Source organism: Sceloporus occidentalis, unplaced genomic scaffold (assembly GCF_023333645.1).
Source record: "Sceloporus occidentalis isolate IW3139 unplaced genomic scaffold, rSceOcc1.0.p SCAF_2, whole genome shotgun sequence".
Taxonomy (NCBI): Eukaryota; Metazoa; Chordata; class Lepidosauria; order Squamata; family Phrynosomatidae; genus Sceloporus; species Sceloporus occidentalis.
The window spans coordinates 1,549,790-1,621,878 of NW_028316982.1; the positions used below are offsets into that span (position 1 = coordinate 1,549,790).

General features: G+C 44.8%; 2 protein-coding genes across 2 annotated transcripts in view; both read right to left on the reverse strand.

Annotated features, from left to right (window-relative positions):
- Positions 1-3,126: 3,126 nt before the first annotated feature.
- Positions 3,127-38,180, reverse strand: LOC149317851 (cytochrome P450 2J6-like). Its single transcript, XM_089507350.1, has 9 exons — positions 38,013-38,180; positions 22,978-23,140; positions 20,792-20,941; positions 17,189-17,349; positions 15,993-16,172; positions 12,584-12,725; positions 10,631-10,818; positions 9,034-9,175; positions 3,127-3,340 (listed from the first exon to the last, which is right to left on the reverse strand). The coding sequence occupies exons 1-9, from the start codon at positions 38,178-38,180 to the stop codon at positions 3,162-3,164; spliced, it is 1,473 nt and encodes a 490-aa protein (XP_089363476.1). The 3' UTR covers positions 3,127-3,161.
- A 23,108-nt stretch (positions 38,181-61,288) lies between these two features.
- Positions 61,289-72,089, reverse strand: part of LOC149317852 (matrix metalloproteinase-23-like) — a 21,535-nt gene continuing 10,734 nt past the window's right edge. Inside the window, exons 7-8 of the mRNA XM_089507360.1 lie at positions 63,359-63,494; positions 61,289-61,832 (exon numbers count right to left, since the gene is read on the reverse strand). Of these exons, the coding sequence (XP_089363486.1) occupies positions 61,658-61,832; positions 63,359-63,494 (311 nt within the window). The 3' untranslated portion in view covers positions 61,289-61,657. The remainder of the gene's footprint in view (positions 61,833-63,358; positions 63,495-72,089) is intronic.

Consider the following 72,089-nt stretch of genomic DNA (forward strand, 5'->3'; position numbering starts at 1 on the left):
CACTACATTTGCCCCGATCACATTTTTCCCTCCAAAATAATCCACTTATGGCTCACATTCATGCATTAATTGATTCAAAATGGACCCACTCTAGCCAACCAAAAGGCAAATTTAAATCGATTCCAATCCACATCTGGTTTACACTTGTGCAGAATCGGTTTACTGAAAAAGAAGCGGAAAACATCAGCATCAAAAAGACGCAGGTTAAATGGGTCTGGCGCATGGGGCCCCCTCCGAATTGCTCCAGCAATTAGATTTAAGTGAGAACCAGGTTCATTTGAACTGGTTCAAACTGAATTGCGAACTGGTTTAAAAGATAGTGGGAATGAAGCCTTAGTTGGTCCATGCTATCTTGGTTGTTAGGGTTTTTTAAAAAGGTAATTTTTATTTGGTTATTATTATATACTTTTGAGTTAGGGTTTGTATTAACATCTTTCTCCAGGATTCTGCCACCAAAAAGGTGAAATCCACATGAAGATTTAGATGGGAACAGAATGCTTTACTTTGTCTTTTTTTAAACTTAAAAAAAAAGTTTTATGATCCAAAACACAATGTATATAATAAAACTTTACAAAATGTTACCGTTATTAGATCACATACGTTTCGGCCCCCTCCTCCCCTGCGATGTCTTTGACAAGTAAATTACTTCCCAGGCCCAGAATGTGGGATATCTTATGAATAATGTCGCTAAACTTTCAACTTTAACCTTCTCAATCCAATGTCCCCATTTCACCCACCAGACCATTCCATGTATTTGAACATTATAGTTTTGTTTGCTTTCCCTGAAGTATTCAAATAAAAGATAGTCTACAATATATGTGACCAATATCCTCCCCACCCCCCCCCAAAAAAAACCTGTCTATTTTTCCAAGCCAATGCAACCACAGCATGTGCGGCCCTTAACAAATTTTTTATTATGCAATCTTCTGTTTTATTCAGTCCGAATTCTCTCAAATTCAGGGTTAAACAATTCTGCTTATCAGATTGAAAGTATCTCCCCATCATCCTGTTTATCTCCTGTATAACACATAACCAAAAACGTTGTACATAGGGGCACTCCCACCACAGATGAATGCATGGTCCTTTTTGACCACATCCGTGCCAACAATTTGGAGAAAGCTTTTAATTTATAGCTTGTTGTGGGTTTTCCAGCCAAGTGGCCATGTTCTAGAAAAGTTTATTCCTGACGTTTCACCAGCATCTGTGGCTTTGGCATCTTCAGAGAAGGCTGGCATAGAAGAGAGTGGTGTGTGTGTGTGTGTGTGTGTGTGTGTGTGCACACACACACACTGTGTGACCCTGGGTTGGGAGGAGTGATTTCCATGTTAATCTGTTGTTGAATGGCAAGGCCTCTGGGTGGGAGGAGATGAAAGGAGCATTAGTGTCTGCTTAATTAGAGATCCATTATCTGCTGGTTGGTTTCTCATTTGCATTTGCTGGGTCTTGATTTTAGTGTTTTTTTCAGGACTGGTAGCCAAGCTTTACTAACTTTAAGGGTCTCTTCTTTCCTGATGAAGTTGTCCAGGTGCTTGTGGATTTCAATGGCTTCCCTGTGCCCTCAACTACTATCAGGTCAGAATGCACAGGGAAGCCATTGAAATCCACAAGCACTGAATATCTAAATATTTATTGAAGCTGTGGGCAGAATGGGTGGCAAGAGTTGATTATGGGTCATAAAAGCCAATAATAAGGGCAACTTGGGACTGGATGAACAGTAAATGAAGGGAAGAGCGCTGACAAAACTCTCATTTCACTCATTTCACATATCGTTTTGAAATACTCAGAAGCACTGACCAAAGTGATGATTAGGCCCAGACTGTATTTTGCAGGTATACATTCTAAATCTGACATGTTCACATTTTGAGATATCTGTTGCCAACTGGATGTTCCAGTTGGATGTTGGATGAGCACATATGTCTTGTACTTAGGTAACCTGAATATGAAGAGGTCTTCGGTTGAACCTGGGTGCCTCCCCAAGGAATTTTGAAAGCCGCTTGGTACAGTGGTTTGAATGTTGACCTAGAACTCTGGTAGACTAGGATTCAAATCCCCGCTCATCCATAGAAATCCACTCAGGTGGCCTTGGGCAGGTCACATTCTCTCATCCTAAGAGGAAGGCTGCAAACCCACTCTGAACAGATCTTGCCAAGAAAACCCCATAATAGGTCCGCCCTAAGATAGCCATAAGTTGTAAATGACTGGAAGGCACATGGATCCCCTGCGAAAAAGGAGGAGCGACTGTATATATGTTGTTTAAAACTCTCAAATCAACCCCTAACTTAATTTCCTTTTCCCCACAGCATCCATACAGACAGGCACTGTTGAGTGGAAATGTCAGATGATGATGAAATAAAGACCGGATCTAGCCCAGCAGAAATACTCTGGGAGCAGCCCTATTACTTGCGTTCCTCCACTGTGGTGTTTGGTGGCTGTTTGCACAAACGTCCCACTGTCCTGCCTGGCCCCACCAGCACTGGTGCAAGTCGCTCGCTCTGAGGTCAGAACAAGGTGGCCAGCACTGACCACATGCATGGACACAGAGTGGCATCCAGTGCCCCGATGGCAGCAGCGGGGAGGACTGCCACGGCTTCCAGAGGGCTGTTTGGGTTCTGGCGTGGCTTCTGGGCAAGCAAAAAAGGAATGCGAGACCCTTTTACACTCATCCAACAGCTGCACCAGTTCCATCAGGTATACACTCTCCTCTGAAGTGTCCCCTGGTGTGGTCCGCACCCTCCGCACTGCCTTGTGACACCACTGTATCCACCTTGTTCTGATCTCAGAACGAGCCTCACATGCACTGGCAATGGTGGCTGGCACCACAGCAGGAAGTGTTGTAAACAGCTGCCCAGCATTGCAATAGAGAGCTCTGGATCTAACAAAAGGTGAGTTTTTATAAAAAATGTGTTACATGGGATATATGGCAGGTTCCGTGTTAAACTGGCCAGACATCATCCAGACAGTTTGCACCAGAATGGGGATTGGGCCCTGCATCGTTTGGACTTGTCCTCGTGGGCTGTACGTATCCACTTGGATGTTTTATTTCAGTCAAGCAGACAGGGCCAAAGACAAGCAGGCAAAGTAGAGGTGGATTAAAAATGTACACTGGCAAATAATCAGCAACTCCTTGTGTCCTCTTGTGTTGGTCTTCGATGCACTGCAGCCTAGCGAGGAACAGCACAGATCTTAAAAGGTCTGGGATGGACCACAGGGCCCATTACAGGCTGCACATCAGGTCCTTTCATCCCCTCTGGCCAGCGGAAGGTAAATGCTTTCATGAGGCAGGTGAAGAAAATAAAGAGCTCAGTCTGTGCTAGCTGCCTCCCCAGACACGCCCGGCATCCTGCGGATGGAGAAAGAGAAGGCAGTAAGCATCTCAGACATACATCTCTGAAAGGACACTGTCCACTGTCCCACTGTCAAACAGCTCTTACTGTCAGGAAGTCCCTCCTAAGGTTGAGCTGGAATCTCCTGTAGCTTTCATCCATTGCTCCATTGGGTCCTATTCTCTGAAGCAGCCGAAAACAAGCTTGCTCCATCCTCAATATGACATCCCTTCAAATATTTAAACAGGGCTATCATACCACCTCATAACCATCTCTTACTGTCAGGACGTTCCTGCTAATGTTGAGGTGGAATCTCTGTTCCTGGAGCTTGCATCCATTGTTGCATGTTCTATTCTTTGGAGCAGCAGAAAACAAGCTTGCTCCATCCTCAATGTGACACCCCTTCAAACACTTTTTTAAATAGGGCTGTCATATCACCTCTTAACCATCTCTTTTCCAGGCTAAACATCCCAGTTCCCTATGTAGTTCCTCATAGGGCTTTATGGTTTCCAGACCCTTCACCATTTTGCTGTCTCTCCTCTGGATACACACCAATTTATCAACATCCTTTTTGAATTGTGGTGCCCAGAACTGGACATAGTGTTATTCCGGGTGAAGCCTGACCAAAGCAGAATAGAGTGGCACTATGACTTGATCTAGACACTATACTCCCATTGATGCAACCACATTGGCCTTAAGGGCCAAATGGCACATGATGTGACATATGTCATGAGGAACATGGTTGGCTGTTGTTTTCTGTCTTTAATTGCAGGCACAAGGGTAGGGAAGCACAGCCTGTGCCGAGGGGAAGTCCCAACAGAAACTGCCCCCACCACATAGCTTCAAGCATAGAAGGGAAGCTCCCATTTGCACACAGTGTACTCTATCACCGCTGAAGCACCCTGGTGCACCAGTCCCACCACATGCCCATGGAAAAGGAAGGACAAACAGTGCCTATGCCTGCATGATGCAATGAAAACATGAAGCCAGGAGCAAGTCACATTGATCACTCAGGTTGCAACCCTAGCTGCCCCTACTTGGGAGAAAGACCCACTGAAGACTATGGGGCTGTACAGACAGCCCAAAAGGAGCGGCCCTGGATGTGCAGGGTTGGGGACGCAGCAACCGGATGCCACACCCCCAACTCACCAGGAAAAGAAGCCCTGAAAAGGAGCTTCTTTTGCTGATGCTACAGGAGCACCATAAGGGTCATGTTGCGCCCTCATGACGCTCCCCATGCGCGGCACCATTTGTGCACCAAGCATAAGCGACATCATCATGGCATGCCTCATGTAAACAGAGGCGCACCAAAATGGCGCACATGGCGCACGGTAGGGCTTGGGAGCATGCGGATGCTCCACTCTACTGAGCCCTACTTTTTTCCCCAGGCTCTACCTTACTTTGGAGTCTAAGGGGTGTCATACTGAGGATGGAGCAAGCTTGTTTCTGCTGCTTGAGAGACTGGGACCTGGACAATGGATTCAATCTCAAATGAGATTCCATCTAAATCTCAGGAAGAACTTCCTCATGGTCAGAGGTATTCGACAGTGGAAGACGCTGCTGCGGAGGGTGGTAATTTCCAACTCTAGGGATCTAGGTGTCCAAGTAGACCACAAGTTGAGCATGGATCAAGAGTGCGATGGAGCAGCTAAAAAGGCTAATGCAATTCTAGGCTGCATCAACAGAAGTAGAGTGTCTAGATCAAGAGAAGTAATAGTGCCACTATTCTGCTCTGGTCAGGCCCCACCTGGAATATTGTGTCCAGTTCTGGGCACCACAATTCAAAAAGGACATTGAGAAACTGGAGCCATGTGTCCAAAGGAGGGGAAACAAAATGGTGAAAGGTCTGGAAACCTTGCCCTATGAGGAACGACTCAGGGAGCTGGGGATGTTTAGCCTGGAGAAGAGAAGGTTAAGAGGTGATATGATGATAGCCCTGTTTAAATATTCGAAGGGATGTCATATTGAGGATGGAGCAAGCTGTTTTCTGCTGCTCCAGAGAACAGGATCCGGAACAATGGATGCAAGCTGCAGGAAAAGAGATTCCACCTGAACATTAGAAGAAAGATTTAAAGCAGATCAAAATGCAATAGGGATTGCCCCCTCTAATTCTGAATTGGAAAAAATGATTAGTGATGATGGTAAAATAAAAAGGATCTCGAAAATCTATAATTTAATCTTAAAGTTTGAATTGGAAAATGAGACTATTAAAGAATACATGATTAGATGGGCAAAAGACATAAAACATAATATCCCTCTGGATCAGTGGGAAAGAACATGGAGGAAAAGAATTAAATATACAACTAATATAGAGATTAGAGAGAACTGTTATAAATCACTATTTAGGTGGTACTTGTCCCCAAATAGATTATCTAAAATGTATAGTGGTATGAAGGACCAGTGTTGGAAATGTCAAAACGAAGTAGGAACTTATTTTCATAGTTGGCGGTCATGTAAGAAAGCAAAAAAATTTGGATTAAGATTCATGAGGAAATTAAAAAAATAGGGAACTTTAATATACCTTTTGACCCAGTGATGTATCTACTTAACATAATAGAAAATCAGGAACTGGAACGTGAGAATGGTAAAATGTTGTTTTTGATGGTTACAGCAGCAAGAATGGTCTATGCAAGAGTCTGGCGAAATGAAGAAATCCCAACGTTAAATGACTGGAAAATTAAATTAATGGAAATATATGAGATGGAGAAATTAGCATACCTTTGTAATGAGTTCTACTCAATATGGAATAGCTGGATTATATATACGCAAAAAGAAAATGAGGGAAAAAGATATACTGTTTTGATGGACTAGTAGCAAGGATTGGCATACGTACGTGGTCATTTAAGTTCTACAAAGTAATATGTAAATCAGAGGCAGAATATTTGATGATATAAAAATTATATATGCGTTGAAAAATCAGGCTATAATATAATATAGTCGGGGGGTTTGAAAGTTGGAGTTTTGTAGTTAGAGGGTGAAGAAAGAGAAGTTGTGTTTCGTAAGAATATGTGGTGCGATAAGTTATGTTAGATATGTTGGTTATAATTTTAAAAGACTTAAGCGGTAATAGTAGTGTATTATTGTAATTAGATCCCAAGTGGGGTACACAGCTGGGTTGAGCTATAGGGGAATTAATATTCATGGTTAATATTAAACAGATATCAAGAGTCTGTAACGATAAGGATGATTATGTTGAACAGATGAGTAGCTGAGGAAGTAGGAAAGATGACTGTTTCGAAAGGATTTTTGTGTCGTATATATTCTGTATTTTTATGTTTTATAATAAAAATTATTAAAAAAGAAGAAGAAGAAGAAGAACTTCCTGAGAGTAAGTAAAGGCTGTTCGACAGAGGAACACACTCCTTCCTCGGAGTTAGTGGAGCCTCCTTCTTTGGAGGTCTTTAAACAGAGGCTGGATGGCCATCTGTCAATGGCGATGCTTTGATTTAGATTTCCTGCATGGCAGAAGGGGGTTGGACTGGATCAGGGCCCTTCTTGGGGTCTCTTCCAACTCTATGGACCTTACCACATGGGGGCTTTTTGAGCGTCAGTTCGCATTGGCCGATTCATATTCGCGTCATATCGCATCGTTCATCCACACTCGCGCTCTCTGAATACGCTTTGCTGATTCGTATTCGCATCATATCGTATCGTTCATCCACACCTGGGCGGCCTTCCGGATCGAGGTCTTGCGCATCGGCCAATGCGTATTCACGCAAAGCGAGGCCAGTGCAGATTGGATCACCACACCAGCCCAATACAATGTGTGTTCGCCAATGCACATCGGCAGCTTTGTGCATGCTCTGTGGGGCTCTGAATGGGGCGCAACATTTTTAACTTCCGGGGGTGAAGAATAAGGTTACTGTTTAGCACGGTATATCGCGAGATTTGCTGCCTTTAGCCACTTACGAAAGGGGTATGCACCATCTGTATATGTGTGTGTGTGTGTGTGTGTGTGTGTGTGTATATATATATATATATGCACACACATACTTATATATATATATATATACACATAGTGGTACAGCCAAAAGTGTGATGCCTTTTTTAGATTGTAAGCCTGAGGGCAGGGAACCGTCCAATTAAACAGATTGTATGTACAGTGCTGTGTAAATTTAAGGTGCTTTATAAATAAAGGTTAATAATAATAATAATAATAATAATAATATATACACACAAACACACACATATATATACAAAAACACACTGTGCCACAGCCAAAAGTGTGATGCCTTATTTATATGTGTACACACACATCTGTCTGCTTGAGTGTTTATATATATATGTGTGTGTGTGTGTGTGTGTGTGTGCATGTATGCACACACACACACTTATAATGTTACTGCCAAAAGTGTGAAGCCGTATTTATATGTGTACATACACAGCTGTCTGTGTGTGTGTGTGTGTGTGTATACACATTCATATACATATGCACACTCACGCATACACACACACACATATATATATACACACACACACAAACTGTGGAGCAGCCGAAAGTGTAATGCTGCATGTATATGCTTGCACACACAGCGTTGTGTGTGTGTTTGTGTGTGTTTGTGTATATATATATATATATATACATATATATACACACATACATATACACACACACACACATATATCTATATATATACCCACACACAAACTGTGGAGCAGCTGAAAGTGTAATGCTGCATGTATATGCTTGCACACACATCTTTTTGTGTGTGTGTGTGTGTGTGTGTATACACACACACATATACATATACATTCCCCCCTCCCCGGACACAAAAGGTTTCTGCTTTATCTCATTCAGTGGAAATAACGCTCCCAGCCCCAGCGGTTGTGCTCAAAGGGGAAAGGGCCACCAGAAGGAGAAGGGGGAAATTCCAGCGCAGCATCATGGGGGATTTGTAACCGGTGGTCTTCAAGAGAACCAGCGGATTGGATGTACACACCAGCCAAAGCAGCAGGGGTTCCGCACTGGCCATCAGTGCGGATCCAGCCGATCCCCTAATTTAGCGTACTTGGAAAACGGAGGAGCCGGCTGCCTTCAGTTCGGAGCCCCGCCGTGAATATGCATTGGCCAAAGCGTATTCAGAGCTCACAGGTGTGGAACTCCAATGCTATATAACGTGAATACGCATCGGACAATGCGAACTGACGCTCAAAAAGCCCCCGTGTGGTAAGGTCCTATGATTCTGTCACATGACCCCTGTTCTTACCACTATTTCATTAAATAAAGGGAAGTGCATACATACCATTTTGGGAACACATGCCTCCATTAGCTCAGCCAGGATGTTGCTGGCTCCTCTCACTCTCTTCCACCCTTATCCTTCACTCTACCTCCCTGCCTTTCCCAGCTTGCCTTTCTTCTGGAGTTACGTGCATATATATATATATATATATATATATATATATATATATATGAGAGAGAGAGCGAGGGAGAAAGTAATGGGGGAAAGGCTGTTCTGGAATAGCACAGGGTAGAGTAGGGGAGATGGGGACACTGACATGGCATGACTATGGCATCCCAGAACTGCTACAGGAGTGACTTATCACTCTTGAGGACTAGTATTATACCAACTTATTGACAGGTTTCTCATCTAGAAAGTACTAAAAGCTTGTTTTCAAACATTCATCATTGATTTTTCAGAAACTCTCACTCTTATGCCTTCCTAAAACCAAACACCATTTGTTTAAAACCAGCAGAATTGCATACATGTACCTGTTCCAAATGCAAAGAATTCTTCCCTCGCTGTATATTTTCCATCCTTGTCCAAGAAGTGGTTAGGATTGAACTGTTGAGGGGTCTCCCACTTCTTGGGGTCAAGAAGAACAGAGCACAGGTCTGGCACTACCAGAGTATCCTAAAAAGAAGAGGAAGGTGGGCTCAAATGCATTTCTTTTAGAGACACATAAACACCATTCAAGAAGGATGTTGACAATTTGGAGCACGTCCAGAGGAGGGTGACTAAAATGGTTAACAATCTGGAAACTCTCTCCTATGAGGGGCGGCATAGCAATCTGAATATGTTTAACTGTGGAAAGGAAGGTTAAGAAGTGACAGGACCTTTTAGAATCATAGAATCACAGAGTTGGAAGAGGCCCCAAGGGTCATCCAGCCCAACCCCATTCTGCCATGCAGGAACTCACCATCAAAGCTCAATCAAAGAACTCTCTTAATGTTCCTCAACATTAGGAAGAACCTCCTGACAGTAAGAGCTGTTTGACAGTGGAAGACACTGCTTCAGAGAGTGGTGGGCTCTCCTTCTTTGGAGGTTTTAAAACAGAGGCTGGATGGCCATCTTCCTGGGTGCTTTGATTGTGTATTCCTGCATGGAAGAATGGGGTTGGACTTGGTGGCCCTTGGGATCTCCTCCAACCCTATGATAGCCCTATTTAAATATCTGAAGGGGTGTCATATTGAGGATAGAGTCTGCTTGCTTTCTTCTGCTCCAGAGATTAGGACATGGAGCAATGGATTCAAACTAGAGGAAGAGGGATTCCACCTCAATATTAGAAAGAGCTTCCTGATGGTAAGAGCTGGTCAACAGTGAAATGCTATATATACTCATGTATAAGTCTAGAAATTTAGGTTAAAGAATTGACCCCAAAATCCTGAGTCGACTTATCCATGGGTCAGTGTAAGTACTGCATTTTAAGTCACCTACCTATCTATGGTAAAAGGCAAGAGTTTAATCTGCCCTGGAAGCACTGATCCCCTTCTGCTCTCTCATCCATCCAGCCTTTAGTATGAACACAAATACTTATGTCTGCTGGAATTTTGTAAGTTCTTTTGCACTGTTTTCCTTTGCTGCATCCTTTGCATCCTTTGCATCCTTCATTGCCTGCTTCTAAGTTTTACCCTTGACTTATCCATGGGTCATATCAAAATCCATAATTCTGCCCCCCAAAACCTGCCCTCAACTTATATATGAGGCCGACCTATAGTCACGCATAATACGGTATGCTGCCTTGGAATCTCCTTCTTTGGGGGTTTTAAACAGAGGCTGCATGGCCATCCGTCGGGGATAATTTGACTGTGTATTCCTGCATGGCAGGGAATTGTACTCAGTGGCCCAGTGGAAAGTGACCATAGAGTCATGCTGCAGGACCTCCAGGTGCATACAGAGAGGTAAGTGAGACCACTGTTACTGGACCTGTGGATACAGGGGTCCAGCTGTGCTGTTATCCTCCACTAGCATTAAGTAGGATCTTAGTCAATGTTTACACCTCTGAGCCTTGCTGGTGGGGGATGTTCCAGTACAGTTGCCACCCTTTTCTTGGGAAAGAGAAAGCCAGCGGTATACATTGCTCCATACCTTTGGAATGAAATGGCCAAATATATTTAAATCCTCCATGCACAGTCTGGGGAGGCCAAAGAGCACAATGTTGCTGAAGCGTTGGATCTCATGAATCACAGCGTTGGTGTAGTGCAGTTTCTTCCGATCCTCGTAGCCGACCAGTTTGGAGGGATCCAGAGCACTTTGCAGCTCCGTCTGGACTTTCGCTGAGGAGGAGAAAGAACATTCCAGTTCATAGGTGGGAGCCATATGATGATGATGATGATGATTATGATGATGATGATTTGCTTTGGACATACTTTTGGCATAGTTCCCTCAGGCTTGGGTTGCATCTGCACTGCAGAAATAAAGCAGTTTGACACCACTTTAACGTCTATGGCTCAGCGTTGTGAAATTCTGGGATCTGTGAGATTTTAGCCATCCCTGTCAGAGAGCTCTGGTCCCACCATCTAACTACCATCTAACTACAAATCCCAGAATTCCATAGCACTGAGCCATGGATGTTAAAATGGCATCAAATTGCATTCTTTTCACAGTGTGGATGCAGCCCCTCTTTAGCCAAGAGGGCTGCAAAGGCTCCAAAATCAGAGCCTGGAAATGTATTAATTTTTCAAAGAAGAATGAATGCATATAATGACAGATATCCATAACTCAGGAATGGTGGGAAGGTATTCTGGGGTCCTACTACTCTGTCCCTATGGGTCCCTCCAGCATGAAATTGTTCTTAAAAGGAACTTTCTGCCCAGTTGCCATCTGTAACCTGAAACAGGGCCAGCACCTGGTCTACCAAGAGCTTAAGCTAAGAGGAATATGGATGTTCCTGTGCCATAGATATGTAAAGAATATTGGCACGTTCTTAATGAGACAACGTGTCAAAATAGATGAATATTTTCATGTCCTTAATGAGGCAATACCTCCCTGAGAAAATGGTCAACTGCCATTTGAGAAAACAAAAAGGGCTTCATCAAAGGGGGGACCCAGCTAGCCTCCTCTTCAACAACTGCAAGGTTGTATGCCAAGATTTATAACTTCATAACTTTTTGGATCCACACTGTTGGTTTTCGATGATCAAACAGGACTCCAAAATGCTTCCTCTTGAACCGGGAAGGGTTTCAACCAAAGGATATCTGAGGCTCAATCAGAAAATGAAGTCGCAAAATGCAGTTCGGATGTCATGGCCTCTAGCTTAAATAATAATTCTTCTTCGGAAAGTGCTGTTTTAAAGCAAGGTCTTTTGGTTGGACCTAATCATACGGGGGAATAGGGCAAAACAGAGGGTTTGAACAGCAGTTATCCCATGTAAAACGCGATATCACAATTAAGATTTTCACACACGTCGCTATTAAACGGGCAATAAACAGGAACAAGTCATTTTCAGAATTTCCCCATTAATGATTTGTTTCTGTTTATTGCCTGTTTAACAACAACATCATGTGAAAATCTTAAGTGCAATACAGCATTTTGCATGGGATAATAGCTGTTTAAACCCCTAATTTTGCCCAATTTTGCCCGTGTCATAATTGAAGTTTTTGTTATGTTAATTGAAGTTTTCGTTATGAATGGCATTTCTTTCATTATAAAATAAAGTGATTAAAAAGAAGCCACTGACACTGGATACTGGCTAACAATGAGCGGCTGTCAGTAAACAAAGTTTAATTGTCTTAATAAGAGGGTTGGAAATAGTAATAATAGCCAGACTATGTGTGTGATAATAGATAGATAGATAGATAGATAGATAGATAGATAGATAGATAGATGATAGATAGAGGAATAATTAGTTTTTAAAAACCAGGAATGTTTTTTGGTTTGCTCTTGGTTTTGATGTAGTCATTTAGTGTAAACCAAGCTTTAAACTAGCCTGGTTTGAGCCAGCCAACTCTAGTTTCTTTCCGTTACAAGTCTAGGATTTTGTTTTTCAATACATAAAGCTATAGTAAGCATCCTTCCATGCATTACACCAGTTCTTTTCACCTTGGATCTCGGGATGAATAGCCATAAGGAGCAGAGCCCATGACAAGGTGGCCGCCAGGGTGTCTGTGCCGGCAACAAACAGATCAGCGATAACTTGAACCAAGTTGTCTTCATTAAATGTAGTTGTGGAGTCCATTTGCTCCTGTGGGTTAGAAGCACAAAATTGCAAGCAAGATATTGGACCTAAAGTAGCCTTAGGCTCAAAGGACACGTAAAATGAACGCATATTCCCAGCCACTGATGCATTTCCCCTCATGATGGAATTCCCTCACACAAAACCACAATTTCACAATCACATTCAAATTATGCAAAGCAAGCATTTTCCAAAATCCAGTTGCAAAAGAAATGCAAGATACTCAGTTGAGGACAATCATGCGCAGCGACAAACAGATGTGTTTCAGCGCTTAAGGAAAAACCTCTCTAAATATTTGCTAAATAAACAAATCATCTATTTTATTTCATTTGATCTCTGATGGTCTCAATCTGTTGCCTCCTTATTTTATCTAATTCTATCTTGTATTACTATCTATTGTTTTATATGTATTTCGTAGAATGTACGCCACTGGCAGGTTTCATTTTTATCCATTTTATTGTCTCTATGTACAGCGCTGTGTAAATCTATAGTGCTATATAGATATGGTATAATAATAATAATAATAATAATAATAATGTGCTTTGACTCTCAGTGCAACCACTGCATGCTTTCCCCTTTGCCTTCTCCCAACTTTAAACTCAATTAAATTCATTTACTGTTTGGGATGTTTCATATCGCTCTCCAGGTTTTCAGAAAACCAATTAAATAGTAAAGGCTAGGCTTTGATGTTTCTCTCTGACATACTAGCCTTCTACACAGATAAGGGGAAAATCATCCAGACATGCATCCCTATCAACCCTACTTTGCAATACAGAGCAGAGCACAATGTTTTGGAAACATTGCCTTGGAAAGAAGTGTACTCTCTAGCAAAAGGAGGAAAGGTTGAGTCCCTTCATCCAAAGCGCTTGAGACCAGGACTGTTTCGGATTTCAGATTATTTATTTATTTATTTTGGAACATTTGCATATACATAGTGAGATATTTTGGAGATGGGACCCAAGTCTAAGCATGAAATGCATTTATGCTTTGTATACACCTTGTACGTACAACCTGGAGGTCATCTTAAATACAGTATTTTTGATAATTTTGTGCATGAAACAAAACCTGTGTAGACTGAACAAAAAGAAATAAAAGGTGCCACTATCTTAGCTACTTGTGTAGACAATTTTGGATTTTGGAATATTTCAGATTTTGGAATTTAGAATCATAGAATCATAGAGTTGGAAGAGACCGCAAGGGCCCTGATCCAGTCCAGCCCCATTCTGCCATGCAGGAAATCACAATCAAAGCATCCCCGACAGATGGCCATCCAGCCTCTGCTTAAAGACCTCCAAGGAGGGAGACTCCACTACACTCCGAGGAAGGAGTGTGTTCCACTGTTGAACAGCCCTTACTCTCAGGAAGTTCCTCCTAATGTTGAGGTGGAATCTCTTTTCCTGCAGCTTCCATCCATTGCTCCGGGTCCTAGTCTCTGGAGCAGCAGAAAACAAGCTTGCTCCCTCCTCAATATGACATCCTTTCAAATATTTAAACAGGGCTATCATATCACCTCTTAATCTTCTCTTCTCCAGGCTAAACATCCCCAGCTCCCTGAGTCGTTCCTCAGAGGGCTTCATGGTTTCCAGACCTTTCACCATTTTAGTCGCCCTCCTTTGGATACGCTCCAGTTTCTCAATGTCCTTTTTGAATTGTGGTGCCCAGAACTGGACACAATATTCCAGGTGGGGCCTGATCAGAGCAGAATATAGTGGCACTATTACTTCCCTTGATTTTGGATAAAGGAGACTCAGCCTGTACTGCAGAAATCTGGTTCCCTTTGTAATTTATTCCTCATCTAGGACAAAGGATTTCACATTCATTTCTGGGCCTCCATCAGCATGCTATTCGGTCAATGACTAAAAACCACTCAGGCCCAGCCTAGTCATTGCAGGGGAAAGGTGGGTGGTTCAATGGGACACCCATGCAGACAGTCACGCCAGTTAAGGAACGGAGAGCTCCAGATCTTCCCAGAAGATGAGGAATGGCAGATGGGGATGACTGCAGAACCATACCATAGAGTTGTACTGGAGCACCTAGAAAAGCCTAGACAACCTCTCTCTAGGAATCTTTAGAGATCCTCCAGCATGACACTAGAGTCAACCTCTGGCAGAAGCATCCCACAGAATTGTACTTGAGGACCTAGAAAATACCTAGAAAGAACACCGCTCTAGGAGTCTCTAGGTCCTCCAGTGCAACTCAATGGTCAACTTCTGGTGGAAGTTCATAGCACCACACCAGAGGACTTAGAAATGCCTAGAGATAACACCTCTATAGGAACCTCTAGGTCCTCCAGCATGACTCTATAGTCAACGTCGCGTGGGACGATCCAGAGCCCAGAGGATCCACAGTAAGAGGTACGTTTTTAAAATTTGTTTTAAGGGTGTGATACTCTGGTTCTGCTGCTGAACATGCCAGACTTGGGGATGTACAGACCAGCATTTTTGGCTAGCCTTGCGGCAGAGTCAGAACATGGCATCCAAATGACGCATGGCCTGATGATGCCACCAGGCCGGCATGATGCTGTGCGCCGTACCACACAGCGCACGGTGTCACAGCACTCCTCTGGCACTGCGTCTATATGATGCAGTGCCAAAGGAGCACAGAAAAGCCACGGCGCCCCAGCTATGGTAGCTTTTCTGAGGTGCAGAAAGGATCCGCTTTTTGAGGCTCCTTTTTGTGCTGTGGAAAGGTGAGATCAGGGCCGCCGTGTGCGGTTGCCATGGCCCCGGTCTGGCTCTAAAAGGGTGGCTTTAGGTAAATACAGGTAATTTTGCCTGTACAGCCCCATTGTCCAGACTGTTTTGGCTCATTCAGGCAAGACCTATGTTATGTAACTGTACAAATACTTAGTGACATGGCAGAGGTGCTATAAAACCTTGTTAGTGAATTGCGGTCTTGTGGTCTCTTCCAACTCTATGATTCTATGAATTGCAAACATGTGTGACAGGATACTGGAAAGAGGGTTTGGATGCACATTGGGCTCTACTAATGCTCATCTGCAGTCCCTAGCTAGTGTCCAGATGAACAAAAAGGACCAATGCACACTGGAACTAATGTGCATCATCCCCATTGTGCATTGCTCCCAATGTGCATCGGTAATTTTGCCAAACCCACTGCACAGTAATGTAGCAGCAGCCCTTTACTGGACATGGATATTATGGAACTGCTCAATTCTATTTTCCTCGGATGTGAATCCACTTATGAAAACATATGTTCTCAATATGGTTTTTTGTTTGTAATTATAATGATAAGTATAATACATAACAAAAGACTTACTCTGTGGATCTGGGCCAAATAGAAGTCGGTGAAGTCCTGTGGCTCACCATGTGGTGCCCATTTCTTCTTATGGTTTTCGACCTCCTTCTTGATAAAGGAACGTATAAATTCACAGGAGGAGAGGACCTTCTTGTGAGGTCCAGGGATATGTTGCAGAAGCGAAGGGAAGATGTTGTAGACCTGCAGGAAAAGCCCATTAAAAAACCTATGTGGATGTTCCTGAAAACATTATGGAGCAGCTGCTTGTAAAGGGGGAAGGCAGCAGGAAAGGAGGGAGACAGTACTACAGCGGATCAGGTTTTAACATGGAGAAAGTTATGAATTCAGTCCTCTTCATCTCTAGGAGAAAAGGATCGCAGGTACTACAAAATACTCCTCTTGGTCTGAACACCTGCAAAGTTGTTGTCTAGGCCACATTGGGCTGGACTGAGCGTTGATCTGATTCGAGATAGCAGATTTACATTCAACACCAATATCATCCTGTTATAGATTTCTAAAAAGGCTAAGAAATCTTCCTTCTCCTTCGCCAACAAACAGTCAGATAGGAGACCCCAGAATTTTGCATGAAATCAGCTTTTATTTGCTCCAGATGGAAATAACTTTCCAGAATTCTGAAGCCCGAAGCAAAAAGTAACTTATGGTTTTATGTGATTTTAGACAAAGGAAACTCTTCTATATCATGGATTGGCTACAGGAAAAGTTAAACATATATAATTCTTACATTCGTTGGTTACAAATATACATACATTTGAAACCCACGTGAGCACATTCTATCTCTTCTATCAGCCTTGTTTTAACTAGCCTTGTTTTAATCTTGCAAGCCGCCCTGGTTGTGTTACACAGAAGGGAGGGATAAAAATACATTATTATTATTATTATTATTATTATTATTATTATTATTATTATTACCTGTGCCAGGATGTTCCAAGATGGCATTCCATAACATTATTAATTATATCTTAATGCAACTCTCAAGAGCAAAAAGTGGGTAGAAAAACCTTCGAGATGTCGCCCTAAACCTTTTAGCTTATCTATCTTAAAGCACCCTCTCAGCCTGGGCCTCCTCACTAAATCCCTTTTCCATTCACCTGCTAAGTATACATATTGATTACAAATTGAATATTTTGAATATAGCTACCACAATCCCATGGAAAAAGGAGAATTCTCCCATTCCACGGGGGATGCATTATACTCACCATCTCTCCAGCGCTGCCCCTAAACTTGGTGACAGTGTTGACATGTTCAGTCAGGTTGCGCAAGGCCTCCTCCTCAATGGACATCTGATGACCAAAGGCTGCGGTAGAAATCACTTTGGAGGCTGAGTGCATGAGCGGCCATAAAGGATCCAACGGCTGTCCTGCAGACACAGTGACAGTCAGAGCATGCATCACCCCGGTCTTTGGAAGCATAGGACAAGATCCAGTAGGACTGATGGGAAAGCATGTTTAAAGTTGTGATAAATGGAAGTCCCTCCATATATCAGAGCCTTCTTGCTGCAGCTAACAAGGCCAATGCGATTTCAGGCTGCATCAATAGAAGTATAGTGTTTAGATCAAGGAAAGTAATAGTGCCATTCTCTTCTTCCAGATCTGTAATGTATACCTTTTTAAACTTACTCTGTAAATTATACTTTCTATCTGTGCCTGGAGGACAAGGTGGTTCTTCATGTAGCAGATATCCTTTGCTATAGAAATTCCTTACTTAGAATAAAACCTTTTTCATTCAAAGTATTCTGCCTCTCTTGCACTCCTTTTCACATGCCTTAGCTTGGCCCAGTTCTTCCCTACAGTCAGCAAGAGAAGCGCCAGTGAAATTCTCAGCAAAGTCCTCCTGGCGCATTGCTAAATTGGGAAGAGTCAGGCCCCACCTGGAATAATCTTGTGTCCAGTTCTGGGCCCCACAATTCAAAAAGAACATTGAGAAACTGGAGCCATGTGTCCAAAGGAGGGCAACCAAAATGGTGAAGGGTCTGGAAACCATGGAGCCCTATGAGGAGAGACAGTGGACTTTATCGCACAAGTAATTTTAAACGTTTGGGGAACTGAAGGAGGACGCTCGTGTGCGCACGCGTTCAGCAGAAAATGGAGTTTACCACACACGAATACGTCCTCCAAGAGGCCCTGTTCCATCCCCCAGGGCACTCGTCCTTGTCCAGTCCTGATGAGCGCCATTTTTTCCTGACGGAAGGTAGTCCATCACGCAAAAATCGCGCCCTTCAGGACTGGACGGGAACGGGTGCACGCCGGGGGATGGAACAGGGCCTGTTGGAGGACGTATTCGTGTGTGGTAAACTCCATTTTCTGCCGGACGCGTGCGCACACGAGCGTCCTCCTTCAGTTCCCCAAACGTTTTAAAAAACATGTGTGATAAGGTTCTTAGGGAGCTGGGGATGTTTAGCCTGGAGAAAAGACAGTTAGAGGGTGATATGATAGCCCTGTTTAAATATTTGAAGGGATGCCATACTGAGAAGGGAGCTGACTTGTTTTCTGCTGCTCCAGAGAATAGGACACAATGGAGCAATGGATGCAAGCAGCAGGAAAAGAGATTCCAACTCAACATTAGGAGGAACTTCCTGGCAGTAAGGGCTGTTTGAGAGTGGAACAAACTCCTTCCTCAGAGAGGAGTCTCCTTCTTTGGAGGTCTTTAAACAGAGGCAGTTGGCCATCTGTCAATGGGGATGCTTTGATAGAGGGTTCCTGCATGGCAGAATAAAGGGGTTGGACTGGATCAGGGCCCTTGGTGGGGGTCTCTTCCAACTCTAGGATTCTATGAGTCAATCCTCAGCTGGTGGCAGGGAGTTCTTTAGGTAAAAGGGGGTCTCAAGGTGTTACCCATGCTGCTCCATATATATTTTGGTATAAATGATAACCCTTAATGACCCCTAGATGAACTCTAACAGCCTGTCCACCATTGCCAGCAAGGCATGAGGACATGTACATACACCCCTGAGGGGCACCCACATCATCATATCTAGAGAGTCGCATAAGAGGATTATCATATGACCAGGAAGAGCAAATGTTTGCCTTGCCTGAGGCTCTTGCCCCCTCCCAGGGTCTGTTGTCCGAGCAGCTTAAGACCACTAAGACAATCAGACAGGGACATCCAGGTGAAAAGCAAGTAATTCAACACCTTTGTTCTCACCATCAAGCACCTTTGCCAGAAGCAAGATTTTGCCTATAAATACTCCCAGATTTGCTTGTTCACTGGGCCAGTCTGGATTTCAGGGGGAAGCTCTGTCCCCTTGAACCCTGACCTGGCTCCTGATTCCTGGCCAGTCATTCCATGGCTGAGCCTCATGCCATCCTCATCATATTCCATTTGGATTCCTGGAGGGAGTCTACATTCTGGTACGTATCACCCCAGTGATGCCTAAAATCCTATTCCATGCTAACCTATGCTTTTCCTGAGCCTTGTATGTGTGTGTGTATGCTAGTGAATTGCATGTGTTTTTCCCCTTATAAATAAATTGGTTATTAATTCTAGAAATCTGTCTCAGCTTCAGTTATTGGGAGGCCCTGGTCTACTCCGTATACATATCGGGAGACGATCTCGGTGGGCTCTTGTAGCCAGCCCCCTCTTGCAACATTTGAGCTAATAACAATAATAATAAAATTCCCCTAAACGGACCCTTGGCTACAAAGGGGTCCCATTTACCTCGGGCAGAAGAACCCTCACCTGGTGGCAGCACCTCACAAACATGCTTCTCTTTTAAGAAGGATGTAGATAAGTTGGAACAAGTTCAGAGTGGGGCAAGAAGGATGATAAGAGGTATAGAGAACAAAACATATCAGGAGAGGTTGAAGGAGCGGGGCAAGTTCAGCTTGGCGAAGAGAAGACCCTAGCATTGGTATACAGTAAGGGGCTTCTGTGATATTACGATGCAGGGAAGCAAGAGGCCACTGAAGAATGGGACCAATGGGCATTAATCTTATCATGCATTGGGACTCCTATTAGGAAGTGTCGATGTACCATGGGATGCTCTTGCTGGTTTCCTGTTGTTACACATCTTCACAATTCCCTGCTAAGGTTTCTTAGAGCCTCTTCTACGTAATTAAGTATACATAAAATTATGCAACGTAGACCATGATAGAGGCTTCTGGCTAATAATAATAATAATAATAATAATAATAATACAATAGCCTTTGTACATCCCTTTGAGCATCCAGGGTGCACAAAATTTTTGTTATTAGCCTGTTTCAGCCTACTTTCATACTCTGGATTACTCTTTAATAATAGGATCATTATTGTGCTGCCCTTACAGCTTTACTTTACCACCGAGGAAGACATTTGTCAAAATGCATTTGGATATGTGGATATTCTTTGCTGTCTATGTATCTCTGCACAGTGTACTGCATTCTTTATTCACTGGATATAAGAGAATTTATTGTTATTGTATTATTTGAATATATTTTAGATATTCAATTCATTTTTATGTTTTGCTTTTGAACGCTATTTTATATTTATATATATATTTCCCCTAAACCTTTCTGTTTGTAATACTGTTTTTGTTTTTGGATTAGGCTATTACCTTTTTGTTCAGATAACTACCTTAGTCTATTTTTACACTGCACCAACAGGAGGAACAAGCTCTTATAAGTCTGCCATCACTTACAATTGAACTGGTTCCTGAGTCTTCAAAGAACATTTTGTTCCCCGGCATCGAATATTCTGCCCATGGCATCCACCCGCTTTGAGACCGGACTTTGTCTTTTTAAGGCCACATCGTTTGGACCGAAGCTGTAGCCGCCAAGGAGATCCAGTGGCACACTGGCCAAACCTTTCAGCCCTTGCGTACGTACCCTTTTCCCGCGCAAAGGTCTCCACCAGATGACCAGCCTCCTTGTCTATTTGGCGCTGCAGATCCTTCTGCATTTGAGTTAAGGTCTGTAGGGTAGCCTGGCTGAAATGCTTCTGCTCCTTCCAGGTTTTGCCATTGGAGAACATGACGCCTGCGACAACCAACAACCAGAAGGAGGTTTTAATTCTTTTACATTTTTTTTTATCTGCATTGGACAGAGATCCCTGTTTTTTTAAATTTAATTTTATTGCAAAAACATACAAACATACACATACACAACATAAACATCCCAACATATTAAAACACATCACAATTATATGAATCTCTGATCACGTTTAAATGCTTTAAAATACGCTTTCATACTTCTCCAATTATTGGTTCTCCCACTCTTATCTTCCCCTTCCTCTTCTCCCTTCCTCCTCTACCTCTCTCCTTCCCTTTCTTTCTCCCTTTCCTTCTTTTCCTTCCTATCACATCATCTTTCCTTGACCTTCCTTCTCCCTATTCTCTCCATCTCCTTCTCCCTTCTCATCCCTTTAATATAACCTCCATTCACTTACTCCTACCCTCTTCTACATACTTTACCCTCATTAACTTTTAATCGTTTATTAGCCTTTATTTTCTTCCTACTTCTTCGTACTGTACAGACATTCATACTGGAAAAACACACACACACAAAACCCACACACAACTTCCTAGGAACCTCTTTGCTTCCGAATATTTCTGCCTTAATAAGCTGCTCCATGACCCCCCCTTTGTTTACCCATTCTTTTTCTTGTTGTTGTTATATTTCTCTCCTATGATTTTATTATCACGCAAATAGAAGGACGTTTTAACAGGGATCAGTGGCTCATAGCCCAATATTGCTCACAAAAACACTTAGGAGTTTATCAGTCAAGGGAAATTGGAAGTATAATCCAAGGGCAATCCAAACGCAATCATGGGGTTTAACGTTATTCCGTGATAGACTGCCACATGCAATTTCAGGCAATGGCAAGCTATTTTCTGGCAAAGGGAAGCCAGTTCAAATGCAATTTGAATTCACATAAATTCACTGAACTAGTGAATTCACATGAATGCGTTCTGGCCCCACTTTCTTTTCATTCAAATTAAAGAGACATTCCTCCTGTGTGAGAAACTCCTTCTCCAGTCTTCACATACACAAACACAAACACACACACAATGCCTCCTGCTCTACTGGGACCAAATGAAGGTGTGCTAAAAGCACAGATTTGGGAAAGAACTCAGAGACATCACTTTGTTAGTCTCGAATATCATTATACAAGGAGATCATGTAGCACCTTTGAGACTAACCGTGTGAAAGAAGTTACAGCATAAATTTTAACAGACAGACCAAAATAAATCTGCTTCAGATCACTTTGGAGGTATGCTGTTTAAATTATGCATCCATCCTAAGAGGCCAGAAGCCACAGCAAAGCCACGATCCGGTCCTAAGGACCTGAGTTCAGCTTTAGTGCAGCTTCCGGACTCTTAGGACGCATGCATCATTTAAACAGCATATCTCCAAAGTGGCCCAAAGCAGCTTTATTTTGGCCTGTCTGTATGGGGCTTTGATCTATTAAAATATATGCTGCAACTTCTTTCACACCGTTTCAAAGATGCTGCAAGATCTCTTTGCAGATTTCAGGGATGTCACTTTTCATGGCTCTTGAAAGGGATGCCTGCCCCCACTTTTCACCAAATGCCATCAATGAGGAGGATACTACTGAATCACGCTCTCTTCATGCCACACCATATTTGAAAATATATATATTTTAATGATCAAATTTAAAAGAAAATATTGAAACACCCTGATGAGAAGAATCCTAAACTGACAAGAATATTCACAGCTTGAGACATAGTCTGTGCAAAATTTGCACGTGGTTGTTTTGAACACACACACACACACACACACACACACAGAGGCATTGTTTTTGTACAGAGAACAGCATTTTCTCTGCAGGAAAAAATAATCTTTCTGCATAGACATATTATTTCCTATGCAGAAAATGTTGTTTTTCTGTGCAAAAAGAATGCTGATTCTTTAAGTGCGCTTTAATCTCTCTTTAATGCCAAAATCAGGCCCAGTGTGATAAACTCCTTGGACCCACCAACCCTTCAAATGACTGAAAGGAAAGGGACTCATCTTTCTTTCTTCCTTTCCTTCTTTTCTTTACAAAAGCTTACCCTTTTCGTTGCTCAGGAATTTAAAAAAGGGGATCATGGGTCGTCCGGACAATCTCTCGTAATTGTCGGTCAGTCCTTCTTTCACCGTTTCGAATCCGGCCAATACAACCACAGGATAAGGTCCCACCCAAACGGTGAAGACATCTCCGTAGCTCTTTGCAAGCTGCAAGTAAGTGGGACCAAAGCAGATGGAAGTAATGTTAGAGATGGGCCGATCGTCACAATTTCCCCCGTTACATTTTCTTTTTTAATTCTACCTTTTCACTTTTTTTAGAAAAAAGCACTAAAAGAAATCCTACCAAACTTAATGAAAAACAAATAAAACGCAGCGATGCCTTCTCCATGGCGGCATGAAAACGATGAATTAACATCGCTACTTAAGAGATGCTCCGGTAGAAAAATTTTGGCAAAGATTGGGACAGGATGTATTAATATCAGAATTCAATATAATTAAGATACAAAGGGTTTATTGAGGCATTAAGCAAATAAATAGCAAGCCTTGGTATCAAAAGAGCAATTGTTATATTCCTGTGTTTAAATGGAACAAAGTCAATCAGGAGAGAAGAATACAGACATGAGATGAACGAAATTAAATTCACCTGAAGGGTGAATAAACGGTAAAAAACAAATCAGAGAAGATTGGTTTAAATAGATTGCAGAACAAAAGGGGATAAAGGTATAAGAATAGAAAGGAAGGCTAAGTTTGGACATTTAAATCTGACAGGAAAAAAGAGGTTTATCAGACACGAGTTTTTGGTGATTTTTCCTGCCTATCACACAATGTTAGCGTCACCAATGTTGCACAATAACGTGAAAGCGCGATGTTCTTCCAGACGCCATTCATTTCTATGGGAGCCCGTTGTGCAACGCTCCCGTAGTTTAAGCGTCATTCCTCCCCCTTTTGGGCATTGCGGGCAAAAGTGGAAGCCAGGCCATGGTCTCCCGTTATCTTGCAAAATGTGTTGCGAAATGGTTTGGTGTGGTAGGCAGCAGCGCAACGCAACGCTAAAGTTATTGATTGCAAAGTTCCCATGATGCTGGGCTGCTTTTTGACCCCATTCCCTTCTGGTGGCCTTCCTTTTCCAGGACAACCCCCGGGGAGGGGGAGGATGGCTCTGTCTTGGATGAACACCTAGGAGGCTTCCAATGTAAGGAACCCCCAGGGGTCATCCATTCCAGCCCCATTCCTCTTTCCAGCATGGACACCAAGGAGGCTGCCCCATTCCTCTGTCCTGCATGGACATCTCGGAGGCTGCAAATGAAAGGGGCCCCTAGGGGTCATCCATCCCTGCCCCATTCCTCTGTCCTGTATGGACAGCTAGGAGGCTGCAAATGAAAGGGACCCCTAGGGGTCATCCATCTCAGCCCCATTCCTCTGTCCTGCATGGACACCTGGGAGGCTGCAAATGAAAGGGTCCCCTAGGGGTCATCCATCCCAGCCCCATTCCTCTGTCCTGCATGGACACCTAGGAGGCTGCAAATGAAAGGGGCCCCTAGGGGTCATCCATCCCTGCCCCATTCCTCTGTCCTGCATGGACACCTAGGAGGCTGCAAATGAAAGGGGCCCCTAGGGGTCATCCATCCCTGCCCCATTCCTCTGTCCTGCATGGACACCTAGGAGGCTGCAAATGAAAGGGTCCCCTAGGGGTCATCCATCCCAGCCCCATTCCTCTGTCCTGCATGGACACCTGGGAGGCTGCAAATGAAAGGGGCCCCTAGGGGTCATCCATCCCAGCCCCATTCCTCTGTCCTGCATGGACACCTGGGAGGCTGCAAATGAAAGGTGCCCCAGGGGTCATCCATCCCAGCCCCATTCCTCTGTCCTGCATGGACACCTAGGAGGCTGTAAGTGCCACCCCAGAATGCCTCTTGCACATGTAGTAGTAGTAGTAATAATAATAATAATAATAATAATAAATTCGTCACCTCGTAAATGCCAGAAAAGGATGCGATTGTCATGCATTCTTTTATGACTTTTAAAAGCAATTCAGAGCGGTCCCTGAATTCTTTGCAAAAGCATGTATCGTTTTGCCAATTGCCTAATTGACAAGAGCAACAAACGTAACATTTGATTGTAACATTCACATTTTAGCATGGATTCTCCAAGGAAAAAAGTGCCCTTTCATTGTTCCCTTTCCCTTTCATTAGCTGACTTCCAGCAAAGGGATACTGTTGCAAAGGGCGAATATATATATATATATATATATATATATATATTCCTCAGGAAAAAACACAACAAAACATGCGCTCATTTTGCCAAAAATAGTTTATTTAAAAAGGGAGGAAAGTGCCTGGTGGGAGCTCTGTTCATGCCCTGCCTTTGACCTGACCTGAACTGCCCCCTTTCCTCCTGTTTACACTTTGCCATTGCCTTCCACTGAGGCTGAGACAGAGTGACCTGTCAGTTCCAACTGACCCATGGAATCAGTTGGGAATAAAATGGAAATGCAGCGCAGGCATTCTGACTTTAGCACCCGCATATAACACAAAAAATAATAATAATAATAATAACAACAATAATAATGGCGCTTAAGTTCCAGGAGCAAGAAGAAAGCAAGCACCCCAAAAATCATGTGCATAAATTGTCAAAAGAGGCTGCTCCTGCTGCATCCATTTCCCCACATCCCCAGCTTCTCTCCACAGCCCTATTTCCCTGGGCAATCCTCCTCTTCCTTCCTTCCGACCCTCACCTCCCTCTGAGCTGCCCTGGGTCCTTCATCCTCCTCCTCCTGCTCCATTATAGGATGCCCTCCGTGGCTCCCTTCTTCCCACGGCTCCTTCCTCCTCCTCATCCTCCTCCTCCTCCTCCATCACTTTCTGCACTCCCCCCCCCACACCAAAAGCCACCCTGATTTCCACTTTTGCCTTCTGTCACTCTTTGCATCCAGATTCCCCTTTTTCCTTCGGCTCTTTCCTTCTCCCCCTCCCCTCCGCTAAATAGGACCCTAAAGATGGGGGGGACCCCCTCGCTCCCCCGGAAGCACAAAGGTCACAATGCCACCAAACCCTCCAAAGGGCATGCGCAAGGATTTTGATGCTAAATGCTTGACAGAAACGGAAGGCACTGGTGTAGTGGACAGCTCCGCTATGCATGGTTTCGCATCATGCAAATTGCAACTTTTGCGCAATTGTAGCGCTAACATAAAGTTACAGGGGAATGACGGAAAAGCAAGCAATGTGGTAAGACATCGTGCGAAGCAGTCATTTCGCAATGTTCTTTACATTTCCTTAGCGCAATTGCAGGGTCCAAAACAGGGGTAGGCAACCTGCGGCCTGCGGGCTGGATGTGGCCCGGCGAGGCCTTGGGACCGGCCCCAGCCCGGTCCTGCCGCCGATTGCCGCCGGGGCCTTTGGCCTATCAGGAGGAGGCAGGCAAGCGGTGGGCAAGGGGGGGCAATTGTCTGTAGAAGCCTCAGAAACATGCATTTATATTAACATTTTTTTAAAAAATCAGCAAATTTTTTCGCGTGTCCTCCATTTTTTTAAAAAAAGTGTCTTCCATTTGAAAATGTTGTCCTACATTTGTCCTGGTTTATTTATATATTTAATTTTTTTAAAAAATTATTTAATTATTTATTTTTTGGCTTCGGCCCCCCAGTTGTCTGAGGGACAGCAAACCGGCCCCCGGCTCAAAAAGGTTGCCTACCCCGGTCCAAAACTTGAGTCTGATAAACTCCAAAGTGTGTGATCCATTAACAAATGGATATTGAAGTTGTCAGTTATAAAACTGTATGATACTGTTACCCATGCTGCTCCATATATATTTTGGTATAAATGATAACCCTTAATGACCCCTAGATGAACTCTAATAGCCTGTCCTCCATTGCCAGCAAGACTGGAGGACATGTACACACACCCCTGAGGGGTACCCACATCATCATATCTAGAGAGTCGCATAAAAGGATTATCATAGGACCAGGAAGAGCAAATGTTTGCCTTGCCTGAGGCTCTTGCCCCCTCCCAGGTCTGTTGTCCGAGCAGCTTAAGACCACTAAGACAATCAGACAGGGACATCCAGGTGAAAAGAAAGTCATTCAAGACCTTTGTTCTCACCATCAAGCACCTTTGCCAGAGGCAAGATTTCGCCTATAAATATCATCAGATTTGCCTGTTCACGGGGCCAGTCTGGATTTCAGGGGGAAGCTCTGTCCCTTTGAATCCTGGCTCCTGGCCATTCATTCCATGGCTGAGCCTCATGCCATCCTCATCATATTCCATTTGGATTCCTGGAGGGAGTCTACATTCTGGGACGTATCACCCCAGTGATGCCTAAAATCCTATTCCATGCTAACCTATGCTTTTCCTGAGCCTTGTATATGTGTGTGTGTATGCTAGTGAATCGTATGTGTTTTTCCCCTTATAAATAAATTGGTTATTAATTCTAAAAGTCTGTCTCAGCTCTATTTATTGGAATCCCCTGGTCTACTCCGTATACATATCAGGAGACGATTCTGCAAGGGCCATCATAGCAGGCCCTCCTCTTGCAATATTTGAGCTAATAGCAATAATAATAAAATTCCCCTAAACGGACCCTTGGCTACAGCTTCGGCCCCCCAGTTGTCTGAGGGACAGCAACCCGGCCCCCGGCTCAAAAAGATTGCCTACCCCTGGTCCAAAACTTGAGTCTGATAAACTCCAAAGTGTGTGATCAAGTTAACAAATGGATATTGAAGTTGTCAGTTATAAAACTGTATGATACAATCTTGGGAATGGAAGTCAAATCCATTTGCTAAGACTCAAGGAACGCTAGCTACTACTACTGTATATTGTGATGCTTGTTTTATACATTTTTAAAATTCAATAAAAGACATATTATTAATATAATTAAGATATACAAAATGCAGATGAATAATATCTAGATGGATAAGTCAACAGATAGAAAATGTTTGGAATGTGATGCCTCATGTTGTGTTATCATTTGTGACACATTTTGCAAAACTAACAACTCGGAAAGAGAAATGAACTTTTGAATTTACAGAATTGGTCTAAAAATAAGGCCTTTACTGAGGAAATCGATTAGAATTGAAGAAGTGAAAGTTAGGTTTTTGTTGTAAATTAGGGACTGCTGAAATCGGGAAGGAAGTATTGTATGTTTGTAGAATAGTAATTGTTAGGTTTCTGTTAATGTTTGTATGGTTTGTTTGGTGTTTCCTGTTTTAAAATGAGTGCTGTGTTTTATAATTGTGTGTCTGTAAGTGAAAATTATATATCAGGGGAAATCATGAAATGCAACTTAATAAAAGGCGACATTTAAAAAAAATTTAAACAATAAAGCCAAAATACAATAATCGAAATCAATCATCCTAAATATTATTATGACTATTATTAGTTCCATGATACTGATATAGGTTGCCCTTGTTCTTCCCATGATGCCTCATTTTAATTAGGTTCAAACTGGTTAATTTTACTCACTGAATTTATTTAATGTTGTTGTGTTAGTTTTAATTGGGAGTAAGGGGATCGTGTTGTTTATATTTGTTAATCTTGCATTTTATGATTGTTACCTGCCTTGAACCTTCGGGGAGAGATGGGCTATAAATAAATATTTATTATTATCATTATCATTATCATCATTATTATTATATTTATTTATACCCCACCTTTTCTCCAAAAGTGGGACTCAAAGAGGCTCACAACTGAAAAAGGACAATGCAATTTAAAACATTTAAAAAAGCAAGCGTTGAAACAGAACTCCAGTCACACATTTAAAAAATAAAATGCAATTAAACATATAAAAGCTGGGTGTGTCATTCGAACACGAGACACACTTGTCAAAGTTTGCATGTTCCCAACCTTCCTGAATCATGCAGTTTCTGTCTTTATAGGTTAGATTCCTTCAAACCACATCAATGGTTATTTTATCTCATTTGCTCGGTGCGGTTTCCAGGTGATGCAAAGGTTGGCGCATGTTAACCTCATGCTACAGCAACTCGTCCCAATGGGACTGGTTTGGATGAATCTAACAGAACCAGTTCAGCAACTCCTTACCTTCAGCTGTCTCCTTTGACGTAAAGGCGGGAGAAGGGCCCCATGCGCAGGAAGTGGGGATCTGACCTCCATTTGCTGACAGTGATTGACAAGGCTGCACCATTAGCACTTTGACTATTATTTTTTTACCAGAATGGTTATTCAGACGGTGAAAATAATCCAAGATTAATCCAGGATGAATCTCCATTGTTCACATGCTTCCTGAATGCATCCAGTTAGGTTTTTTGGGGGGTCTGCCAAAACCCCCCACTTAACCCGGGATAATTGATACTGGGATTTTTCCTGAGATGATGATGATGATGATGATGATTATTATTATTATTATTATTATTATTATTAACCTTTATTTATAAAGCGCTGTAAATTTACACAGCGCTGTACATACAATCTTTTTAATTGGACGGTTCCCTGCCCTCAGGCTTACAATCTAAAAAGACATGACACAAAAGGAGAAGGGAAAGGTGGTGGGGAAGGGGCTGTCTAGTAAGATAATACATATAAAATACATAGCAATACAGGAAATGATTCAATAAAACAGACAACAAAAGAACATCAAATAGCAAGCGACAATTATGCAATGCCTCAGAAGGCTGCCCTGAACAGAATGGTCTTCAGCTCCGTTTTGAAGCTGGTTAAAGAAGTGATCAGGGCCCTTGTGTCTCGCGGGGGAAGAAGGTTCCAGGAGTGAGGGGCAGCAAGTGAAAAGGGGCGAATCCGAGATGGGGCAGAGGAAATCCTGGGCTGAGACAGTAGACCTTGACTACCAGAACGGAGGGAACAACGGAGTGGGAAGGTGAGGAGAAAGAAGGTCTGATAAGTAAGGAGGGGCCAGTGCATGGAGGGCTTTGAATGTCGACAGCAGGAGCTTATACTGAATGCGGAAAGGGAGAGGGAGCCAGTGAAGGGATGCCAACGCAGGACATAATGGTGATGTAATAATAATAATTTTTTAAAAAGATTTGCTTCATTGGCAGTCTGAATGACCGATGCGGATTAGACCCAGGATTAAACTCTGCATGCCTTGAATGCGTTTCGAATGTATTTGCAGCATCAACTCCATGTTCATTCAAGTGCCTGGACGTGCGAGTAACTGAACTTGCAGAGATGCGCAGAGATGCTGTTCCATAGTGTGAATAACAAACCCAGAATGCATGAGTGAGTTTATTCTCATTGTTCTGCTGGAAAAACCCAACGTCTCAGTGACCCTGTAAAGCTGCCCCTCCATATCTACAGATTCTTCATCCATGGATTCAAGCATCCAAAGCTTGAAAAATACTCAAAAAAGTATGTATTCCAAAAGGCAACCCTTGATTTTGCCATTTTATACAGAGGACACCATTCCTCTAGGCCATTGTATTTAATGGGACTTGAGCATCCACTGATGTTGGTATCCCTGTGGGGTCCTAGAACCAAAGCCCAGTGGGTCCTCATGGGCACAACACCATTTCCTTGTTCAGTTCATAGGACCATAGAGTTGGAAGAGACCCCAAGGGCCCCGATCCAGTCCAACCCCATTCTTCTGCCATGCAGGAACTCTCCATCAAAGTACCCCCAGGAGGTGACCTCCAAAGAAGGAGACTCCACTACAATCTCCAAGGCAGAATATTCCTCTGCCAAACAGCTCTTACTGTCAGGAAGTTCTTCCTAATGCTTTGTTCGTTGTTCTGGATCCTATTCTCTGGAGCAACAGAAACACAAGACACTAGCGCTTCAGCTACACCAGGTTTGGAAGTTAAAAGCACGATTCTCACGTTTTTGACCCATCAATATATGCCTGAATATAAATTAGGGTTGCAAGTTCAGGAGCATCCCAGGCCCTGAGCTTCCAATCCCAAGTCAAAACCTGAGACCTAAGGATGGCCCCAGTTATGTCATTAAATGAGCTATTTCGCCCTCTCTGGCAGAGAGCTCTGGTGCCACGACAAACTACAGATCCCAGAATTCCACAGCATTGAGCCATGGCAATCAAAATGGTGTTACACTGGATTATTTCTCCAGTGCGGATGTAGCCTTCTTGCCATGGTTCCCTCTGTATAACAAACTGCATGGCGTGCATGCGTTCTTTGCTGATATGGAGAGCATGAGCAAATCCATGTGGCAGTCCAAGAGCCAGCATGGTGTAGTAGTTTATGCATTAGGAGACCAGGGTTTCATAAGATGGGCCAAGAGAGTGTCAAACTGCATTAATTCTGCAGTGCAGAAGCAGCCTAAGGTGCAATGGGAAGAACATTTGAAAAATAGGCAGCCATCCTCCAGATCAGCTGAAACTGAACAACCGTCGGTGGTGATTCATCCTCCTCCTCCCAAGCAATGTTGGGCACTACGACAAAGCAAAACATAACAATAATATTACAAGGAGCCACCCAAAAAACCCCACTTCAAACAGAAGCCAAGCCAGCAGCTCATCTAGTTTTCCTCCCTAAAAAACTTTGACTCAGCCACAGAAGTCTGTGCATAAAAGGACAAGGCGCATTGCAGAGTAAAAGGTATTCCTCTGTCAGAGGCCACTGTAAAAAGAAAGCTCTTGCTTGCCTTAGGGAAAGAAAAGCATTTCTCTCACACATTTGGACAGCAGTACAAAAGGAGAGCCCTGGACAAGTCTTAGAATGATAGAGTTGGAAGAGACCCCAAGGGCCATCCAGTCCAACCCCCTTCTGCCATGCAGGAACTCACAAGCATCCTTGACAGATGGCCATCCAGCCTCTGCTTAAAGACCTCCAAACAAGGAGACTCCACCAAAATATCCAAAGGAACATCTTCCACCATCGAACAGCCCTTACTGTCAGGAAGTTCTTCCTAATGTTGCGCTGGAAATCTCTTTTCCTGTAGTTCGCATCCATTTTTCTTCCCCCGACTAAATATCCCCAGCTCCCTAAGTCTCTCCTCATAGGGCTTTATGGTTTCCAGACCCTTCACCATTTTAGTCACCCTTCTTTGGACACATGGCTCCAGCTCCTCAACATCCCTTTTGAACTGTGGGGCCCTTCATACATTGCAAAGGTGCTGAGACAATTTCAGCAAATTGTCTGATGTTTTTGCTATCCATGAGGCATCAAACTGGCCACTTGTTGCTGCTTCCTTCTGAGTGAGAAACTTAGGTTGCTTCCAGACTGACTGAAAAGTCCAGAAAGTCCCAGATTTATGTTCCCATTCTTTCCAATATAATTTTGGAGATCCATACACCTTCGTTTATTCCAGAATATTTTCTGCCAGCTCCCAGTATGATCAGAGACTTTTCATGCCAGCTTCCCAGGTTGGTTTATTTTAAAATGTCAGTGTAAACCATGGAAAGCCATGCAGTGTAGTGGTTTGAGCATTGGACTATGACTCTGAAGATCAGGCTTCAATTCCCACTTGAGCATGGAAAAACCACTGGGTAACCTTGGGCACATACTCTCAGCCTCAGAAGATGGCAAAGGCAAACTCCCTTTGAAGAAACTTGACAAGGGCGCTGTACAGACAGGCCCTACGAGGCACCGTCATTCCGTGCGAGGGGCGGCACTTCCAGACTTCCACTTCCTTGCACTGTATATACAGGGGCCGCCATATTGACGTGACAGACGCCTAGTGTCCACACGTCCCAGCGTCATTGTGACACCGCTAGCGCGCCATTGGCACACTGCGGCATCACAACCGTTTTTTTGCGGGTTCTTTTTGCTGCGTTAGGGAGCTGTGCAGTTTGTCCACTGCAGCTCCCTCGCACACCAAACCAGGGCAGCAGTCTGTATCCCGCCAAGAAAACCCTATTATAGGTTCACCTTTAATATAATTTGCCAAAAAATGACTTGGAGACACACAACAAAAACAATAAAACAGTCTGGAAGGCATAGCTTAGTGAGAAAGTACCTCAGCTTTGCAAACTTTCTGGAAAATACAGAGTGTACTAAACATTGGCTCAGTTCAGGGCTCTCATTTTATACTTACTGTTGTTGTTGTTATTCACCCTCAAGTCGATCTGGACCCATGGCGACCCTATGAACAAGACCTCTCCAAGGTCCCCCTCTGTCCTCCACTATTCTTCTAAGTTCCTGCAGATTCATACCCATGTTCTCCTTCATAGAGTCCCTCATCCATCTGGCCTGTGGCCTTCCTCTCTTTCTGGTTCCCTCCACCTTTCCCAGCATTATGGTCTTTTCCTTCCTTCTCATGATGTGTCCAGAGTACAACAGCCTCAGTTTGGTCATCTTGGCTTCTGGTTTGATCTGCTTTAGGACTCAATGGTTTGTCCTTTTTGCTGTCCATGGGATGCTCAGCACTCTTCTCCAGCATCGCTTCATCTCAAAGGAATGGCTTTTCCTCCTATCATCTTTCTTGACTGTCCAGCTCTCACATCCATCCATGGCAATAATAGGGAATACAATGGCTTGTACGATTCTAACTTTTGTGCTCAGATGTATATCTTTGTATTTTAGGATCTTTTCTAGTTCTCTCATAGCTGCCCTCCCCATTCCTAGTCTTCTTATGATTTCCTGACTGCTGTCCCCACTTTGATCAATATTTGATCCCAGGCATGAAAATTCTTTTACTATTTCTATTTCCTCGTTGTCCAGGTTAAATCTGTGCAAATTTTCTGTGCTCATTATTTTTGTTTGCTTTGTGTTCAACATTAAGTCTGCCTTTGCACTTTCCTCCTTGATCTTCCTTAGAAAGGTTCCAGGTCTCTGAGGTTTTCTGCTAATACTATGGTTTCATTTGCAAATCTTAGATTGATGATTTTCCTTCTTCCTATTTTCACTCCTCCTCCTTCTGTGTCCAAGCCTGCTTTTCTTACAATATGCTCTGCATTCAAGTTGAACAGATTGGATGAAAGGATGCAGCCCTGTCTGAGCCTTTTGCCAATTGGGAACCATTCTGTTTCTCCTTCTTCTGTCCTGACAGTGGCCTCCTGTCCTGAGTAAAGATTTCTCATCAGGACTATCAGATTTATCAGATTTATACGAGTCAGTTAAAATAAACCGATCAGTCCCAGGAACAATCAGTTTAAATGCGCCCTTATTATATCAGGAAGCTTCAATGTGCCTCTGCTCCAGGGAAGAACAAAATTTGCTGGAATGTAACCTTCACTTACTAGCTTTGCAGTCTGCTGCGGAATTCCCTATGAGTCATGGCAAATATTATTATGCTGAAACTTATTGCACCTTAAGGGGAAAACCCAACAAAGCCGCGTTAGATTCCTTCTCCAACAGATCCCAACAACTGCATCTCAGTCAAGGTGAGACAAAGGACTTTATCACCTGAGCCTCATATTTGCCGCAATCGTGCAAATCAATGACAACGCAAACATAGCCATTTGAGAACAGTCACAATCACACATCTAGGGAAGAGAGTCTGGGTGAAGTGTGAATCTGGAGTCACACAATTGCATAGGTGTGCGATTGTGTGACTCCAGATTCGCACTTCACCCAGACTCTCTGCCCTATGCTCTACCTTTCATTTCATTTTATTTTTTTACATTTTTAAATGCAATTCTGCAGTTCTGGTAATGCAATTTAAGTTTTTAAAAGAAATTAGTTGAACATGAGTCAACAGTGCGATGCAGCAGCTAAAAAGGCCAATGCGATTCTAGGCTGTATCAATAAAAGTATAGTGTCTAGATCAAGAGAAGTAGTAGTGCCACTGTATTCTGTATTCTCACTTGGAATATTGTGTCCAGTTCTGGGCACCACAATTCAAAAAGGACATTGAGAAACTGGAGCCATGTGTCCAAAGGAGGGAGACCAAAATGGTGAAGGATCTGGAAACCACGAAGGCCTATGAGGAACGACTTAGGGAACTGGGGATGATTAGCCTGGAGAAGAGAAGGTTAAAAGGTGATATGATAGCCTTGTTTAAATATTTGAAGGGGATGCCATATTGAGGAGGGAGCAAGCTTGTTTTCTGCTGGATGCAAGCTCCAGAAAAAAAGATTCCTGCTCAAGATTAGGAGGAACTTCCTGAGAGTAAGGGCTGTTCGACGGTGGAACACACTCCTTCCTCGGAGATTATAGTGGAGTCTCCTTCCTTGGAGGTCTTTAAGCAGAGGCTGGATGGCCATCTGTCAATGGGGATGCTTTGATTGAGAGTTCCTGCATGGCAGAATAGGCTTGGACTGTGTGGCCCTTTTTTGGGGTCTCTTCCAACTCTATGAATCTATGAAGTACCAACAAATAAGGGGAATCAGGCTGCTGGGGAGAGGAGACGGGGGAGAGAAGGAGACTGTGACAGCAAATGCCTGCTAATCTTGCAACTGTCGCAGTAGCATTTCATACTGGAGGAGTCCTGGGACTGCCATGCAATGGAGAGCTATTGATGGGTTTTTCCTGTCAATAAAAAAGGACACTTTACCCACACTCAGCAGACACAGCAGCAATGGGTCAGTGGCGACATTGTGTGATAAGCATTGCCAAAGGAGCTATTTTGTTACTATAATCATGATTTAAAAGCCATGCGTAGTAATCTCCTTGCACAAGGGCTCCTCTGCCCAGAGGCCCAGAGAGGAGTGCCAGACTGAGAAGGCTACATAGGAGTGCGATTACTGTGAAACAGAATGCAGGAGTCGTTCTAGGGCCATGGATGTTTTTCATCCACATAACAGGTCTATTTGAGCACTAAGATGTATTTATTTATTTTTGACACACATAAGGAAGATCAAAGAAGAAAGCGCCAAGGCAGACCTACTGTTGAGCCTAAAGAAAACAAAAATAATGACCACAGGGAACCTACACAAATTTGAATTAGACAACAAAGAAATAGTAAAAGGATTCCCATACTTGGGATCAAAGACTGATAGAAATGGAGGCTGCAGCCAGGAAATCAGGAGAAACTCAAGAATGGGGAGGGAGGCTATGAAAGAACTAGAAAAGATCCTAAAATGCAGAGATATACAACTGAGCACTAAAGCTGGAATAATACTATGTATTTATTTATTTCCAGGATTTATAGCCCGCCTTTCTCCACAATGGGATTCAAGCCGTTGTTTTCCCTATTACCATGGATGGATGTGAGAGCTGGACAGTGAAGAAAAAAGATAGGAAGAAAATCCACTCATTTGGGATGAGAGTGCTGAGGATCCCATGGATGGACAAGAAGACAAACTAATGGGTCCTGGAGCAGATCAAGCCAGAACTATCCCTGGAAGAAGCCAAGATGACAACACTTAGGGTAGCTGCTCTGAGAGCCTTTAGGGCTGAAAGGCGGGGTATAAATACCGCAAACAAACAAAGAATAGGTTGTCGTACTTGGGACACATCATGAGAAGGCAGGAATCACTGGAAAAAACAATAATGCTGAGAAAGGTAGAAGGATGTAGAAAGAGAGGAAGGCCGCATGCAAGATGGATGGACTCTATTAAAGACAAAACAAATATGAGTTTGCAGGAGTTGGGCAGAGCAGAAGAGGACAAGGAGTCTTGGAGAGGTCTCATCCACAGGGTCTTCATGGGTCGAGATCAATGCAAAGGCAGTTAACAACAAAGACCTCTTAACGAATCTTGCCAAGAAACCCCCATGATCGGTTCACCTTAGGGTTGCCATATGTCAGAAATGACTTGAAGGCATACAACGCACACACAAGACATCACTGTGTTGGCCCTGGGGCCACAGGTGGCCTCTAAGGTGATTTCACAGTTCTGCTAGATTTTGTCCTTATGGATGCCAAGGAACTGAAACGCTTTCGCACATTTTCCTCTCCTGTGTCTTTGAAAGCCAGAGCCCTAACCAGACGATTGCCCCCTTATTGGGCTGTAAGCCAGGCTGTTCTGAAATGTTCTGTATTAAAAGGATGTTGTAAGACAAATGCATGAGGATTACCCTGTCTGTTGAAAATTATTGCCTCTAGCCATTAAAATTACAGGGAACAGACGATTAAAAAGGGGTCTGACTAAGGGCAAGATGCCCTAGATCTATATTTATACAATCAGTAATAATCTCCAGTGTTGTAACCCAATCTGAGAATTTAATTTTATGTAAACTACTCATATCTTTTATGTAACCTTTCTATTTCATATGGTTTTAAATTCTATGTAACCTTTCTAATGTATATGGTTTCAAGTTATAGCATGTCTCACCGGGTTTACTGACTATAAACAAAGATTGGTTGATTGAGTTCTTGACCAACTTAGATTCGGGTGGACCACTGATTATCTGGCCCAAAATGAGTGAACTACCTCTCTTGTAAAGATTCCCCTTGTAACCTGTTTAAAGTATGAAGCATCTTCCCTGTGGGAAATTTATCTATATATATAAAATATCTCCCAAAAGGTGGGTGCACTAGATTGCTCTTCCACAGCTACAATTCTCACCATTTCCATATTTGTTCTATATTTCTATTTTGGGCCCTCCACGTGACGCCTGTATGGTTCCAGGTGCAAAAGCTGCCCACCTCGTTTTATGAGCAGAGGCAGCCAAGGAAGACCCATCTTCCGCTATGTTACACATTACTAGGGTTGCCAGATGAAGAGACGGATCCTATCCCTTTAATGCTTGTATACAAGAGAGACGTCCACCAGGTGATAAGCCACCCCCAGTTGAAATCCCCTCTTCAGCACAGGTGTTAAAAGCACAGGAGCCCTCTCCTTTCTTTCCCTTGGCAACCCTACACACATCAAGAAAAGGAAACCAAAGAGGGTCCATTCTGCACTTCTTGGGATGCCTAGTCCCACCTTCAGACACATCCCCCAGAACTACCTGCCCTTCCACAAGGGCACCACCTCAACCGGAGTCACTGTTGGACGAAGAACGTGTTTCTCTAGGCGTGAAAGACATCCAGCATGGATTCCTCAGCCGCCCCCAGACCAGGCGAGAAGCTTGTTGGTTGGTGCCAACTTAACTGGACAAGCCACTGCTGGCTGGTGAGTCAACCTGCTTTTCCCATGGCTCTGCTCTAGTTGGGAATAACAACAGGATGGTTATCATTTAGAGCCGTGGTTCTCAACCTTTGATTCTCCAGATGTTTTGGACTTCAGTTCCTAAATTCCCTCATCATTGGCCATGCTGGCCAAGGCTTCTGGGAGTTGAAGTCCAAAACAGCTGGCAGATCAAAGGTTGGGGACTCCTGGTTTAGAGAAATACCTTCATAAGGGTATCCTGACGAATCCTCCAGCCGATTCTCCAGAGGCTTCCAATGAAAGGGAAGGGGACAGGTCCAGGGGGGAACCGCCGGCGGGCCCAAAGAAGCTTTGTGAACTGGACAACCAGAAGACAGATGGCCACAGCCACCAGGAATCCACTGGTCCCCATCATCCCTAGACTGCTTTCTCTCCCTCAATTCTGAGAATGTTCCTCAGAGATGTCTTGGGTCGATAATTCCTTTTGGGGGACGGCTTCTTGGTTCTTCTCAAATCTCCATCCCGTCCCGCTTAGGCTTGTCTTATATCCTACTGCATCGTATAGAAGAGATGCTCGCTGGAGATACGCTGTAATTAGGCTGGCCAAACAAGCCAGCCTTTTGGCATCCTTTCAGGCTCATTTGCAAGCGAGGAATGCGGCCTTCATCATAGGATCTGCTTCGACACGTGCCAGGTCCCATTGGCAGATGCGCAGATGCGGCAAGGAAGGCTATAATTACCAATGGAGCAGGTGAGCCAGGGGAAAAGGTTGCGTGTGGTTGGTTATTTAAGCTGCTCTTTCGAGGTTTTTGTACAGCCTCGAGGGGAAGGGCAAGTCTATAACCATGCGTTTTCCTTTTTGCAATTTCCTTCTTTGTTGGTTTTAGCATTAGCCTTCTAATATGCAAACAAAAACAAAGTCCTATATCTTTGAATCCATTGGAGTTGTTGCACTTTCATTTCTTTGCTTTGCTGCAGCCCCACACTTCAGACGGGGTATTAATAGGCAGCAGTGGAAATGCATATTTTCCACCTTGCATCAGACCGGAATACAGTTTCGGTCTGGTTTCCAGCCGCTTTCGAGTCTGCTTCATCTAAACGCTGTGCCTTCAAAGTGGCTGGAAACTGCTTTATTTTGCCGATGTATTTCGCTCCTTAGTCACACTTGTGACATGTGTGTGTGTGTCCTGTGTGCCTTCAAGTTATTTCCGACGTATGACGACCTTAAGGCGTTTGTTTTCTGGGCAGGTTTTTTCAGAGGGAGTTGCCTTTGCTGTCCTCTGAGGCTGAGAGTGTGTGACTTGTCCAAGGATTCAAACTCTGGTCCTCCAGTGTCCTAGTCCAATGCTCAAACTGCCACATCACACTGACTCTCACAATTGTGACACTATTGTCAAAACTGCAACCTTTGCCCCCATACTGACTTTCCTGGACACTTGGGCCTGGAGAGGTTACTTGTAGCTCTTCCACACTAGAGAAATAAAGCAGTTTGACACCACTTTAACCATCATTAGGGCTGCAGCCTGTGGAATCCTGGGATTTGTAGTTTGTTGAGGTATTCTTGCAAAGAAGCTTGTAAAATGTGGACTAGACAAGGTAACTGTTACATGGATTTGTAACTGGTTGACCGGCTGAACCCAAAGGGTGCTCAACAATGGCTCCTTTTCCTCCTGGAGAGAAGTGACCAGTGGGGTCCCACAGGGCTCTGTCCTGGGCCCAGTGTTATTCAACATCTTTATCAATGACCTGGATGACAGAATTGGGAGCATGCTTATCAAATTTGCAGATGACACCAAATTAGGAGGAATAGCTAATAGCCCAGAGGACAGGATCAAGATTCAAAATGACCTGAATAGACTAGAAAGCTGGGCCAAAGCTAACAAAATGAAATTCAACACAGAGAAATGTAAGGTATTGCACTTAGGGCGGAAAAATAAAATGCACAGATATAGGATTATAGGGGACACCTGGCTGAATGAAACTACGTGTGAAAGGGATCTAGGAGTCCAAGTAGACCACAAGTTGAACATGAGTCAACAGTGTGATGTGGCAGCTAGCAAGGCCAATACGATTTTAGGCTGCATCAATAAAAGTAGAGTGTCTAGATCAAGAGAAGTAATAGTGCCACTGTAGTCTGCTTTGGTCAGCCCCACCTGGAATATTGTGTCCAATTCTGGGCGCCACAATTCAGAAAGGACATTGAGAAACTGGAGCCATGTGTCCAAAGGACAGCGACTAAAATGGTGAAAGGTCTGGAAACCATGAAGCCCTCTGAGGAATGACTTAGGGAGCTGGGGATGTTTAGCCTGGAGAAAAGAAGGTTAAGAGGTGATATGATAGCCCTGTTTAAATATTTGAAAGGATGTCATGTTGAAGAGGGAGCAATGTGTCATGTGCATTGATTACTTTGTACAGTTAAGTTACATATGTTTAAGGACACTTAGCTCAGGGTGAATCCACATTGCAGAAATAAAGCATTGGCACCACTTTAACTGCCATATATCTATCCTACAAAATCCTGGGATTTGTAGTTGGACGAGGCACCAGAGCTCCCTACAGACCAGACTAAATAGAATCATAGAATCGTAGGATCATAGAATTGGAAGAGACCCCAAGAAGGGCCATCCAGTCCAACCCCATTCTGCCATGCAGGAACTCTCAATCAAAGCATACACAACTGATGGCCATTCAGCCTCTGTTTAAAAACCTCCAAGGAAGGAGACTCCACCACAATCTCCGAGGAAGGAGTGTGTTCCACTGTTGAACAGCTCTTACTGTCAGGAAGTTCCTCCTAATGTTGAGGTGGAATCTCTTTTCCTGCAGCTTGCATCCATTGCTCCGGGTCCTAGTCTCTGGAGCAGCAGAAAACAAGCTTGCTCCCTCCTCAATAGGACATCCCTTTGAGTATTTAAACAGGGCTCATATCATATCACCTCTTAACCTTCTCTTTTCCAGGCTAAACATCCCCAGCTCCCTAAGTCGTTCCTCAAAGGGCTTCATGGTTTCCAGACCTTTCACCATTTTAGTCGCCCTCCTTTGGACCCGCTCCAGTTTCTCAATATCCTTTTTGAATTGTGGTGCCCAGAACTGGACACAATATTCCAGGTGGGGCCTGACCAAAGCAGAATACAGTGGCACTATTACTTCCCTTGATCTAGACACTATACTTTTATTGATGCAGCATAAAAGCGCATTGGCCTTGTTAGCTGCTGCATCGCACTGTTGACTCATGTTCAACTTGTGGTCTACTTGGACTCCTAGATCCCTTTCACACATATAAATCTCTCCTTCAGCCAGGTGAACCCCATAATCCTATATCAATGCATTTCATTTTTCCACCCTAAGTGCAATACCTTACATTTCTCCGTGTTGAATTTCATTGTTAGCTTTGGCCCAGCTTTCTAGTCTATTGAGGTCATTTTGAATTTTGATCCTGTCTTCTGGAGTATTAGCTATTTGGTGTCATCTGCAAATTTGATAAGTATGCTCCCAATTCTGTCATCCAAGTCATTGATAAAGATGTTGAATAGCCCTGGGCCCAGGACAGAATAATCCAGTTTGGCACTACTTTAACTGCCCTGGTTCAATGCTCGGGAATTTGGGGAATTGTAGTTTTGTGAAACATTTCATCTTCTCTGACTAAGAGCTCAGAATCCCATAGCATTGTGGCATGGCAGTTAAAGTGGTGCCAAACTGGATTATTTCTGCAGGGCAGATGGAGCCAAGGAGTCTTCTTTTCTTGCTCTTTAAATACTTTAAACAGTTGATTTGTGCAAAAGCTTTCGCAGAATGCAGACGGCTTCATCAGATGCATGTAATGTCATCCTGTGCTGATGTATATATAGAAACAGATGTAAAGTGATAGATCGAGATAAACACACAGATGAAGGGAGAGAAGCCATGAGGTCACAGGTGATGAAATGCAAGAAATATAGAGAGCAATAAATAGATGAATAGTCAAATGAATGCAAAACAATTACTGTGACCAGTCACTGAGCAGATGAACATCCTGAATCTATAAATCAATTAACTCGTTTAGTTGTTATCTCAATGGCTGAAGGGCAGCTGTAAGGAAAGAGTGGCTGCAGTGCCTTATTTCTGCCATCTGGGTGCAAGCATACATTGGCCGGCTGGACCGGTTTAATTGCCATGACACTTTTTGTGTGATAAAATCATCCTGATCCACACAGCAAGTGATCGGACTCAACTGCTTGGTAAATATGAATTCAACCATTTCTGGATTTTCTTTCTGGCGTTGCTTTTTCCTGAAGCCATCTGTCTCTCCTCTTAGAGCAGAGTATGATCAACCCATGGCCCAAACCCTGGTTCTGGTGTGGACAGACCAGATAATATCTGGACCATTCAACACCAAACCAGGGATATAACACCCTTGTAATGAATTAAAATAACTCACCCTTTGCTTTGGATCTTTGGGTGCTTGAACCCAGACGATCCAGAGCAGTGCAGACAGGGCTTGAGAACAGTCACGCAAGAAAGATGTCACATAATGCAACTGAAATTTCTCATTACCATTTTCTGATTTGCCCATTCCTGTTGTTTATTCATATGCACACAGACTGGCTTGCTTGTCCTATGAAGGATGCAGAAAGACGTATCTGGGAGGTGAATGGAATATTTCGCATTGGAAGATGACCAGGAAAGGCATGGTTTGATGTTGTGGCTGACACTTACCTTTTGATGTCTCATAGCCGACAACCAACATGCATTTGGCCAAGCAGCATGAGAGTGTGGTGCTCAATATGGTAAAGCTTAGCGATGATGAAGCTGGGAAAGAATGCAGCTTTTGCTTGAATCTACAGGGAAGGCTGAGCGTTCAACCCCTTACTCCTCCACTGATGAGTTAAGTGAGCGCAAACTACTTGATCACTTTTAATTCAGTTTGCAACAACTGAAGTACATTAAGGATGAAGTGGAAATTTAAGTGGAGGAGAGAGAACCTGAGACATATTGAAAGCAGGTGAAAAATGGGACAACAGAAGACTAACTGGCCCCTATTAGATTATCACAGATGATAAAATCCATGTCACTCTTATGCTGGCCAGAATGACCAGTTCCAGGGACATATATCCACATGTGGATCAACTGCCCCAAAATTAATCTCTTTTGGCATGAAGCGCTCAATCAGATTGCTTTAATTACCAAAACAAAACAAAATCCGCTTCTGCCCAGCTCTTTTGTTACTTTCAGTTTGCACTAAGGACAATAAATTTTTAAGACACAGAATGCTGATTACCTTTCTCCTGAAGGCATCTCAACTTGAAGTGGCCAAATCTTGGAAGACAGGACTTGTGTCCCTAGATAATCGGTGGAAAAGAGTCTGGGACCAATGGCAAATGGAGAGGTTGGGGCAGTACAGACGGGTGGCTCCATGCCGCCCACTTTTGCTCCACATCTGTGCTGCAGCATCCACACACTGCAGCACAGATGCACCGCCAAAAAGAAGCTGCCTAGAGAGGCTTCTTTTTTGCAGTGTCGCAAACAGGAAGGGCCCCCATCATGACACCACTTCCTGCCAGCCATGTCCAAACACTGCGCGGCGGCAGCATCATCAAGACAGCTCCCGTGTGGACTGGAGGCCGCCATAATGGCAGCGTCCATACGGACTAGGGTTCCAGAGCGTGCGGTTGCTGTGCACTCTAGAACCCTAGAATCAGCGGCGCCACGCTGTTTCCCACCCGTCCATTAGATAAAATGAAATTTAACTTAATACAATAAAACCAAGAATCCTTCTATGAAAAATGACTTCCTTTTATTGATTATGTTAATACAAATTTTAGAATTGTCCACCCTCCAACTTGCCAGTGGTCACTATGGTCCAATCTTTTTCAAACAACTTAAACTGTATAGGGCTACATATATATGTGATGTATTTGAAAGTTTATTTTATAATTGTAAGATTTTGTAAGATTTTACTATTCTATTCTTTGTATACTTTTTAAAATAAATTTTTAATTTAAAAAAGGCAGGTGAAAAATGGGGCATCAGAAGATTATCTGGGACGTTCCCTACCAAACTGGGATGGCTGGATATTATGCTGATATTATTATTTGTCTGACATTATGGGATGGGCAGAAATGGGGATAGAATTGGCATTGAGGTAGAATATTAGAATCATCAGTTTGGAAGAGACCCCAAGGGCCGTTCAGTCCAATTCCCTTTTGCCATGCAGGAACTCACAATCAAAGCATACCTGACAAATGGCCATCCAGCCTCTGTTTAAAAGCAGCCGAAGAAGGACTCCACCATCGTCTCCAAGTTCCTAGAGAAAACACTTCACTAGGCATTTGTAGGTCTATCTATGAATCTATGACCAAGCTCTGGCAGATGTTGACCATAGAGTTGTGCTGGAGAACCCAGATGTTCCTAGAGAAAAGACTGCTCTAGGTATTTGTAGGTCCTCCAGCATGATTCTATGATCAGCATCTGGCAGATGTTGACCATAGAGTTGTACTGGAGGACCTGGAGATTTCTAGAGAGGTGTTCTTTTAGGTAAAAAGAATAGTGGGTTTTTTATTTGTGGTTTTCCCACATTCACGGGGGTCCTTCACCCCTAACCCCAACGAATGCGGAGGGAGCACTGTAGTAGCAATAAAGGAATTAGTAATGCAACAAGGCACATGATCAGCTACAATTCTGGAGATGCTGCAGTTAAGAAATAGTTGTGATGCTTCACAACAGGTTGCATCACAAATTAATTTTTAAAAAGTAACTTCCAATCTTCCTGAATATTTGAAAGGCTGCCATAGAGAAACAGGGGCTTCTTCTGGTCTGATTGAACAAATCTGAATCTGAATCCAAGGCACTGACCCAGAATCCTGGCCTTGCAGCCCACGGAAATAGCTCTGTCCCTTCCTTCCCGTATTTATTGTGCAGTTATATAATCTAATAATATGACTCACAGATAACCTAATAGCAATAATGTCAGGGTTTCATTCCTTGCACACACAATCCCCATCACCTGCCATGTGCTGTTTGCTGTCACGGGGGTAGGGCGCATGTGGCCTTCTGATACAACTTGGACTGCAAATCCATCAGCCCTGGCTAGTGTAGCAAATGAATAAAGGGAAATGGAAGCTGCAGTTCAGCAATGTTTGGAGGGCCAGGCATTCCCTGGGCCTGACCTACTGTGGACCCTCCACATTCGCTGGGGTTTCGGGGTGTCGGTTCCCCATGAAAGTGGGAAAACCACAAATAAAATAACACCTGAGAGAACACCTCTCTAGGAATCTCTAGGTCTTCCAACACAAATCTGTGCTCAATTTCTGTCAAAGGCTGACCATACAATTGTCCTGGAGGACCTACAAAAGCTAGAGACACTTTCTCACTACGAATCTCTAGGTCCGTGATGGCAAACCTATGGCACGCGTGGTGGAAGTGGCACTCCAGGCCGTTTCGCCGGGCACGAGGACCGGGGGAAGGAGAAACAGGCCCGTGCGTGCCCGTTCCTCCTTCTCCCTGCCATTTTCGGACCTCCCGCTGTTCTCGTAGACAGCAGGAAGGCAGAAAATAGCGCTGGAGAGAAGGAGCCAGAGGCGCGTACGTCTGGCTCCTCTCTCCCAGTCTTTTCCTGGCCTTCAGTTGCCTATTGGAGACAACTGGAGGCTGGGAAAAGGTTGGGGGGGGGAGATGGAGCGACCTGCGCATGCCAGTTGCTCCTCCCCAGAGACCTTTCCCAGCCTCCAACTGTCTCCAGAAAGACAGCTGGGGCAGGGAAAGGCCCCTGAGGAGGAGCAGTGGCGGCGTGCCAGATCCTGGACTCCGTCAGGGGTCCTTCCTCCCCCAGACTTCTCTCCCAAGAGAGAGCTCTGGGGAAGGAACGGCTGTGGGGGAGCCCAGGACGGCGGCGTGCCGACTCCTGGGCTCTCTCTTGGCCCTTCCTTCCTCACAGCTCCCTTTGAAGAGAGAGCTCTGGGGAAGGAACGGCCGCGGGGGAGCCCAGGACGGGTGTGCCAAACCCTTCCCTTCGGCCTCCCTTCCCTTCGGCCAAACAGGCCCCTTGGAGCCCGTTCGGTCGAAGGAAGGGGTCGAAGGGAAGGGCCTGGAATGGGTGCCCTTGGAGCCCGTTCTGCCGAAGGAAGGGGCCGAGGAGGGAGAGGGCAGGTGTATGCCTCCTCCTCCCCACAGGGCTTCGTTAGACCTGAGGTGTCCTTTGGAGGACACCTCAGGTTTGGCGAAGCCCTTCAGAAAGGAGCAGGGGCCATGTGCCTGTTGCTCCTGCCTCTCACGGGCCCTTACTGGTCCCCAGCTGTCTCTGAGAGACAGCTGGGGGCCAAGGAAGGGCAGGAGGAGCAGGCGCACGCCTGTCACCCCCTCTCCCAATCCCCCCCCCCACTTCTAGCTGTCTCTCAGACAGCTGGAGGTTGGGAAAGGACGCAGGGAAAGCCTTGCCCCCGGAGGGTGGGAAGCTCCTCCCCTGGCACACTGCTCCACCCCCAGAGGGTGGAGGCTCCACCCCCGGCAAGGCGAACCGAAAAGGTTCACCTTCACTGCTCTGGGTCCTCCAGTGCAATGTCTCGCCGACATTGGCCACAGAGTTGTGCTGGAGGACCTAGGGATTCCTAAATATAACATATTATAATTAAATCAAAGCTGCAGATACAGAGAAATATAATAGAAATGTACATTCATGCTTTTTGGTCATGCTCAAAATGGAGGACATTCTAGGATTCCTCCTGGACAGATGGTTGGGATGTAAGACATGTCCTAGAAAAAGAGGACACTGGTCATTCTGTGAAATAAAGATGGTTGTAAAGAATTGGGTTCATTTCCCTGCAGTCTCCTTAATCCCAATTCATTCTAACTGGAGCGAGCCTCATTGAACTGGTAGAGCTTGCATAAGTGTTGGTTTAGCAAGGCCCCATTGATCCAGTGGGTCTTCTTTAGTTAGGATTAAGAAATGAATTTTGTTGATCTCTCCTTCTTTTCTCATCAAACAGTTCAATTGCTTCCTGGCTCGTATTCTCTTACTACATTTGCTCTATTTGCATTGACTTGCAGTCAAGCTCATATTAATTTTGCCAGGGCTTAGGCTCCTTTCAATTTTCTTCATTGGGAGAAGACACCCACATTTTAAAGGAAGCTTTGGGGCCATTCAGACTACCTTTTCTCCTGGTTCAGGAACCGGATTAACCATGGGAAGTTCATATTGGCCCCGATCCTTCCACAATCGAATTTGAGGCTTGCACACCCGTTCAGGGGCAAATGCCCCTTGGCGCAAGTCTTTTGAAAACAGAGTAAAAGCTATATTGTTTCAGAAAAACAAGGTCCGGCAAATATGAACTTCACCCCAGTCATGATCTGGTCAAGTTCAGGGGAGGGATTTAGGGCAGAGAGAGGGCAGAGGGCGGAACATCCCTTCATCGGGGTGAAGGAGGAGGAGGAAGGAGGCAGAGGAAGGGTGCCATGGAGGGCAGAATCAGGGCAAAGGAGCCAGAGGAAGGGAGCCAGAGCAGAATCGGGGCAAAGGAGGAGGAGGAGGAAGGGTGCCATGGAGGGCAGAATCAGGGCGAAGGAGCTGGAGGAAGGGGAAAGAGCAGAGGGAAGGGTCAAGTTCAGGGGAGGGAATTAGGTCAGAGGGAGGGCATAGAACGGAACAAGCCTCCCTCTCGCAGGCAGCTTTCTCTCTCTCTCTCTCTCTCTCTCTCTCTCTCTCTTTGTATTTTTATTTGTGACAAGGTATGCACATGCTTTTTCTACAGGGTGATCCATTTTGATAGAAAGTGTGTGCTTGTGCTACATTTCCCTTTCTGCTTGCTGCCGGCACGGCAGGTCATTTTCCAAGAGGTTATTATTATTATTATTATTATTATTATTATTATTATGTGTAATATGCGAATGCTACAATGCGAATGTTACAAATGTTTCCCTTCAATTTGGCAAATTGATACAATATGTGAATGCTTGTGCTACATATGTATGTGTGTGCATTCTGGGGTCGCAAGGAGGGAAAACAAAGCAAGAGGATGCAGAGATGGCTTTTTGGGGCAAGGAATTATTATTATTGTGATGGGAATGGCATGGCATGGCATGGGGGTAGGCAAGGACTGTAGCATTGGGCTGGAAGTGAAGGCTGGAAGAAATAGTAAGAAAAGTAATAGAAATAGACACAACACACACACACACACACACACACACCTGGAGGTTGTTAAATTTGACAGGTTGGCAGAATATGTGCACTCTGCTGCCAGTTTCTTTTAACTTTGTTAGCTGCCCCAATTGTTCTCAGAGGGGCGGGATACAAATACATTTTATTATTATTATTATTATTATTATTAAAAGGAGGGGGAAAGCACTCATTCCGTTGGCCAATGGCTGTAGGAAATGCCATCTTTGACGAAAGCGGAAGTGAATTTGACTGACAGCAAAGGAGCCTTCATTTTAAACTGGTACAGCAAATGTGAACTTCGGGGGGGGGGGGGGGATTGCCCCAATTGAGGTAAAATATATTGCGCACTCGTTTCCGGAGAGATTCGGGAGGCGGGGATCCGGATCTGCCCCGTTCCATCCAGGGCAATTGGGTGAGTGGGAATGGGGCCTTTCTTTGCCTTGCTCTTAACTGTCTTGGCATCCACTTGGACTTGTTTGTTTGCAGCTTACCTAATCTGTGGCATACAAAGGTATCTTTGCTTCTATCACAGTGATTTCAAACCAGGCCACTTGAAGAGATTTGGCTTTCCTCTGGCACTCTCCCTTTCATTTTCTATACAACTAATCACTTCTCTCTCTCTCTCTCTCTCTCTCTCTCTTTGTTGAATTTTCTCCCTTTAAAATGGAAGGTCATTGAACAGAAGTTGGAAACGGCTAAGAAAACTCAACACAGAATTAGAATTCTACCTTTCATGACTCCGGAGGTTAATGCCGCAGAGCCTCCTCATTCACTGGGGTTAGGAAAAACTGTGAAAGTGGGGAAAACACAAATTTTAATAATAATATTTAATAATAATATTTATTTGTATACCGCCCTCTGGCAAACCAATCCGGGCGGTTAACAACAGTAAAATATAAAATATCACAATTAAAAACACTTTATCCCTCCCCCCCTTAAGACAGTATTAAATAGTATAACATATTAAAAATACAATATCAAGGATAAAAACAGCAATTAAAACTAAAAACCCTGATATCCCTGTTGATCCTCAACCATCACTAAGATGGGGCCACGGGAGGAATGAGGGAATCAGGGAACCTGGGCCGGGATGGTTAATCTGGAAAGGCCTGCCGGAAGAGATCCGTCTTGACTGCTTTTTTAAAGCTGTCTAATGATGTTATCTGACGGATCTCATTCGGCAGGTCGTTCCAGAGTTTGGGGGCGACAGCAGAGAACGCCCTCTGGGAGGTCGACACAAGCCTAGATTTTAGAGGCTGCAGTAAGTTCCTCCCAGAGGACCGGAGAGCGCGGGGAGGATTGTACGGGAGGAGGCGGTCCCTAAGATAGCTTGGACCCAAGCCATTTAGGGCTTTAAAAAATGCTATTTTTTTATAACTTGAAAGAACACCTCTCTAGGACTCTCTCAGTCTTCCAGGGCAATTCTATGGTCAAGATCTGCCAGACATTGACCATGAAATGGCGCTGGAGGAGCGACAAATGCCTAGAGGAGTGTTCTCTCTAGGAATCGCTAGGTCCTTCAGCCTGACTTTTGGCAAAGGTTGACCATAGAGTCATGCTGGAGGACCTAGAGATGCCCAGAGGGAACATGTGAATCAAAACTGACACTGTAAAGAGAACAGGATCCAAGATGACCCAAAGGCCAAAACTACAGCATTGGTACTGGAAGTACACCGTATCTATGAATAGTGACTTAGACAATAATCAACTTAAGGAAAGGATTATAAACCAACATGATCTCCACTGTATCAGTTGGTATTACATTGTTTTTAATCAGAGGGATAGCTGCCTGCTGTGTCTGAGATTCATAAACAAACATGCGTATTTCTGCGTGAGCACCTTGATACATCTTTCCAAGCACAAAGACACTACTCAGACTCATTTCATTTTGTCAAAAGTGCATCAAGGCCATGGCATTGTGAGCTGCACCAAAGAGGGCCATATATCTTTTTGCAAGTTAGACCAGACCAAGCTTTCCACAAGAAGAGCACCAGATGGACTCCAGTTTCTTTCTATAGTGGCCATTAAAACTATGCCACTTGCATCAGCCTGGAAGCCAGTTGCCACATTTAGGCTAAAGTAATCAGTTGGCACATATCAATGATGCTTTGAGCATACAAAGCTCAGTCATAAATTCTCCTTCCACGTGCGCTTCCAAGGCAGACTTTGGGAGATAGGTGCAATCCTGGCAAAGAAACAAGGGAAACAAGCCCTGTACAGAATCAGCATAAATAGCATTATCCACACTTGTTTCTAAGTAAACAGAAAAGATGCAAATATGCTCCTGGAGCTCATCAGTGGAAACATTAAGTAGCTGTTCATACTTTAGAGTTTGAATAACAACAACGTAAGAGTTAGAAGGCAAAACACAAAACCAGTTTGGAAAATGGACAAATGATTCATGCTGGTGGACTGTTAGCAACAGGATTCAACAATAGCAGTAATCCCTTCAGTTTGGAGCCTTTGAAAGTTGCTCTTGACAAAGTCTAAGAAACCAAGGAATTTACTCACACTGTCACAACTATGCGTAAACTATTGTGCAAGGTCTTTGATTAACGGCTATAGTTGCCACGTGACGCGTTGACAAACAACTTTATTTGTTGATAGGTGACCTACCTAGCGATTGTGTTCTGAAGAAGCTTCTTATGGTTTGCCTTACAGCTACATTTCCAAAATTATTTTTGGGACAAAAAGGTTTTGTTTGTTTTTTAAAGAATCTGAAAGGAGGCTTCCCAAAGGGAAGCAAGGAATCACTTAGTTCAGTTCCCTCTCTCTCTCTCTCTCTGGCTTTGCTTCGCGAATGAAGATTTAGGAAGGACTCATGATCCCGCACTTTGTACAAGAGCGTTGGTGACTAAAAAGGCCAATTCGGGATAAACAGGTCCGGTTGCAGAAAGCACAGCAGAAAGTCTCCTTGGGTGATGTTTCCAGGTTGCGGTTCTTTCTGCGTTGTCGTTTCTCTTTGAGGCTCGTTCGGCGCGAGCTTTCGAAGAAGGCTGCAGCATCATGGATGGTGCGTCTCCATGCCTCCCGATGCGAGGCCAGGGAGGACCATTGTTGGTGATCTATCTGGCCAAGCCTGAGATGTTGTTTCAGGGAGTCCTTGTATCTCTTCTTTGGGGCGCCTCTCTTACGCTCTTGACCCGTGGCGAGTTCACCGTAGAATACTATTTTGGGGAGGCGATGGTCCTTCATCCTGGAAACGTGTCCTGTCCAGCGCAGCTGCGTCCTCAATAGCATGGCCTCAATGCTGGTGATCCCTGCTTGCTCAAGGACAGCAACATTTGTCACATAGTCAGTCCAGTGTATATTTAGAATTGTGCGTAAACAGTGCTGATGAAAGCGTTCAAGGAGTCGTAGGTGTTGGCGATAGGTGACCCATGTTTCAGAACCATAGAGGAGAATAGACAGTACAATGGCTCTATAGTTCAATTCACTTCAAAGATAACTGGTTAAAACAAAGCAAGCGTGGACAATACAGAGGTATGGTTTAAGCCAATATCTTTGAAGTAACAATTCTGATTGAAAATGCACTGGACTAAATAAAGTATACCAAGCTCTTATAGGAACATGGCAACTGCTAAGGTTACTAGAACGCAAATTTCTTACCAGGCCAGAGACATGGGTTTATTTTTGATTAAAAAATTCCAACTTCAAGAGAATCTAAATACACAGATGGGATCTTTGTTTCACATAGTGACTTAAGAATTGCCTCCTAAGACTAGCATGATGTCTGCGATTTCAAGTAGCGGAGGTCAGAACAAAACAAAATAAATGCTGGTTTATATACTTTGGTAGGATTCTTAAAACACCTTGCTTAATGCAATACCTGTGAATAACCAAATCTGCAAAAGTCAACCCTGCAAATGTGGAGAGCCAACTGTAGTTCTGCTTTGTTTTGCACTAGTCAGATCTTGTCTTGAGTTCTGTGGGTCAGATAGGAAGCAGTAGAGACAACAAATCCCATGAGGCAATGCTAATGGAAATGCTTATGATGGTATAGCCTGCAGAAGACAAGACAGAGTAGAACCATAGTAGGCTTCCCTCTTTGTCCTCAGCTTACTTCAGCTGCTGAAAATGGGTTCCAAAGCAGGAAAACAGTTTACACTGAAGAGTTGGAGGAATCTTGCCCTTCCCAGAAGGATCAGGGAAAGCAACCTCTGCAGCCTCTTCTAGCTTTTATATCCTCCCTTAATAATAACTCTTGCCATCTTGATTGGACTCTGGTGTTGCTTGGCTACATTTGTCCTGGTTTACATCTATAGTAGAAGGGTAACAAAAGGAAAGAAAGACTAGAAAGGTTGTAGGAAGGATGAGAGGAGAAAAAGAAGGAGAATGAAGGTAAAGAAAGTGAACGGAAGACAATTAAGAAGAAAAGAAAAGATTTAGGATGCAAGATTGAATATAGGAAAGGGAGAAATTGAGTAAACGATAAGATATGATGAGGATGGTTAACAATCTAAGTAATATGTATTGTTGGGGTTTGTTTTTATTATGTATTTTATTGTATTAACTGTGTTACTGTAACCACCTTGATCTCCAGGGAGAGGTGGGATATAATTGTTGTTGTTGTTGTTGTTGTTGTGGTTGTGGTTGTTGTGGTTGTGGGAGGCTGCATTGTGGGATAACATAGAAGATATTTGAAACAATGATGGCGCAAATGAAAACTTATGATATGTTTTCTTTTTGGCCTTTTATTTATTAGATGTTGGATGTATATTTGATGTGAAGATGGCTTGATATATTTTTTAAAGGTTTATTATTAAAACAAACAAATATAAAACCATCATCACTTCAAATACACATCCAACAACAGCTGATAAATAAAAGACAAAAAAGAAAACATATAATGAGTTTTCATTTTCACCATCGTTGTTTCGAATATCGTCTATATTATCCCAGACTACATCCATCAGACTCCATATAAAAGCTTATGACGATATTCCACTCTTGACTATGATCCTTGGCTACTGATAAATCGATTTTTAGAGAACTAATAGGAATTGCTAAATTCAATATTAGTGCTTTACTGATTGTATTTTGTATTATTGTATTATTTTATTGTTGCAATCCTGCCTCGATCCTTGGGAGAGGCAGGAAATATAAATAAATCTATTATATTATTATTATTATCCTACCATAATATTAACATCAATAATAATAATAATAATAATAATAATAATAATAATTTATTGTTTATATTATTTATATCCCGCCTCTCCCTACGGATCGAGGCGGGTTACAGTATGTTGAACAGCATGCCTTTTGTGGGACTACAACTCCCAGAATCCATAAAGGCTGCTCACCATTTAATAGTCCCTATGTGCCACTTTTGTTAAGCAGCTTGTGCAAGTTAATGCAATTAATTTGCCTCCTTGTGCCTCCATGTTACCTTTGATAAATGAATGCACTTGCCACCTGGAGCAGCAGGAATAACAGGAAAATGGTTAACCGGAGCCGGCCGACGCACGCGGGAGACCTGTTCCTGGAAACTGGTTTCGTTGCATGTGTCACCAATGCTGAATCAGGGGAGATACTCAATGCTGGCGGACGCTGGCTTCCTGTTGGATCATCAACAGCTCTATGGAAGCCAGAAATAATTGCATGCGCATATATTAGCCAAAGGATGACTATGGCCTGGCACATGCGAAAGAAGCAGCACTGCAAATTAAAATTCATTAGAAGCCAGCCAGCCAGTCGGCAGAACTTGGAGGAACTTTGATATTTTTAACAAACAAAAAAGTATTTTTGCAAGTGAGCTGACAATTAAAAACCTGCATTAGGAGCTTCAAATGGGAAGCGCTGAGTGCTAATGTAAGTGACCCAAAGCTGTGTATCGCATCTGATCTTGAGGTTTTATTTACTCACCGGTTTCTTTGAATGATTTTTATCCTGCCTCTTTGCAAGGAAGAGTACTAGAACTTGGAAAGTTACTTTTAAAAGTAATTAGTTGCTGCTGTGGTTCCACCAGCCAAGAGGTTGCTGGTTACTGTTAGGCCAGGACCCTCTATCACAGTCTTACATTTTTGCTTTTAGCATATTGATTGATTGATTGGTTGATTGATTGATTGACTTCCCGCTCTTTTCCCAGGACTGGGACTCAGAGCGGCTAAACAATATTAGGATATTGTTTTTGCATTTCAGCATTTCAGCATTTCAGCATTTTATAGTGTGGTGTTTTATTGTTTGTTTTTTGTCGTTAATAATAATAATAATAATAATAATGTTTATTTATATCCCGCCTCTCCCTACGGATTGAGGCGGGTTACAATAAGGGACAAATATCAATAAAATACATAGTACATATAAAAACCCAAAATTAAATAATGCCCTCCCTCGACCCCCCTCCCTGCCTTAAAACAAGAAACAAAACAAATCAACAACAATATAAAAATGAATTAAAATAGATTAAAATAGTTATGATGTACCTCCCTTTGGTGGAAAGGGAGTTATAAATAAAATGTTGTTGTTGTTATGGTCAAATTTACACTTCAGAAATACTATAGTTTGACACTGCTTTATCAGTCATAGCTCCATACTATGGAATCCCGGGATTTGTTGTTTGTTGTGGCTCCAGAGCTCTCTGAGAGAAGGCTAAATATCTCACAAAACTATAGATCCCAGAATTCCATAGCATTCAGCCATGGCAGTTAAAGCAGTTCCAAACTGCATTATTTTTGCAGCGTAGATGCAGCCCAGTGCTACCTACATGCATGGTGTATATATCTTCATGTGCCGACTTCCAGCTACACACAATTCTGTTATCTGTTAGAGAAGCACATTCCTCTGCCAGCAACAAATGTGTCAGGCCCTAGTCCAGCACATCTAGTACCCATCATCCACAGACATAGACCAGTCTCCCTGACAATGGCTGGTAGCCCAAAGAGCCTACAAAGGCTAGCCAAGGATGCCCAGCGTGCGAAATGGCTTCCTGTTGAGCTCCTTGCCTTGGCATCGTGACTCCTCATCTTCAGATTTAAATTCTATTCCACTTGGGCTCCCATACCTAGAAGAACTCAATTGTAGGATTAAACTAATCTGATCTCTTAGTCATATCTTGAAGCCATCTAGTCTCTCTTTATAGTCCCGCTCACAATGGATATCTAAGGAGATTAGCAAAATGACATGAACGAGAGGATAATATATTTCTACATCTTCATAACATCACTTTCTGAGGGGCATCAAACCATTTTCTTGGAGGGGTGAGAAGCCCGGCGTTCTCCGCTGACCCTATGGACCACACTTCCTCCAGGAAAGCTGGTTGGGATCTAGATCTTTCGATGAGTGGACCTAAAGTTAAAATAGGAAGGAAGGCCCCATTCCTTCCTCTCTTGTTTTTCTGTTTCACATACCTGCACCCCATTCACTCACATCCACCCAAACAGGCACATACTGCCGTCCCTCCTAATTCACAAACTTGGAATTCATGAATTTGGTTATCTGTGAGGTCTCTCCTGGCCCTTCCCTTGCCTAGAACAGTTGATCCAGGCATCGGGGGGGGGGGGGGGGGGGTGTCAAGAGAGAGATGGCGCGGCCCCTTCAACCTCTACCTGGCAGGGGTCTGGAGGGGACTCGCGGGGGTCTTTCTCCACCCCTGCCATGCCAGGATCGGGTGATCCAAGCATGGCAGGGGTCCAGAGGGGACCCGCATGTGCCCTCTTGTGGGGGGAGGGGGTTTTAGCGATTTTTCCATATTCATGGGAGTCCTTCTCCCCTAACCCCCACAAATATGGAGGGACGGCTGTACACATGCATATCCTATTCACTTACGTAGGGTTGCCATTTGTCCCGGAAAACCTGGGAAGTCCCAGATTGAAGGGACTGCCATGTGTCCCACCTGGCTGGGCCAGTTGAAGTAGTAAATCCCAGATTTCTCCTTCGTTGCAGGCCGACAGGTAAGTTAAAATGTGGCAGTGGTGCTGAAGCAGGGAACTGTGCAAGAAGGCTGGCATTGGTGGGAGCCTCATCCTGCCCTGCAGGCTCCGGTTGCTATTGTACAGGCATAGCACTGCCAACATATTCTCCCATTCCTTTCCTGCTTCCCACTTGACAGGCTCAGAAGTCAGGAAAATAAAGGAGGCGAACAGAAATGGCCTTGTGTTGTGTGGTGACCATGTTGGCGGCATTGGCATGAGCCCAAGGCTAAGCAGCATGGTAGGACTCTTTAACAGAGGTCACAGGTATGGGTTTGCAAAAACTGAGCGGAACAATGGAGGACAGGGAGCCTTGGAGGTGTCTCATCCATAGGGTCACCATGGGTCAACTCAAGAGTGTTTAACAACAACAACAACAACAAGAACAAGTGTGGTGGAGTCTCTTTCCTTGGAGGTCTTTAAGCAGAAGCTGGATGGTCATCTGTTGGGCATGCTTTGATTGAGAGGTCTTGCATGGCAGAATAAAGGGGTTGGACTGGATCAGGGCCCTTCTTGGGGTCTCTTCCAGCTCTAGGATTCCATGATTCTACTTTCCAGGGCTCCTCTTTCCCTGGCACTTTACGCTTGGCAAACAAGCCTTGCACAGGGTTACTCAAGGGCACACCTGGCAGAGAGTGAAATCATCAGCCAGGTACGCTGCTGAGACATGGAAAGTGATGTTCTTCAAAAAGAATTTGGCACATGGCTTGCCTTGGGCTGCACTAACCAGTTTGTACTACTATCTTTTTTTCTTTTCTTTTGAGAAGTCTATAGTGTTCTCTTTTGCTGGAACAATCCCATCTTTACAAGCCTGTGCAACATTTTTAGTCCTCCTTCTGTCGGCTGACTCAGTATGTACAACTCAGGTCAAATTCTGGCATGCTTCATGCGCATGAGATGGGTTTTATGAAACAACTGAATATAAATAATAATAAATAAATATTTTTTTTATTTTTATACCGCCCTTCCATAGATCAGGGCGGTTCACAGCAAATATCAATAAAACAATTAAGAATACATAAAAACACCCCTCTCTCACTGACCCCTCCCCCCTGGTAAAAAGCCACCACAGCGGCAAGATAGTCCTCCGCAGTTCTGGGGAGCTTCTTCCCAGGTGACATGGGGGGGGGGGGGGGGCAGCGGCAGAAGTAGTCCTCCACCAGCTCTCAGGCAGTCCCCGATGTTGCTGGGTCTGCCTGATGGCTCCCTCTGAGGCCGAGATGACAGTTGAGGAGGGAGGGGCCTCTTCCTTCAGGCAGTCCAAGATGTTGCTGGGTCTGCCTGATGGCTCCCTCTGAGGCCGAGATGACAGTTGAGAAGGGAGGGGCCTCTTCCTTCAGGCAGTCCCTGATGTTGCTGGTCTGCCTGATGGCTCCCTCTGAGGCCGAGATGACAGTTGAGGAGGGAGGGGCCTCTTCCTTCAGGCAGTCCCTGATGTTGCTGGTCTGCCTGATGGCTCCCTCTGAGGCCGAGATGACAGTTGAGGAGGGAGGGGCCTCTTCCTTCAGGCAGTCCCTGATGTTGCTGGTCTGCCTGATGGCTCCCTCTGAGGCCGAGATGACAGTTGAGGAGGGAGGGGCCTCTTCCTTCAGGCAGTCCCTGATGTTGCTGGTCTGCCTGATGGCTCCCTCTGAGGCCGAGATGACAGTTGAAGAGGGAGGGGCCTCTTCCTTCAGGCAGTCCAAGATGTTGCTGGTCTGCCTGATGGCTCCCTCTGAGGCCGAGATGACAGTTGAAGAGGGAGGGGCCTCTTCCTTCAGGCAGTCCCTGATGTTGCTGGGTCTGCCTGATGGCTCCCTCTGAGGCCGAGATGACAGTTGAGGAGGGAGGGGCCTCTTCCTTCAGGCAGTCCCTGATGTTGCTGGGTCTGCCTGATGGCTCCCTCTGAGGCCGAGATGACAGTTGAGGAGGGAGGGGCCTCTTCCTTCAGGCAGTCCCTGATGTTGCTGGGTCTGCCTGATGGCTCCCTCTGAGGCCGAGATGACAGTTGAGGAGGGAGGGGCCTCTTCCTTCAGGCAGTCCCTGATGTTGCTGGGTCTGCCTGATGGCTCCCTCTGAGGCCGAGATGACAGTTGAGGAGGGAGGGGCCTCTTCCTTCAGGCAGTCCCTGATGTTGCTGGGTCTGCCTGATGGCTCCCTCTGAGGCCGAGATGACAGTTGAGGAGGGAGGGGCCTCTTCCTTCAGGCAGTCCCTGATGTTGCTGGGTCTGCCTGATGGCTCCCTCTGAGGCCGAGATGACAGTTGAGGAGGGAGGGGCCTCTTCCTTCAGGCAGTCCCTGATGTTGCTGGGTCTGCCTGATGGCTCCCTCTGAGGCCGAGATGACAGTTGAGGAGGGAGGGGCCTCTTCCTTCAGGCAGTCCCTGATGTTGCTGGGTCTGCCTGATGGCTCCCTCTGAGGCCGAGATGACAGTTGAGGAGGGAGGGGCCTCTTCCTTCAGGCAGTCCCTGATGTTGCTGGGTCTGCCTGATGGCTCCCTCTGAGGCCGAGATGACAGTTGAGGAGGGAGGGGCCTCTTCCTTCAGGCAGTCCCTGATGTTGCTGGGTCTGCCTGATGGCTCCCTCTGAGGCCGAGATGACAGTTGAGGAGGGAGGGGCCTCTTCCTTCAGGCAGTCCCTGATGTTGCTGGGTCTGCCTGATGGCTCCCTCTGAGGCCGAGATGACAGTTGAGGAGGGAGGGGCCTCTTCCTTCAGGCAGTCCCTGATGTTGCTGGGTCTGCCTGATGGCTCCCTCTGAGGCCGAGATGACAGTTGAGGAGGGAGGGGCCTCTTCCTTCAGGCAGTCCCTGATGTTGCTGGGTCTGCCTGATGGCTCCCTCTGAGGCCGAGATGACAGTTGAAGAGGGAGGGGCCTCTTCCTTCAGGCAAACCTTGATGTTGCTGGTGTGCCTGATGGCTCCCTCTGGTGCTTCCACATTCTCACTGGGTTTAGGGGCGAAGGACCCCCATGAATGTGGGGAAAATGCAAAAAAACAAGAACACCTCTCTACGAAGCTCCAGTGCAACTCTATGGTCAACACCTGCCAGAATTTGACCATAGAATCTTGCTGGAGGACCAATAAAGTGTTTTTTCTAGGGACCTCTAGGTTCTGCAGCACAACTCTATGCTCACTTTCTGGCAGAGTTGCGCTGAGCACTCAGCGATTCCTAGAGAGAACATATGAAGCAAAACTACAAATAATCAAATCCGCAAAAGTCAAAGCTGCAAATGCAGGGGGCCAGCTGCACTTCAGAGGAAGAAACTGGCAAAAGCACCTCTAAGCATTCCTTCTCTAAGAAAATCCTTTGAAATTCATGGGGTCACCATAAGTTGAAGGGGGACTTAGAATCATATTATAGAGGGGTTTTGTATATCAGCAGCCATGGGGTTCTTCCTACCTCCAGCCGGATGTAATTTGTGGGAAAGGAGTGGCCTCTGGAGCCAAATCCTCAAGGCCCCCTTGTCCTCCACAGACTGAATCACAGGGTTGGAAGAGACCCCAAGGGCCCTGGTCCAGTCCAACCCCCTGCTTCTGCCCTGCAGGAACTCTCAATCAAAGCATCCCCATCCAGCCTCTGCTTAAAGACCTCCAAAGAAGGAGACTTCACTACACTCCGAGGAAGGAGTGTGTTCCACTGTCGAACAGCCCTTACTCTCAGGAAGTTCTTCCTAATGTTGAGGTGGAATCTATTTTCCTGGAGCTTTCATCCATTGCTCCATTGGGTCCTGTTCTCTGGAGCAGCAGAAAATAAGCTTGCTCCCTCCTCAATATGACATCCCTTCAAATATTTATACAGGGCTATCATATCACCTCTTAACCTTCTCTTCTCCAGGCTAAACATCCCCAGCTCCCTAAGTCTCTCCTCATAGGGCTTCATGGTTTCCAGACCTTTCACCATTTTAGTCGCCCTCCTCTGGACACACTCCAGTTTCTCAATGTCCTTTTTGAATTGTGGGGTCCAGAACTGGACACAGGATTATTCCAGGTGAGGCCTGACCAAAGCAGAATAGAGTGGCACTATTACTTCCCTTGATCTAGATACTATACGTTAATTGATGCAGCCTAAAATCACATTGGCCTTGTTAGCTGCCGCATTGCACTGTTGACTCATGTTCAACTTGTGGTCTACTTGGACTCCAAGATCTCTTTCACACATATAAGTCTCTCCTTCAGCCAGGTGAACCCCATAATCCTATATCTGTGCATTTCATTTTTCCGCCCTAAGTGCAGTACCTTACATTTCTCCGTGTTGAATTTCATTTTGTTAGCTTTGACCCAGTTTTCTAGTCTATTTAGGTCATTTTGAATTTTGATCCTGTCCTCTGGAGTATTAGCTATTCCTCCTAATTTGGTGTCATCTGCAAATTTGATAAGGATGCCCTTGATTACTTCATCCAAGTCCTTGATAAAGATGTTGAATAGCCCTGGGCCCAGGACAGAGCCCTGTGGGACCCCTGAAGGCAGGTGCACACATATACAAAAACATGTCCATACATCTGGGCTTTATGGAACAAGAACTGGGTACAAAAATTGTGTTGACAAACACACGCATGGTCCAAGGGGACTGAAGCAGTGCTTCTTTATTTCCTGAGGAGTGGGGGTTTTTTAACAATAGAAAGAAATTGGAGAATTGCAATGTAGAGTCTTCCTGTGGCCCCTGGATCCCACTTTTTGGGCCCTAAACCCACATGACAGTCCCCCAAACCACCCAAACTCTCCTATTTTGGAAGACAAGGATTTGGCATATCATAATGGCCCCAAATCCCATCCGGTCTTGAAAACTAAATAGGGTCAGTCCTGGTTAGTAATTAAATGGGAGATCGTCAATGAATACCAGGTGCTGCAGGCTATATTTCAGGGGAAGGAAAGGGCAACATTACCGCTGTGGGTTTCTTGTCTAAAAATACCCTAAGAGATGCATGGGGTTACTGTGAGTCAACAGGCAACTTGAAGGCCGATACACATACACACCAGTGCAATAAGGGGAGCTTTTTAAATTACAGTGGTCCCTCCACATTCGCTGGGGTTCGGGGTGAAGGACCCGTGAATTTGGAAAAACCGCAAGCAAAAAAAACATTATGTTTTTACCCGAGAGAACAGCTCTCTAGGAAGCTCCAAGTCCTCCAGCACAACTCTATGGTCAACATCTGCCAGAAGTTGATCATAGAATCATGCTGGAGGACCTAGAAATGCCTAGAGAAGTGTTTTCTCTAGGAGCTTCAAGGGCCCCATTCCCACTTACAAATAAATTGGTGTGCGATCTGAATCGGTTCCCACTACATTTGCCCTGATCGCATTAAAATAATCCACTTGTGAATGAATCATTTCAAAATGATTTGGTTCCAGCCGGCTGAAGGGGAAATTTAAATCGATTCCAATCCGCATGTAGTTATCACTTGCGCAGATTCGATTTATTGAAAAAGAAGCAGAAAAAATCAGCGTCAAAAAGATGTGGATTAAATGGGTCTAGCGCATGCCCCCCATCAGAATCGCTTCAGTGATTCAAATTAAGTGGGAGCCAGAGCCGTTTGAAGCGGTTCAAATTGATTCACGGTCCGATTTAAAAGACAGTGGGAATGAGGCCTTGGTTCTCCAGTGCAATTCTATGGCCAACTTCTGGCAGAGTTGCGCTGGAGCACCTTGAGATTCCTAGAGAGAACATAGAAATCAAAACCGCAAATAGTCAAAGCCGCAAATGTGGAGGGACAACTGCATTGCCATAGTCAGACAACTGAGTGTGCACCTTTTGGACTTCCGTTACAAGTCAACGCAACAGGTCCCCCTGCCCTGCCTTCCCTTGCAAACCAGCTTCAGTTTGTCGTCTCTCACAGGTGCCTTTCATGATTCCAGCACAAAAGGAAACCGACTTCAGTCCTTGAGCTTTATCTGCCAGGACTTAACCCAGAGAGTCCTGCTGCCCCGGCGCACCATGCAGGCATATCGCCCTTCGCTGAACTCTGTGGCAACGATGCGCAGATCCTGGCTGGGAAGCAGCTCAAATCCTGAGACAGACCGAGAGAGAGGCTCTCCATCTTTATACCAGCTGCAAGGGAGGAAAGGGCACAGATCTGTCAGACACAAGACTACAAAAAACTGCTGGAGTACTGCTTTCTCAGTTCTATGGGAGCATTTATAATTGAATATTACCAGCACAATTAAAATTTAATTTTCTCTTCACCACCTCCACCCCCAACACTCTATATATTAGTTGTTATTGCTGTTGTTGTTGTTGTGTGCCTTCAAGTCATCAAGTACTTGGATGGGAGACCGCCAATAAATATCAGGTGCTGTTGGTTTGTATGTATTATGTGTTTTATTGATGTATTATTAATGTATTTTATTGATGTACTTATGCTGTTGTAACCCGCCTCGATCTGTAAGGGAGAGGCGGGATACTAATAATAATAATAATAATAATAATAAGGCTATATTTCAGAGGAAAGAACTGGCAAAATCACCTCTGAGTATTCTCCTTGCCTTAGAAAACCCTATGAAATTCATGGGGTTGCCATAAGTCGACAGGAGACCTGAAGGAATATGCATGCACGCACGCACACGCACGCACACGCACACACACATATTTGTTGTTGTTGTTGTGTGCCTTCAAGTCATTTACGACTTACGGCGACCCTATGATGGAGTTTTCTTCAGAGGTGGGTTGTCATTGCCACCCTCTGAGGCTGAGAGAATGTGACTTGCCTAAGGTCACCCAGTGGGTTTCCATGGCCAAACTGGGATCCAAACCCTGGTCTCCAGAGTCATAGTCCAATGCTCAAACCACAATGCCATACTGGCTTGCCTCTCTTTCTCTTGCTATATAATATATATACTCTGTGTGTGTGTGTGTGTGTGTGTGTGTGTGTGTGTGTGTGTGTGTGTATACATTGATCCATTCCAGCCCCCCACAAAAACAGAGGCTCATGCGTATTCAAACCTCATAGGCTTGAACAGGGTGCACCCCTGTGTGCACGGCTCATGCACACACCATTAGAATTAATGGAGGTTGCCCCACTGTGCATAATCGAGGTCGCAGATCTGAGATCCACAAGTTAGGAGGGGCGATTGTATGTGTGTGTGCAGGGATGTAGCCAAGGGGGGGGTTCTTGGGGTCCGTAACCCCCCTTTCCATTAGAAAAATGAATGGTGTGTGGTGCTGCGCCGCTCCACCCAAGCCCCTTTATAATGGTGGCCCTTAGTCTGGACCCCCCCTTTCCTAAAATCCTAGCTACGTCCCTGGTGTGTGTATAGTTGTTGTTGTGTGCCTTTGAGTCATTTCTGACTTATGGAGACACTATGCTTCCAGCAGAAGTTGACCATAGAATCATGCTGGCGGACCTAGAGATTCCTAGAGAAAACACCTCTCTAGGCATTTATAGGTCCTCCAGCAAGACTCTATGGTCAACCTCCACTGGAAGCACACCACAGAGTCATGCTGGGGGACCTAAAAATGCCCAGAGAGAACATATTTTTTCAGATATGGGTAAGTGAAACCACAGGTACCGGTCCCATGGATACAATCTGCTGTAGGTAACACACTCTCCTTGACTTCCATGAGTGAAATATTCTCACCTGACTTTCAAATGTGGCCTGGAAGAGTTGAACCCGCAACGGAAGGAGAGGACCCTGCCCTTGGAGATGTGTCTGGTGTGATCCAGAGAAGGCAAGGCTGATGGAGACGAGGTGGAGCTGGCGGTCGCAGGGCGTTCTGTAAGGAAGGGATGAGCAAAGTCAAACTGCAGGGAAAGTAGACAGAAAACCAACACAAGAGTTGCCACCAAAGGATACTGAAAGCAGAGTTATCTGTCCAGCTTAGAAGTTTCTACTTTGGGGTAGAAGATCTTAGGAAGGTTGGTTTAAGAGAAGCCCCCCTCCCAAACATTTATCTGCAACCTCTTGCTGTATCCATACATTTTACACACACACACACACACACACACACACACACACACACATCTCCTCTTGTTCCAGCAATGCCTCTGTCAGCCAGTGAAATAGGCTTAAAGGAATGAACTGATATTAGCAACACTGTGTGGGGTAATGCTTGATTGTCTTTGGAAAACGTTCAGAAACTACAAATGCTCCAGGATGTGCCAGCCATGTTATTATCTGGAACATGCCGGTCCAAGTGCATTACTTCAGTGAGTGGAAATCCAGGAACTGCTGCTGGGCTAATAATAATAATAATAATAATAATAATAATAATAATAGTTGTTGTTGTTGTTGTTGTTGTTGTTGTTGTTGTTGGGAACAGCAACAAATGTTGACGTTGACCTACAAAGCACTAACAATCTCAAACCAGGGAATCTCAATGGCCCTCTCCCACCTTAGCAGACCTCTTGTATTCATGCTTCATTCATTCATTCATTCATTCATCCATTCAAAGGTAATCTTGCTCCAAGTGCCATCCCAGTCAGAAGCTGGGTGCAGGGCTTGAATCTATCCGTCTGGTGTGCGGTCTTCCTCTCTTTCTACTTCCCTCTACCTTTCCTAACATTTTTGTCTCTTTCCAATGAATCATTCTTTCTCATGATGTGGTCAAAGTACAGCAGCCTCAGCTTAGTCATCTTGGGGCGCGTTCCCACTATGATTTAAAGCAAATCGCTGATCGGTTTATATGACCGTCATTCCCATTTGAAACTGGTTCTGATCCTAGTGTGATTGGTTTCAATCACAATGAAGCGAGGCAAATACAAAAGACCCCGGTTTTTCCAGATACTAGTTTCCAACAGTTCTTTTGGAGCATGTTCAACAAGTGGGAACGACGGATCTGAATCGCATCCTTCTGGAGGAGAGGGACGAATGGTAGAGGGGTGCTTACCATCTCTTCTCAGTTTTTGGGAGATCCACCATTTTCCTCCCCTCTTTGTGCTTCTGGGCGGGATACAAACCGCCGCTTTGCGGCAGTCTGCCGCCGCCGCCGGCTAGTCTGCGGGGGAGCCGGAGCCTCCACACGGCGCGGCTCCCGTGCAGACTGAAAAAGAAGCTCCAAAATGGAGCTTCTTCTTGAGTCGCGTTTGCGACGTAGCGAGGCGCCAGGGGCGCACTTGCTACGTCACAACGCCCGCGACGCGTACAGATGCTCAGCGTCCGATACGTCAAGATGGCGGCGCCCATGTAGAAGGGGCGCCACCATCTTGTACGTATTGAATACGTACTAGGGTTAGGGGGGTGCGGAAGCACCGTCCCTTCCTAACCCTAGTACGTATCCTATACGTACTAAATGGCGGTATGTATCCCGCCCTGGTCTGACCTCCGGGCGCTTGATGTTTTTTTTAACAAATAAAATGGATAGAAGGTTCAGTTCCCTGATTTTGCAAATACTTGCGATCAATAAGGCAAGTGTTGCAAAACCAATGAATCAAATCTCCTATCGGTTTTTTTCAGAAAAATGGATAGAAGGTTCAGTTCATTGATTTTGCAGCCGCTTGCCTTATTGATTCCGAGTCGCTGCAAAACCAGTCAATCAAAACTTCTATCAATTTTACTTGTTTAAAATATCGTTCCAAGCCAGGCTTCCTGGGCTGCCGCTTACCTCACTGATGACACACAGCTAGGCTTACCATAAATCAGGACCTCCAAACCGGGGGGAATGTAGGACAACATTTTAAAATGTAGGACACTTTTTTCTCTTTTTTTAGCAGATCCAAGCCTCTCCCTCCCAGCTTCACTTTCCTTCCCCCCAACCCCTTCGGGGGAGAGGAAATCCCCAGAAAGGAGAAGCCTGGGCAGCAGAGGACAAGCCTAGACTGAGGATGCAGGCTCCTGAGGGGCTTGTGTGCTCAACACAGGCCTGTCCTCCGAGGCCACTCTCCTCAGACCTCCCCTTTCCTCCAAAGGGCTCTTTGGAGCTCTTTGAAGGGAAGGGAAGGGAAGAGAGGCAGGAAAGGAGAGGAGAGACCTGGGCACTAGTCCGGTCCTGCTCTTCCCAGACCTCCCCTTTCCTCCAATGGGCTCTTTTTGGAGCCCTTTGAAGGGAAGGGGAGCAGGGAAGGCGAGGGCGGCTGCGGAGGACAGCCCCAGGCCTCTCCTCGGAGGCTTCATTTTCCTCAGGCCAAAGGGAGAAGCCTGACCCAAGCAGGGAAGGTAAGTAGGGAACTAGGAAGGGAGGGAGGGAAGGAGGGAGGGAGGGAGGGAGGAGGCAAGACGAGGGACTTTTGTCCCCAATCCGATGTCCCATGCTTCTTCACCAAGACTCTACTGTACACAGAAAGTGCACTTTGGGGGGGAACCTTTGAAAATGGGCACCCAACACCTCCTCCTCCTCCTTTCCCCCCCTTCCTCCTCCTCCTCCTCCTCCTCCTCGCCATGCACTAAGAAATGGCGCTTTCCCCTCCCCCTGGCTGGCCCAGAGTCTCACTCCTCCTCCTCCTCCTCCAAGGGTCCACCTCCTCCTTGAGGCTGGCCAATGGCAGAGTGGGGCTGGAAACAGCTCCACCCCAGCTGCTCTGCCATTGGCCAGCCAGGCTCAAGGGGACGAGTGTTCCCTTTAGGCGCGATGGCTGCTGGCCGGGCCCAAACCTGGAATTTAGAGTGAACCGTGCCAAACCGCAAAAAACGTTACAAGCACAGGCGCAGCCGGGTTATGGCATCCCTACACACAGATGACCGACATGCATTTTGAAGCGGCGCAAACTAGTGTGGTGACAGTCATGTCAAAAAAGAAGCGATTACGAGGGGATAGTGAAGACCCGCTTTCATAGTGGGAACGACAGACCTTTTGGAATCGGTTTACCAACATGGAGCAAAGGCAAATTAAATGTAAGTGGGAGTGAGCCTGTGGCTTCCAACCAGGCTTCTGCCTTGATCTGTTCAAGGACCCATTTGTTTGTCTTTTTGGCCATCCATAGATCCTCAGCACTTTTCTCCAGCACTCAGCCCAAAGGAGTTGATCCCCTTCTATCCACTTTCTTCACTATCCATCTCTCGCATGGCGATGGGGAATACGATGGCTTGTAGGATTCTAACATTAGTGTGCAGTTGTATATCTTTGCTCTTTGTGACCCTGTCTAGTTCTTTCACAACTGCCCTCCCCATTCCTAGTCTTCTTCTGGTTTCTGGTTGATCCTAAGTGTGGGAATTGTTTTACTCTTTGGATTTCTTGGTTGAATTTATGTGTTTCTTCTGGGTCATTATTTTTGTTTTCTTTATGTTCAGCAGCAAGCCTGCCTTTGCACTTTCATCTCTGGCCTTCCTCAGTCATTGTTCCAAGTCTGTGACCGTGTGTGTGTGTAACCAGCTGATAAGAAATGTGGTGCTGAAGGTGATTTCTAATGATACAATGAACTGCTAAGCAGGGCCAGCCCTGGCTACTTCTTGGAAGGGAGACTGCCAACAAATACCACATGCTGTCAGTTATATTTCAGGAAGAAGGCACTGGCAAAACCACTTCTGAGCACTCCTTGCCTGTGAAATTTATAAGTCGGCAAGCAACTTGAAGGCAGCCGCAGACACGCAAACACAAATGTGCGCATGCAGGCCCACAGGTTCAGAGGCTCCCCTCTAATTTGAATCCCAATTAACCGGAGGACAAAAACAAGAAGGTTACCCAACAGCGCCCCCTAGTGCTGGTTTCCTGCAAGGACACCAGAAGGCTCTTTTATTAAACTTGGAAATTAATGACCCAGGATTAATGATGTTGATGCTTTCAGGGATTGTTAAATGAAAAGGAAATTTGAGCAACAGCACTTACACTTTTTATAATTTGGTTCACACCAAAGTTTCATGCAAACTGGGCAAACCCCCCCCCCCCCCCCCCACTTCTTTGGCTGTTTTTTAAAGCAAAAGTTTGCCAGTTGTTCTGGAAAATCCACACCCAAAAATGTTTGGTCTCCCAACCTAAATATTATTTTCATTTGTGGAGGTGAAGGCTTTCGTGGCATCCATCGTTTCTTGGGGGGTTTCAGGCTGTGTGGCCATGTTCTGGAAGAGTTTATTCCTGATGTTTTCCCATCATCTGTGGCTGGCATCTCCAGAGAACACTGGCATGGAAGAGAGTTGTGTGTGTGTGTATACACACACACACACACACACATATATATATACTGTGTGACCCTGGGTTGGGAGGAATGATTTCCATGTTAATCTGTGTATTGTTCCATGCCAGCATTCTCTGAAGATGCCAGCCACAGATGCAGGCAAAACGTCAGGAATAAATTCTTTTAGAATATGGCCACTCAGCCCGAAAAACCCACAACAAACTATTCTTTTCATATTTGCTTAAAATCTATTCATAACTGTGTACTCTAGAGCCATGGGATTGAGTAGGGGATACTCGGAGCCAGAGAATTTGGGTATCGAATTACAGATCCCAGAATTGCGTAGGATGTTGCCAAGGTAGTTAAAGGGGAATGGTAGCCTAGTGTGATAAGGTCCATGGAATCTGAGAGAAGGAAGGGACCTCGAAGTTCATAAAGTCCAGTCCCCGATGATGCAGGAAATCCACTACTTCAGTGTGTCCAGTTGGTAGACATCATGATCCTCGATGTCTCTCCATAATGGTCCTCCATCATGGAGAGACATCGAATCTGCTTGTTTTCGGTTGCTCCAGATAGTAGGACCTGGAGCAATGGATTCAAGATACAGGAAAAGAGATTCCACCTAAACATTGGAAAGAACTTCTTGATAGTAAATGCTGTTCAATAGTGGAACAAACTGCCACAAAGACTAGTGAGGTCTCCTTCTTTGGAGGTCTTTAAGCAGAGGCTGGATGGCCATCGCTTGGGGATGCTTTGACTGAGATTTCCTGCATGGCAGAAGGGGGTTGGGCTGGATGGCCCTTGGGGTCTCTTCCAGCTCTACAGATTCTATGGAGTTTATCACATGAAGGAGATTGAGAGTTTATCCCAGAAAAACCGCAAAACTGCGTGAAACGATTTCACACAACATTGCACAAAACCTGCCATTTTATCTATTTGAAATTTGTTCTTTCTTCCTTCTCACGCGCCCTGTCTATGGCTAAACAGAATTATTACAAATCATTGATCTCCGCCAATGAGAGGCGCCCGCAGCGTTTGTTCTCCATCTTCAACTCATTGCTTAAACCTCCCTCTCCTCCTGTCTCTTCATCATTCTCTCCTAATGACTTTGCTAATTATTTCATCTCTAAGATTGCCACTATTCTGAGATAGTCCCTCCTGATTCTTCTTCTGCTCTTAATCTTCTATCACCTTCGCCTAACAAATTTTCTGTCTTTCCTCCTACCTCTTTGGATGAACTCTCTACACTTCTGAACTCTTCCAAACCTGCAACCTGTCCTCTTGATCCAATTCCTACTCCTCTTCTAATCTCTATAGCTCCCTCTTTTCTGCCCTCACTTCTCCATATCTTCAATCTCTCTCTCTCTACAGGCTCCTTCCCTTCGGACTTCAAACATGCTCTCATTTCCCCAATTCTGAAAAACCCTTCTCTTGACCCCTCCTCTCTGTCTAGCTGTCATTCGATTTCTCTTCTTCCCTTTCTTTCTAAGGTCTTGAAATGGGTTGTTTATTCTCGCTGTCTTGAGTTTCTTGAAGCCAACTCCATCCTCGATCCCTTTCAGTCTGGTTTCCGCCCAAGGCATTCCACAGAGACAGCTCTCACTAAGATCTCCAATGACCTTTTACAGGCCAAGGCTAATGGCCTTTACTCTGTTCTCATCCTTCTTGATCTGTCTGCAGCCTTTGACACCGTTGATCACTGTCTCCTAGTTGACATACTTTCTGACCTTGGGTTCTCAGACTCTGTTCTTGACTGGTTTAGATCTTACTTGTCTGGCCGATCTTTTGCAGTAGTTGCAGGAGGTTTGACTTCTTCTCCTGTTCCCTTCTCTGTTGGAGTTCCCCAGGGCTCTGTTCTGGGTCCCCTTCTGTTTTCTCTCTACACACTGTCCTTAGGAAAACTCATTAGCTCCTTTGGTTTCTCCTACCATCTATATGCCGATGACACCCAGCTATATCTTTCCACCCCTGACCTTTCTCCAAGGCTTGAACAGCAAGTTTCATCATGTCTCACAGCTGTCTCGCAGTGGATGCGCCATCAGCGTTTGAAGCTCAACATGTCCAAGACGGAGCTTCTTGTCTTTCCTCCTAAGCCCACCCTTCAACACTCCTTTTCTGTCTCTGTGGACAACATTTCTATTCAACCAGTCCAGCAAGCCCGCAGTCTTGGTTTCATCTTTGATTCTTCTCTGTCGTGTATCCCTCAGATCCAGACCACAGCCAAGGCTTGTAGATTCTTCTTGTACAATATTGCCAAAATCTGACCATATCTCTCCGCCTCTACTGCCAAGATCCTGGTCCATGCCCTAGTGGTCTCACGACTTGATTACTGTAATGTCCTCCTGGCTGGGCTTCCTCTCTCTCACCTCCGTCCTTTAATCTCTGTCCAGCATTCAGCTGCACGCATTATCACTTCCACCCACCGCTCTGACCACATCTCTCCTGTGTTGGCATCCCTTCACTGGCTTCCCCTCCCTTTCCGCATTCAGTATAAGCTCCTGCTGTCGACGTTCAAAGCCCTCCATGGGCTGGCCTCTCCTTACTTGTCAGACCTTCTTTCTCCTCACCTTCCCACTCTGTTGTTCCCTCCGTTCTGGTAGTCAAGGGCGGGATACATACCGCCATATAGTACGTCTTCTATACGTACTAGGGTTAGGAAGGGGCGGTGCTTCCGCACCCCCCTAACCCTAGTACGTATAGAATACGTACAAGATGGCGGCACCCCTTCCACATGGGCACCGCCATCTTTGCGTATCAGACGCTGAGCGTCCGTACGCGTCGCGCCGCTTGTGACGTAGCGAGCGCACCCCTGGCGCCTCGCTACGTCGCAAACGCGACGAAAAAAGAAGCTCCATTTTGGAGCTTCTTTTTCGGTCCGCGCGGGAGTCGGGCCGTGTGAAGGCTCCGGCTCCCCCGCGGACCTACTGGCGGCGGCGGCAGAGCGCCGCAAAGTGGCGGTATGTACCCCGCCAAGGTCTGCTGTCTCAGCCCAGGATTTCCTCTGCCCCATCCCGGATTCGCTCCTTTTCACTTGCTGCCCCTCACTCCTGGAACCTTCTTCCCCCACAAGCAAGAGCCATCACTTCTTTAACTAGCTTCAAAACGGAGTTGAAAACCATCCTGTTCAGAGAAGCCTTCCCAGGCATTGTATAATTGTCACTTACTATCTGATGTTCTTTTGCTGCCTGTTTATCGATCCATTTCCTGTATTGCTATGTACTGTATATGTATTATCCTACTTGAGAGTATGTATTTTCCCTGGATGAAGATTAACCACCTATTATGAAGCCAAGCCCTATCCCTCCAGTCCATCTGCCTTGGTCCAGGCCTTGGAGGTAGAGAAGAACTGCTGGACCTCTTACCCTTTCCCTCCACCTTTCCCTTCTCCTTCTGTGTCATGTCTTTTTAGATTGTAAGCCCGAGGGCAGGGAACCGTCTAACTAAAAAGATCGTATGTACAGCGCTGTGTAAATTTACAGCGCTTCATAAATAATAATAATTATTATTATTATTATTAAAGTGGTCACAAAGAAGCATTAATGTGCATCTTTTTACTTTCAGGATTTCAGTGACAATGCATTTCTGATACACTTTATTTTCTCAGTTGCATGTGATAATCATTTGCACAATTACTCACCCCTTCTGCTTCATTTGTGGACTGTTTTAAATGCACTTTAATCTTTAATGTCAAAATCAGCCCCAGTATGATAAAACTCCTATGATTATATTAGCAGAAAACATGAGAGACCTAGAGCAACTACTAAAGAAGATCAGGGAACAAAGTGCAAAAGCAGGCTTAGTGTTGAACATAAAGGAAACAAAAAGAATGAGCATGGAGGCTCTGCACAAATTCAACCCAGACTAATGGGGAAATAGAAACAGTAAAAGAGTTCTCATCCCTGGGATAAAACATTGATAGAAATGGGGACTGCAGCCAGGAAATCAGAAGAAGATTAAAAATGGGGAGAGCAACTACAAAAGAACTAGTAAAGATCCTAAAGAGCAAAGATATACAACTCAGTACTAAAGTTCGAACCATAGAAGCCATTATATTTTCCATCACTGTGTATGGATGGGACAGTTAAGAAAGTGGATAGGAAGAAAATAAATTCATTTGAGATGTGATGATGGAGAAGAGTGCTGAGGACCCCACAGACTGCCAAAAAGACAAAGAAATAGGTCCTTGAACAGATCAAACCAGAAATCTCTCCGGAAGCCAAGATGGCAAAACTGATGCTGTCGTACTTTGGTCACATCATGAGAAGGCACGACTCCCTGGAAAAAAACAATAAAGCTAGGAAAGGTAGAAGAAAGAGAAGAAGACC

Bases quoted from the DNA above. Each gene is read 5' to 3' on its own strand.
- LOC149317851 (XM_089507350.1), bottom strand. From the start codon at position 38,180: ATGGGGACCAGTGGATTCCTGGTGGCTGTGGCCATCTGTCTTCTGGTT. The intron at 23,141-38,012 runs GTATTTCTCTAA...ACTTACTTGCAG, and splicing joins GTCAGGATACCCTTATGAAG to CTTGCAAAGAGCTACGGAGA. The intron at 17,350-20,791 runs GTACGTACGCAA...CTGTGTCTGCAG, and splicing joins GACCTTTGCGCGGGAAAAGG to GACAGCCGTTGGATCCTTTA.